The sequence below is a fragment of the Prosopis cineraria genome, unplaced genomic scaffold (assembly GCF_029017545.1).
Source record: "Prosopis cineraria cultivar Desert tree isolate PC_DT_omini unplaced genomic scaffold, ASM2901754v1 PC170, whole genome shotgun sequence".
Taxonomy (NCBI): Eukaryota; Viridiplantae; Streptophyta; class Magnoliopsida; order Fabales; family Fabaceae; genus Prosopis; species Prosopis cineraria.
In genome coordinates this window covers 1-65,590 of record NW_026555497.1, presented here as the reverse complement: position 1 = coordinate 65,590, position 65,590 = coordinate 1, and the positions used below count along the sequence as shown (strand labels likewise).

Here is a 65,590-nt window from a genome sequence, read left to right as displayed (position 1 = left end):
TTTCAAATTGAAAGTAAACAAACCAAACCAACCCTTGGAAAGATTTGGAGGGGTTAATTGATTTGAGGTGATATGCAAGGACTTGTGGTTTTAATTTTGGGGAACTCAATGAGGAGGGGTAATTTATTCTTGATCTTTTGATGAAATACACTTTTGAAATTGTCAGCACTTGTTTTATGAAATAGTAGGAGTCTCTACTTTCATTATAGATAAGAGTGAGACTTTTTTTTATGGTAAGGAGAAAATGTTTCCAAACTTTACATTTAGGAAAGCTATCAAACAACGAGAAAGGAAACTAAGAAAGTAATAAGCAAGGATTAATCTAAAGCTTTTGAGGAGTTTAACTAAAATTGCTTTAGACCAAATAAAATGCAATAAGATGATGAAAGGGTAAAAAAAAAATCTCACAATCAAGTGTTGAAAAGAAGTGTTTTTGGAAACTTGGAAAAAGACAGGTGTGCATGTGGCATATATTTATATTGTAAAGGATGCATGGGAGGGAAAATAATTAGTGAGAACTCCTAGAAGTGAGATAAAGAACTTTCACAAGAGGATTGGTTTTTATTAGAGATCATCAAAGTTCTCACTTGTTTTACATAGTATTGGGCGATTTAGTTGAACTCGTAAGAAAAAATGTCGCATGCGCATTCTTTATAGATGATATAATTTCCTTATGTGTTTAATAAACAACTTTGACATGAAACGTACTTTTGAGCTTTTTAGATATCAAAAATTGTTTGGGATATTTTTAGTTGAATAAAATGACTTTAAAATGTGAATTAAAATGGGATTTAGAAGTGAATTTTTAACCCCTATTTTGAGTTGGATTTCAAATGCTATATGAGTTGGGCATTTGATGAGGAGAATAAATTGGAACATACTTTTTTAATTGACTAAGTTACACTTGAATTTTTTTTTTATTTCTTCACACGAGTTCACTTCACATCTTCAAATTTTCTTTTATCTCTGCTCCTCTCAACACCTTCACTATTCCTCTGACTGAACTTCTCCCGTCTCCCTCTCCTTGCCATCGATGCTCCCTTGTCATGTAATGAATGTTGAATTATTGATTACATAATTTTTTTCCAACATATCAAACTTCATATTTTTTATTTTTATTATTTAAGATATTAAATTTTATGTTATTTTAAATTTTTTTTCACACATTTTTTAAAAATTTTTAATATATAATAAATTATCATAAATCAATGTCTTTTTTTGTTATTGTATATTCACATTTTTTAAACATTTCTAATATATGTATATTTGTATAATAAAAACTACAAATCATCATAAATTAATATCCTTTTTTTGTTATTGTATATTTAAAAGCATATTTTAAAAGCACAAATTATCATTAATCTAAACAATTTTCAATTTACGAAACTTATTTTAAAAAAATATATCCAAACAAAAATTTCGTATAACAACTAACTTTTATTAAATTAACTTTTATCAAATAAATTTTTAAAAAATGAACTTTTGACAAACTAAAAATCAAACACATATTAATCAAGTAGTTAAGAAAAGATGTCAGATGTCAGTTTTAAGCTTGTGCGATTATAAAAGGCAAGATAGATTTGATTTGTAAGTAAAAATTGGAGAATAGATCATTCCACCAATGTCAAAGTTCTTGTAACTATGATTAAATATGACATGATTATGGTGAAATTAATAGAGATGTTATGCATAAGTTCAATTTGTTAAAATGAAGGCATAAAAAATCCAGTGTGGCCCCAAAGAACCTATCCAGGGAAGTTCTACACGGCAATGCTACATGGCGATGATGAGGATGTTGAGATGTCTTATAAAATTTTTTTAAAAAAAAGAAATAGACAAAATCCAAATGATTGCATACAAGGAAAATCAGCTGAGACATCTATTTAATAAACAATGGTAGAAAATTAATTAAAGTGATTGAATATATGAAAAAGAAGGCCACTGAAAGTGCACTGAAGAAAGTTGAACATGAGATCTTTCACATTTTGAAGAGATGATGAAATAAACCAAGAACACTTTCATGGAATTATCCAATTGCTTAAATTACATATCCAAACCTAGTTTATTATTTATTTCATCTTTCTACCATTCATTGTCTATAAATATAACATGTATCAGGCCATGCGTAGAGATCACATGTTAATGCCTATCAAATCTAAGCCATCTTTATACCTCTTAGATTTCTTCTTCCTCTTAACCAAACAAGAAGTCTTGGGCTTCTGCATTAGCAAGCTATAGATCCTTAGCATTTAATGTTAATATTCAAAAACATTAGCCGCTCTGTTCAAGAAAAGTAATAACATTAACAATAATGTTTCCAATTTGACTTCCATTGCTGGTCCCCAAAAAAAAAAAAAAAAACTTCACTTCAATTGTAAGATGCAGAACGAGAACCCAGAAAAATGAATGCTATTGCAGACCATTCACTTTTTTTTTTTGGGTGTTTTATGGGCTAGGAATAGACCCGGAATTTAAAGAGTTACAAGTAGAGTAAGTCTCCTTTCAATACTTGGCAAATGCTAAAAAATGACCTGGGCATTATTTCTTGATCTCTAATTATTCAAAATAGATGTGACCGTAAAAATATTTTTACAGCTCAATATTACACTACGGACTCGTTTATAAAAATAGAAAAGAACAGGGAAAAATTCTCTGCTTACCATGTGAAGAAAACAAATTAAACTAATATTTTTCCTGTTTTTCAATTGTCAGATTCAAAATTGAAGAAATGATACTGGTCAGAAGAAAACTAGTAAAACTTTGTATGCTAACAAGAGTTCTGAAGAGACTGTCAAGTCTCCCTTTCTAGATTACAGAAACCTGTCTCTCCTACACCATTTGAAGCCACTCACCTGGGCTTTTAGCAACTCCAGCTGAACAAAATCAGGAAGCAACCAAGAAAAATGATAAGAGAGTCAACCAACTATACCCTGTATACACTCACTAATCCAAAAAACTTTATGTACTGTTACAAAGCACTAATGGTGGTGGTGGTGGTGGTGATCAATGTCCTAAACTCGAAGAACCTTCATATAAAAACCGAAGCAACTAACAGCTCATGGTGCTGCGATCGGAAGATACAAAGTGTTGAAGAGCAATGCCACTCCATTGACAGAAAGAATTAAATACCACAATTAACATAAAATCCAGCAGTAACCAACTCAAATGCCGATTGATTTCACTTGGTTGCCTATACAGAGTAGCCTTTTGATATCTTCCTTGCTTTTCACAAGCACATGTGATGTGGGGTGTAGAAGAATGTGCCAAGTTTCATCCCAAGCAAGATGACAATGGATTTCCTAGTTATAAATCTTTACTGGCTTCTCATAGGTGTGGCGACTCTGAAAAAAAAAATCGCATCAAATGAAGCAAACCAAAACCGTTAGTAAGTACAATGATGACAGGCACTGCACAATCAAATACCATAATTTCCATACGAAATCTGCCCTTGCCAATAACGTAACTTACCTGGTTAACTGCGTATCTTTTAGGAGCATTGTCAGTATGCTCCAAGCCAAGATACTGCTCCCAAGCTCCATAAACATCTCTTCTCTATCACATGTCACAATTAAAAAAACAAAAAGGATAAATTTATGAAAACCAATAAGCATGTTACATTGATTCATGCAAATAGAACACAGGAGTCGAGAAAATAATGCACCTGAAAACGACTGGATACAATGTCAGAGTCCTGAAGGTACTCAGGACGCCCTAGAGAAAGGAAAGCAAACTTCCACTGGCCAAATGAAAAATATAAGCAGTTATGTAAACTAATAACATAGCATTTACTAATCCATGTCTAGCCCACAAAACATCTATCACTCAAACCAAGAAAAAGGGATCCCCAAAAGTTTAGAAATACCTTGGCAAACTCCTCATCTGAAACTTGTAGTTTTTTCTGTATTCGCACTTTAATTTCGGCCAAAGTCTCACCTTCATGTATGACCAAGAAAAATGGATCCCCAAAGTTCTGAATTTGCTGTAAATTTCAGAAGAAATACGAAGATAAAATGTTGGAGTACTTCAATCCATGCCACCATCATGTATCAAAGAGAAGAAATTGAAATATTTAGAAATGAACTCAGAATAATCAATCAGCAAAAACTATTTATTTACCATTTGGTTCTGAGCTGTATCCTTATTGAAATGATACACATGAATTACACGATCATGGGGACCAAGAGTTTTCTCTTCTTCTGGAATCTGTAACACTCATGTAATGAACAAAGAAATATTTTGCTAGACAAGAATTAAAAGTACTATAAAATAGGTTTTGTCAATTATATAAAGAAAATAACAATCTGGTGGTGTCATGTTTGCACAAGTAACAGAAGGAATGTTTCACAGTTTTCAGTTCCCACCCCCCTCCCTCCTCTTAACAGTTACACAGGGAGCAAACCTCACCTCCTCTGCTCTTAATGTCCAGTATTGGTCGTTGATGTTCTCAATCTTTTCACCGGGAGGAAAGACCTGCATGAACACATGTGCGATGAGATGAACACGGCTGAACAATATGCACTTTTGTTTATTAGTTAACAGCATCAGCAACAAAAGCCACAGGAGAACCAGAAAGTATTTAATTCAGTAATGTTATTCCTAATCTCCCATTAATTTTTTTAATTACTATTGTCAATATTTCTTGCAAACATACAGATCCCAGCAGCAGTCAGACCACACACCTTGTATATCTTGTGGTAGAAAACTTCCAGCAACCTAAGTTCCGCATTAGGATGAGACAACTCCACCTGTAAATAAAAGCTACAAGCAGTTAATTGAGGGTAAATAGAAAATTATATGAAAAATGGCACTAATTGGCACACAGCTCCATCCTAGTTCATGTTACCCTGCTTAATTTTTTGCCATGTTAAATTTGGATGGAGCCACATGTGTTGATAGTGTGTAATTGTGAATGGAAAGCTGTGTAGGTAGGTGGTGAAAGTGGCTTTACCCTTTTGATTTGCATGTACACGTAGGTAATTAAATGAACCAAAGAAATACTAAGCCAAGTCACCTTTGTTTTAAGATCATCAAGGACATCACCCACAGTGCTCTGCTTTGGGAGTCTGATGGTATGAATAACAACCTGATTGAACAATGCAGAGATGTAACAAATTGTCATGAAAAAGAAATGACGAGAACCAGGAGAAAATCATGATACCATACTCACTTCATCCTTAGTAGCATGATGAAATGCAACTTTCAGAGTTTTCAAACCTTGTAATTCTGGCAGAGGGATGTCAAGCACTTCATAGTATAATATATCCGAAGTCTGACAAAAAAAAATGCCATAAGAAAGGTTATTGCCTTGTCTTGTTATAGCAGATATCGATAGATTGAACAATAACTACCTGGTTGTAGTGGATCAGCATGTCAGACAAATGTTCCACCCCTCGGTACTTAATAGGCTGGGGTTTTGGTTGTTGAGAGTAACAGTTGTGTGGGGTTAGCCTAATTTTCGATGGATCATCCAATCCCAGTTGTTGAGCCACTCTCTCCACAACATCATCATATGTATAGAGCCTTGACCTAGAATTCAATATAGAAAGAATGCAAGCTAAGGATGCTATACATAAAATCTGATGCCTCAATAAATTCCAAACCAATGTTCTTACATCTCTAGGCAGAAGTCGTCTTCCTTAGGTTTATCCAAAGATCGAAAGTGAACAACCTATACATATCAAATAGAGATCAACAATTTCAGCTGTAGGCTTAACATCTTTAAACTTATAGAAGATAAAGTTAAAAGGTCCTAAAGAAGAAGGATTGCAATCTTCTACTTGATACACAAATTAAGAATCTAAGGGCTTAATAGTAAAAACCACGATCAACTACTAGAACACACATGGAGAGGAAAGTAGTAAAAACAAAGAACATGAATACACAATTGGTAGAACAGAATCTGGTAAAGATTCATGCCCACATCACATGCAATTAAAAACACAACTGCACATATAACCCAAAGAGAAAATACCTGACGGTTGTGCACATATTCTAAATATGAAGACACATCTGGATAGCGGACATGATCACTCTCCATCAAGGAACCTTTCTGAAAGCATATGATATCTCCATCTTCAAGCTGCAAATTAAGAGAACCAGTAAATGTACCAGGACGACATGCAAAACTCACAAAAGGTCAATTATGAACAGAGTATACCTGGCTTGCTCGAAATGTTAGTTTCTTGTCAATAGGTTCACACATTACATTTGGTTCAAATTTAATTTCCTGCACATTATAATTCATCAATGTCACATGAATAAAATCACAGAACCACACAAAAAACAAAGAAACACAATCACTCTCCGCTCATATAACAGAGCTCCGGAAGTAGTCATCACAAGTTAGCTTCTACACCTTCTAACTGGACTCACATCAGGAACCGATCAATTTCCACAAAGCACAAAGCAATTATTTGTAACAAATCACCACCCAGTTCAGCTGTAATAAGTAAATTTCTCATTCCTTGGTTCAGGGGGAAAGAAGCGTATTAATTTTTAGCTCAGCTATCTATCAATATTTATAATGGCAACAAAGGCTACTGACAGATGGAGTAAGAAATGTGCTTACACTCAAAATCCTAGTACACAGGTAAGTGAGCATTAATGATAGAACACAACTCACCATACATTAGAAGGGGAAAGAATGCAAGATCATAAAAAATGTTGTAGTGGGTGAAAGAGCCAATAGGGAAGTGGAAGCGGTGGAACACATGCTGGAGCTAGATACACCACAACCACTTCCAATACCAGCCAAGATTATTCAACACCTATCATTTTGGTCTCAGGACTTTCTTGATCCAAGATAGTGTCCACACACTCTACCAGTACTCTTAATGAACCTTCACCTTCACCTGAGATCTCATCATGCAATTCCTCCGTTGATTTTATCTTGCAACAATAACCTCTAGCCCTACCTTTCTTGATGCTCTAGCAGCTGATACTGCAGCATTAAAAGCCCCAGCCAGATCAACAATAGAATTTCAAGTGCAAAAAACTCATGCTCACAAACTGGCCCAATGCTTCTCAAGCTGGGCATCAAGTGAGTTAACTCTTGTGGCAAGCACTCAACCACCTTCCCAACCCCAACAGGTTGCACCATCATCGCAGGCCAGAAAACAAGTTCCAAGCCTCGGGACAGCATTCCAGAATCAAAGAGAAACAAGGCTAGATTCCTATCGCAAAGAGACATCACCCCCACGCATTGCTGCTGTCACCCACAACCAATCCTCTTGGGGATCACAAATGATGACAAAAAAGCATCAAGCAAATAATCCAACATGGAAATCAGCACAACATCATCCAACTAGGCCAAGATCTCCCTTCAGGCAACATTGCACAAAAATTCTAGTACAATGATAAGGATAAGGGAAATGAGTCATGATTCTAGTTGACAGTGGATCAACACACAATTTCATCACTGAATCAATGGTTCAAGAGTTGGGCTGGCCCATGCAACAAATTCCCTCATTTGGAGTCCAAACAAGACACAATGATGTCATAGGACGCAACCTCCTCAGCAGTGAAGTCTCCATCCAGCTCTCACGTCTTATCATTTTGGCTTTATCCAACTCAAGTGGGGGCACTTGGGAATTCATCCAAGCATTTTCCAATGCTTTTGAATTTATATTGACAAAACCTATAACACTGACCCCTTTTCAAGTCCACTTTCACATCATTTACCTCTTACGCCAACCTAAAGCTTGATATAAAACCTTATCATCACTCACCAAGTGCTTCTTCTCTATGCACTCAGAAGCGTAATTTCCTATGTTTTGCCTTGAGGACGGGGCAACTTCCCAATGGGGAGATCCTGAAGGAATATTATTCACACACGGTAGAAAGGGTAGACATGCAAGATCATCAAGAGATGTTGAATAGTGGGTGAACTAGTCAATGGGAAGTGGGTCTAGACAACACATGCTAGAGCAGTAGTAACCCCATAACTGTGGCACCTAACAGCCCACAATGATAGAGGACTGGAATTTATGTTCCTTATTTCTACATTATTTCTGCTATATTCCTTCCTCATTGAGCCAGTTCTTCATTAATATATATATATATAAGGGGGAGCTGTTATAGGTAGAATCAGATTATTAATGGTTTAATGGTTTACGTACTTGGAGATTCTCCTTTTTGGATTATATGAGTATCATGTAATTAAGTTCCCTGTGCTCTAATAAATTTCTTGATTCCAGGATTATTCAGCACCTATCAATTAATCAGAGAAAAGAAAAACCTGATAGAGTGAATCTAGCTCATAGTATAAGAACAGCAACTTGCCTTTATCTCACGCCGCATGAATTTCGTCTCCCTGAACCTACTCTTTAGCTTGAAACTTATAAATTGTTCATGAATTATTGTACTCAAATATTGGGTCATTCTAAATCGACAAATTAGCTTTTAACGTTTTCTTGCACAAAGATAACATTACTTTATGGTCAGTGTAAGATGGAATTCCAAATTCTGATACACAACCTGGAAAAGGAGTACAGCAAATCAATTTCTGAACATGGTTCCCTATTCAATGATTAAATTAAACTATGGTTGAGAAGGAATCTACCAATCCACAAGAAGCCACAACTGACAGAATACGAAGAAAGACAATATAAACCAACCTCGTAAAGCGCTATCTCTTCCTCAGAATCAAAACCAGCCATTTCATTCAACTTTCTTAAGATTTCTGATGGCTTACCAGTACCCTTTACAAAAAGCCTTCCAACATAACTGCCATCACGGGGAAACAAATATGTAGTCAACCCAGTCTTACACCTCAACAAATGTTAGAATAAAGAAGTTATGCATTACCGTAGCTCCTCTTTTTCAGGATCATATAGCTTGAAGAAAAGTAATATGTCATCCTTTGTCTTCTCCGGAGGTACAATGGGACGTAAGTCCTAAATAACAATAAAATTGTCAACAGGACTCTACATATTACTATTTGATGCTATCAAAAAAGTATACAATTCTCAAATATTACCAGCCCCATCTCCACTTCTAAAAACAGTTTTAGTTCAGCATTGTGAACTTTGTTAGATACCTCCCTCAATTGTCCAACCTGCAATAAAGTAAGACGGACTGAGGTAAAGTAATAACATCATTTAGACCCTACAAATGTTGATGTGCGGCAGGATGGAGAACCAACAGCAGATAGACAAGACATACAAGCATTTGAATGAACCAACAGTACAACCAGCATAATCACAAAATCTGAAATAACTCGTGGGGGAGTAACATATCAATTAGTGCACCTTCATTTTTAGCAATAAAAAACAGCCAGCCACAGTCGGAGAAGTAGAAGGGATAAATAATAATAATAATACAACACAGATGGGATAAGATGTCCAGCAAAAAAATTTGAACCTAATGAAATTAACATGTCTTGACATAAGATGAAATAAATTAATAGTACAGAGCATACAGGGGGGATCTAACATTTTAGTTGCCAAAAATAACCATCTCAAGCCATAATAACAAAAAAATTAAAATCTATAAAAGGGATGCATACAAAACATTTTATAATTGATAAAACCCAAACTCAAAATACAGGTTTTGTAAAGGTAATGATAGAGTGCAAGCATAAGGAAAGGCTTAAAAGCAAGAAAAGTTTACAGATTGAGTCTCCTCCATCAGTGTCAAAGGCCGATTAGGTCTATATGTATGGTTTTGCCGCTTCGCCCACAGCCAAAAGCGCTGAAATTGCACTGGTATGCCAAACTCTTTGGCAATTTCATCCTGAATTTTACATATTAATGTAAACAAACTAAGGATAAAACTTATGCAAAAGAATAATCCAAAAATGCTCTATAAGGAATAGGAAACAATCATAGCACTTATTATATATTTACTATTAAAAAAAAACAGAGCAGAGGCTCTTGTAATTTATATTTTGTCTTCTTCCAATCAAGACATCATAAACTCTGCATCCAGTCCTCTGTTCTATTTGCCATATGAAAACTCTCCTTGTCAAAACAACTTCAGTGCTCGTTTGTTCAGTTCCCTAGAGTCCCTTGACCTCATCAAGTCTTTGTACAAAAAAGCAATATGTAAATTAATATAGATGTCCAAAAGCCTATACTAACCTCCATTTATCAGCATGAAAAACAAGAAAGTCAAGACTCAAGAAATAAAAATCAAGAAACACCAGATACAGAACCCGATCCAAATCTGAACTTTCAATGATGCTTTTATAATATTTGTACCAATAAGAAATCTATAACATCATTAATAGCATTCATATTTTCAGATTATTTTCGTCTTGGAAAGTCAATGAGACTTCTCCCTATGCGGAATAATTTTCTAACATTATTTTCCTCTAACTATGGCTTCAAGAACATTATGCCAGAAAAGCAAATGTTCGGTCCTCCACTTTATACTATAAAACAGAAACATTTCTGAAGGAAATATTACTAACAAGACTCAAGACTGGTCAAAGCAGCTGAATAAGCAAAGTCCTAAATAAACCAAAATTAGTTAGTACATCATGCCAATTCAGAATACTCCTTGCAGAAGAGCCAAGAGCATGGTTAATGATGATACCCTGAACAGGTTAAAAGGCATTTGCTTTTGGAAACGGAAACTTCTAACTTTGTCATGGTCTACAAGGTCAAAATATATATCCCTTCCAATCTGCTCTGCAAGATCTTCATCTCGTGCCACCTAAGAAGCATCAAGTGTTATTAGTAATTGTTTTTTTTCCTCAAAATAACAAACGTTTAAATTTTAATCGTAATTTAACTTGGCAATCCATAGCATCAGAGGTAAATATAAGGCATGCAAAAAACTTTTTATTGATCAAGAGAGAGGTTGGAAAACTAAGAACCTTTATAATAGTATAAAGGTGAGCCTCTGCCTTCTCTTTCTTTTTGTGCTCTTTTTCTTCTTGTTCTTTCTTCAACCTCTCCTACAACAATCCATTTTACAAAATAGATCAGTTTTCCAAGAAAAAGCAACAGAGATAGCACAAAAACAAGTCATGGACTAAGAAAATGGACCCTACCTTGGGTCAGATGTTCATAATTCACACCAACCAAAAAACAAAAATTAAAATTCATTCATCTAATTACAGCTCAAGAAGAAGAAATAAGATAAAACGATGATTGAAAGGTTAAAGACATCAGTCAGCAAACTGATTGCATTAGCTGCTACTCTAAGGCAAGCTCTTATTATCAAAAAATATGTTTGATTACCTGAATATAATAGAACTAACATTTGCAAGTAAATAACAAGAATTTTGCTATATACATTGAATTAGGTCATTTCACATAAATTGTAAATCAAAATAGCATCTTACCCTCAAGTGTTCAGCAATGTCTTTCTCATCAACATTGCAAATGATTTTGTCCCTGTCACTTTCACGTATATACACCAACATATACGCATTTGAATATTTGGTGAATTTAAAAGGAGTGTTGTTAAATCCAGGATTGGCCTGTGGTAACTGTCAAAACAAAAATTATTGAACTGTAAACAAAGAAACATTCAAAGGTTTAAGGAGACCAGACTGTTGCCAACTGCAACAAAATAAATTACCTCCTCCTCACCACCATATTGTTCCTCTAATGCCCGTTTTATGTCTTCTTTTGTCACCCTCTCATCATCAAATTTGTACCTAAAAGAGACAATCAGATTTTCAAGCACAGAATGCAGAAAATGCCAAGGACAGTCATAAAAAAATCAATATAACAAAATGAAGGAATAGGTTCCGCCACTTGCTGCATGCCCATGCTCATTTAAAATGCCCTTGAAATAAAAGCTCACCAAATCTAACAAGTAATGAGGGAACACATTCAGCCTACCAAATTCTTTTGGCTACAACAATCCTCCCCGTAAATGACTGATGCTTGTTCACAAAATTAAAACTAGAATAACAATCTGAAAATAATTAAGCATATTCTTCAAAAATGATCTCACACTCTTCTCTGCAACTACCTGGCCCCAGAAGAACACATCAGGGGAACAGTGAAATCAGCATATAAGCAGTAAACATGGTCCCATGCCCCATCACATACACAAGAAAGTCAATCTAGATTAACAAGAAATGGCCAGTACCGATCTGTAAACACTTTTACATACCACTGATCAGACAGAGTTGGCCTGATAAAAGCATAATAGTGCCCACCATGCACGCCACCACTATGAACCAAAACACTGAGGGAAAAATTCAACTACATCAAGCAATGAATATCACAAAGAAATAAATATAACTAATAGCACAATTATGAACATCAACAAAATGAAAAATTAAGTCAATTATTACATTTCCACATACTTTGTTGATTGAAACTTAGGTTCGACAAAAGTTATTATTCTTTTTTTATGAAAAAAAATGAAATCACAAGAGGAAGAGGAGAAGTATAAAGTCATGAGTATAAGAAGTCCTCAAAATCAGGAGAAGAAAAAAATAGACATGCGTACAAAAGAAAAAACAAGAAACAGAACAAAGTGGCAAAAAGCCTAAGAAAATAACTAGTGTTAATTAATATTTAATTACCCAATACCAATGGTGACTGGGTGTTGAAGGGCAAGGGACTCAACACCCCTTAAATAAGGTCTCAAATTTGAGCCTTTTGGATGGAAAAACCCACGTTGAGTGCTTCCTTGATTCCTTCCAATTGGGGCCCACCCAACTCAAATCTGGATTAGCCATTAGTAATGGATACAAAACGGTTTATCACCAAAAATATATTAATTACCCAATCACTTGTGTTTCTTCATGTATAAATTCAACTAGACTCGAAAATGCATACTTAAAGATGATTCTAAGTAAATATTTAGCAAAGATCAATCAATCCTGGCATCCAAAGTACCGGCCACAAACTTATTTCCTAAAGAATAAACACAATAAAATAGAGAATATAAACAAGTCAAATAAAAATTAGGAACTAGCATATTCCGTAAATGCATCAACTGATTTGTTTGCAAGCATCCTGTCCATACTTGTTACTATCACATCCTTGCCATGGCTTTCTAATTTATTTATTTTTTTATGATGCATATTTAGTGAAAGGCCCCAAGGAGCCAGCTTAGCATGGAAGAAGTATACACAGGATCCAAAAAGAAATACTGAACGGGGTAAGTAGGCATGAAAAAGCTGATAAAGCAATGAAATATAAACAAAAACTTCTAAAACTAATAATGACATCACTGACTTATACCTGTGAAGCGTGTATAGATTGCGGACACTCCTATCAGCCTCAGGTGATAAATACTTTCCATTCTCTCGATCAAGATCAAGTTGCAAGGGAAATTCATACCTATCATTAATCTACGTGGAGAGCATAGAAAGAAAATCAACCTTCCATGTATACCAAACAAAATGAATACTATTGTACATTGTCACACATAATTAGTTTAATGAGCTGCGGCATAATCAATTGTACATGGCTATGCCCATTAAGAAAACTAAGAGAATAACAGCAAGAACACTAGCAGCACAATTCAGATGAATTAAGAAATTGAGGCACTAATATCTTCGCATGCTAGCCAACAAATTCCCAGAAAAAGAAATAAGAGTGATTAGTCTGATTGATTACCAACCTTTACCATTGTATCTCGCATAAAGTCATATTCAAATCTTTTCAGCTGAAGCTGAAGGACGGGGGGGAAATCAATAAATAGAACACCCTTCTTAGCATCCTGAAATAATAGATGCAGTATCATCAAAATTACAGCAGTTCCGGTATCAAGTTCATAAAATAAAACTGAACAGAGGATTGCACTCTAATAGTAAACGCAAGCAACTCAGTTAAATGTCATGAAAATTTTCCAAGCAAAATTCCTATTTTTTAATGCGGCAGATCAAAAACCCAGAATGCTTGTACCTATTAACACTAGAGCTGTCCGAAATAGTGTCTAAGGCAAACTTCCCATATATGTAAAATGCTCAGTGTTTTGTGATGCGAACTAATTCAAGATAACAATTGCAACTAACCTGTAAACCATATTGTTCAGCATGATATTTGTTGTCACCCTCAAGGCGTTCAACTTCTACATACTTGTCAAAGGAAGCATAAACATCACGACAGCCCTTGACATCTAACTGGAGGTCTAAAATGCACATCAAATTTAATTAGCAACATGTGATACACATGGAGATATTAAAAAAAAAAAAGGATCTTGCATATGAAAGTACCATAAAATGACTCCTTTCTGGTTGATTTATAGTCCACATTGATGCATTCAATGTAGTTCATATGGTGCCCTTCAAATAACTTTTGTATTGTTCCCTCAACAACGGTTCCCTAATTAAAAATAACAAGTCATATATAGTATAATCATATCATCCAGAAAAACTCACATGCAAACATCCCAAAGGACTTCCAATACCTTCATTTTGTCTTCAAGCTTTTCACTGAGGACCCTATTTAGTTCTTGAACATCATGCTGCATGAAAGAGTCGTATGTATCCCATCCAAAAGACTTTGTCAGCTCCTTTGTAGCAACACTAGTGTCACTATACTGCAGCTTGTAAAATAAACTTTGTAACGCCAAAGGAATGCTTCCAGAGGGCATGTCATTCTCTGTTGTGGGCATATGATAAACGGCCTGAAATGTTACATCCAGGAACCATTATTATACAACCAAACAAGTGGACTCCAGCAAGAAGCAAATAAAACATCAGGTAGTTTCAACCTTTCTAAAATAAGGAATATGGTACAAAGTTTGGAGAAGAGAATTCATATAGCAGGTAGCCCCTTGGTTCTTAAGTCCAACATAGCCAGTCTCCTTCTTTGAGTCATAAGTCCAGTAATCAACAATCCTACGGACCAGAACCTCAGCTTCAACTACAAGAACATCATTCACAAGATAACCTCTACTAGGGTCATACAACTCCCCAAGAAGCATGAAGGATGTGAAACCCCAATCACTTTCTCTCGCATTGAATTGGTGCTGCGTGTCTGCATTTTGTAAGTAGAATAAGCTGATATCAGAAGAAGATCCGCTCTACCTAAAACTTCAGTTCAAGCTTCTATTCATTTTATTTCTCTCTTTTTTTTTGGGGGGGGGGGAGGGTGGTGGAAGGCAGGTAGTACTAACAAGCTGAATAAGATGTCTAAGGTGGGTTAAATATGGGGGAAAATCAATAACACTAAGCCATCTACAAATATTATTCAGAAAAATGTCAGACAAAAAGCAGAAAGAAAACTCAGAAAACCCAGAGCTAATATTAATCCTCACAGATTCATTGTAGTTAACCAATAGTAAATTTTGAAAAGGGGCTAAATAAAATACTTCATGGAAGACATTCGGCTTTAGAATTTCTCTTAAGTATACTCAAACAAGGACCTCTGTAACCACCTAGGCAAGTAAAGTTCATTAGTCCATCTCCACAGAGAATTGCCCAGGATGAAATAACAAAGCCATCAAAATAAGCAAGGAAATATCGTGGGAATTGACATTGAAAAAAATCCACTACACTCTTTCAGACTCATTAAAATCTTATCAAAGGATTGAAGAAAGTTTTCCAGGCATCAAATGTCACTCATTGGATTGCAACAGAAGTGCTGTCAAAGCATTTACTTTTGGTTACTCTTGTGACGAGCAAAAATATCACATTGAACAGCCTACCTTTTCTCACAGAATACTTATTATGCATCTGATTAACTACTGCCAAGCTAAACTGTGCATATCTACTCCACCCATAGGGCAAACTAGACGAATCTGCAACATCCAAATACATGGACAAATAGTCCACATTGTTCCCTTTTGGAAAAATAAGTACACGCCTGCTCGAGAAAAAATAAGATTTAGAAAAGATAACTGAAGATAAGTACACGTACGATAGTATAGTTTAAAAATTGAAGATCATCAACCTAGGAAATAGACAAGCATAATACCATTTATAACCTCCAACAATGAATATATCTGAATAGAGCTTCTTCGTATTCAGCCGAGAAAAGTTTTCAATTCTCCATGTGAATCTTGTAGACGGAGAATCTTCGACAGGCTGACTCTCCACAGTGTTGGCAATTTCAGGTTGAGCTACAACTAACGATTTTCAGAAAAATAAAAAGAATTAAGTATCATGTTCGTCATCAGCTGAAAACTAAAGAATAGAATGAGCAAAACCGAACTGGACATCTAGAACCTCAAGATTCTTGGCTTGCTAGAAAAGAAGTAACACCGAGAGAGAGAAATCTAATTAAACCGCGCATTGAAATTCTCTAACTTTCAAACACAAACTAATAAGGAATGACTTTTTCTCAGAAAAACGATGACGTAGAATCTAAAATGCTTTGATCAATTTACACTCTCTCTCTCTCTCTCTCTCTATATATATATATATCTATCTATCCTCTCTCTACCTATCTCTGTCTCTCTCCCTGACAATTAAGCAATGCACACACAGGTTCTTGGACTCTGAGCAGTTTTATTAGATCATCAAAGTGATGACACAAATAGTAACAAAGACGGGATTTTATACGAATCGCGAGCATTAATTACCTTCCATAGGCTGGTGATTATTCTCAGTCAAATCCGAGTGTGGGACAAGCATCTCCTCATCCTCTTGCTGCTGTAAAGCAAAGGCAGACAAAACATCAAATTAGTTCGGATCCAACAAACACCGAACTCGTTTTAATTTCCCGCCAAGCCCTAAAATCCAAGCATCAAATGCAGCCAAGAGGCAAAATTGCAGTGAATTCCAGTCACACAGATCACAACTACAATTTTGATATGACACCCCACCGCCCCGAATGAATAATTAAATTGACCCAAATAACATTCAGCACAAATTTACGCAATTAAATAAAAAGGCGAAGAGCAAATTGCAGCCCAGCAGTGATTGAACCGGAAAAACGAAAGGAAAACTCGAGTGCCTCGTGTGCTGATAGAGTGTGGCAGGGCGATGAAGAGTGAAAGAGAGAACGTACATCGATGGGAGCAGGAGTCATCACCGTCATGTTAAATACGGCAAATTGACCTCGTCTTGCTAACTTGTCGAGAAACAATGGAAAATATCAGAGAAAAACAGAGAAAGAGTAGGGAGAAGAAAGAAAAAGAGAAAGAGACAGAGAGAGAGAGTGGAGGAGAAGGAAAAGGAGGTTGTGTGAGAGAGTACTGTGAGAAACGAGATCACCAGAAGCTGGTCGAGTCGGGGAGGGAGGGAGGTCTTTGGTCTTTATTCGGGAGGTTGGGTTACTTTCGGTATTTCCCGACGGAGGTGAAGGACGATGACGAAGAAACGTGAACGTAATCGGGTAAAGTGAAATTTCATAAAAACTTGGGGCAAACATGAAAAATAATTTAGTTCAAGGACCTCACCTGAGAATTTTGAATATTTAAGTGCCTTGTTATAATTGCCCTTTACGATGTTGTGAGATTTTATAATGCATTCGCCGTCGTTTGGGCATTTCCTTGGTCGCTGCGGATGCCTTCAACATGTGATGTGTCACTTGGTCTCTGAAAAAACAAAATTTTAATTCAGATTTGATAATTGGATTAAAGAGCAAAATAATCCCTAAAATATTATATGAAAAGCTTTTGAATTCTAAACTTTTAAAATATTCAAAATGAACTCTTAATTTTTAAATTTATAGTAAATTAAACATTGCCATTAACTTTTTATTAAAGTTGTTATTGCTCATTATAGACCCCAGTCAAATGTTAATGTGACAGCCCATTACTGATATGTCATTTATTAAGTAACACCACAAACCTTAAATTGTTACACGAGTAGTGTCCGAGACCCCGAACTTTAAAATTTCGAGCAAATTACTTCTATCATTTATATATAAAACATTGACTATTATGAAAATCAAATTAGCATCACGTGGTTCATCGCAGTAAATGTATCGTTGACCATGACGAATGACTCATAATTTTGTGAAATGACCTTTTTGCCCTTTTTGTACAATGTTTTCCAAACGATTGGTATCTCATGTTTTCATACTATAACTCTAATTTAGTTTTATTTTAAATTATATTTTTTTATTTAATGATGAAAGCTTGAGATCCTATTGAAAAAGAAGTTTAAATACCAAAGAATTTTAATTAATCGTTAATTTGGGTTTTAAATTCGTTAATGAAATCGTCAACTTTCTCATCCATCATCTGTAAAATCCTTTAATACTTAAACTTTTTTTCAAATAGGATCCCAAATTTTTACTATTAAATAAATAAACATTATTCAAAATAAGACTAAATTAGAGTTATAAAATATACGAAAATATGATATACCAATCGTTTGGAAAACATTATAAAAAGGGGATAAAAATGTCATTTTCACAAAATTATAGGTTGTTAGTAGGGCAAACAATGTATTTACTGTGGGAGATCATACTGAGGCTAATTTAGTTTACATAATAGTCAATGTTCTATACATAAATGAGGGGGTAATTTGTTTGAAATTTTAAAATTTAGAATTCAAAACGTTACTCGTGTAATAGTTTAGGGTTTGTAGCACTAATTTACAAATGACACGTTAACAAGGGACTGTCTCGTCAATATGTAATTGAGGCCGACGGTAAACAGTAACGGCGTTAACAAAAAGATAATAGTAAAATTTAATTTTTTATAAATTTAAAAGTTTAGGGTTTATTTTAAACATTTTAAGAATTCAAGATTCAGGGTGCCTTTCACGCAATATCTCAAAGTTTACTTTACTCATTAACCCTTGATAATTATAAAAATAATAATGTAATGTCAGAATAATTGATGATTTAATGAATGAATATCTAGTATATTTTTTATAAATGTTAACTGTAATTTCATATTTTTTTTGCTGTTATATTTTTCAATAATACTTAATGAATATATAAAGTCATTTTTTATGCTTTGTCTCTATTTTTTATTTTTTGAACTAAGTAAAAGAAACACGTGGATAAAATTATTTAAAGCAAATTTGTACGATGCAAATTGAATATTTAAAACATAATTTTAAATTTAAAAAATTAAATTTAAGTTATCTGATTTTAGTTTAGAAAGTTTAAAAACTGAGCAAAAATAAATAATTGAGGAATAGATCTTATAAATTAAACAAGTATTTAGTTTAATTGATAAATAATAGCATATAATAATATCATCAGGAATTTATATATATATATATATATGTATATGTATGTATGTATATGTATGTATTATATCACACCAGATTTCTTTTCTTTTTTTCTTTTTTGACCTAAGTTATCGCTCTGGTTTCATAGCTTGGAAATGTCATGATAAAACAAAATAAGGATTCGTTTGGTTTTTAATTAGAATCTCAAAAATACTTTTGAAGTGAATTTTAGATTAAAATGTTATCTGGTTTTCAATATTTTCAAAAAATTTATTTAAAAAGTCCTTTTTAGATGTGGTTGAATGTGTTTTAACCAATTTAATTTTTTTTTTTTACTTTTGAAACTTACATTCTAAAGAGAATACTTATTTATCCAAACTGACTTTTAAAAAAATATATTCAAATATAAATTTTATTACAATGATTAATTTTTATTAAATTGACTTTTATTCAATGAAAAACCAAACACACACTAAGTCTATAAAAGTTATAAGAATTATGTACTTAAATTACTTAAATGTCTAAACCGGTGATATTTTCAAATAAGAACTTGTCTCAGAATCAAATCAACCAATATTTATGTATCCAATAATAACAATTAATAAAATAAAATATATCAGTTAATATTGATAGATTAGATAATCATTAAGACCAATATTATAAGTGTTAAAATATCTTCAGATTATGTGATTAATTATGTCACTAGTAAAATTTAAATTAAATACTCATACTCATTGTCTAAACTCTAAAGTTGACGTGACAAAATAAAATTAAAAATTAACACACTGTTGGAAAATAAAATAAATATGAGATGTTAATTAATCAAAATCTCTTTTCGAGATCCCGTTCAAATCTGAATATATCTAATATCAAAAATTTAAAATCTTCTAGAAAAATAAACAATTTACTATTTTATGGTTACCTAATAAAATAAAGTACACTAATTAATATATTTTTATTCATCACATGGTATACTGGGAAACTTGGAATTTCATCATCCCTTATGCTAATCCAAACTCCTGCTGTTCAACTAGAAGCAGCACCCCTTTCGTAATATGGTAATTAATATTAAATGATTCTTAAAATAATTATATCAAGAGTAAGTGATATATAGCCTGTTTGGATTCAAAAAAAAAATCAATTTTTGAGCCAAAATAATTAATTTTTAAAAAATTACTCAAACAGTAAAAAAAGTTGATAATTGATTATTGAGCTAAAGTCATGTTTTGAAATAAACTCTGAAATGCTGCTTATAGATTCAATTTTATTGTTAAATAATATATTTTACTTCTTAAATAAAATTTAACAAATTTAATAATATTAAATATAACTTTATTAATAATTTAATTTCAAAAAATAACATACTTTATGGTAATTGCAAAGCTAAAATCAGGTTCAAAAACCAATATCTAAATAGATTGTATTATAATATAATTAATTATTTGTTTCTTCTTCTGTATTATTGGGATGAGTGGATGATGACCCTACCTCTTCTGACGCTACTTGAGAGGCCACTTCATTGATTAAAGAGGCTCATTCTTCTTTTGTTTTTGCCGCTACCAACTGTGATATTAACTTAGTTTTTTCTGCTTGAAATGATGTGGATGCTTCAACCTTTTGCTTTACATTGTCCGTTATTTTTTTCAATAATCCTTGAATTTTTTTTATGACTGCTTCTTTACCCGCATAATTTTGAATGTACTTATCCCACCATTTTACCTTAAAAATTCTTACAAGGTAATATATGGAAGGACAAGGTGGTCTTTGATCCATTACAGAGAAGCACCAGCTCATTATCCATGGAACTCTCATATAATAGAAAAACCAGAAGGGTTTTTCTGCTTCTTTCATATGGGAATTTTCTTTGAAATAGTTATATCCTTCTTCTATCATTTCTGGTAGTATTTTCTTAACTGGTCCAAAAATATGGAACCATTCAAGGAACCATTTTGGAAAAGTGTTTGGACACTTCTGGTCGAACCAGAAAAACCAGGAGTGATTATAATTTTTGTAATACAAAACATTGAACCAGGCTTCTTTATAATCAAAATAATTATAAACCTGATCCGTGTAATTTTCAGGAAAATTTTTTGATGTATACGAAGAATACCCCCAAGTGGTGGGAGTAAGAACCTGTAATATTTTGATTTGACTGTATGGATTTCCTTCAGATTCTTTGTGTGTAATGCTTATGGATTTGGAGGCTACAAGAATATATTCGTAATATATTCTGTCTTTTTTGGAATGTTGGGGAATAAAATTCCAATTTCCTTCAATTGGATGAGAAGGAAATATAGCTTGGATAGTATCGGCTATATTTTGTTTTCTGAATTCTGGCTCTACAGGACAGACATTCATGATGAACTCTTTTGGAATATATTGACTATATTCTGTTTTCTTTGAGGAAGAGGTTTCCTTTTGGCTTACAACTTGATCATATGTCTTTGATTTAAGAGATTTGTCTGATACATAATCTCTTATGGTCATGGGTCTATCTGGCTTTTGAGGTGTTTTTGGTTGTATGGTAGCTTTTCCTTTGTCCTTTTTACTCATCTTTAACTTTTCCCTGTAAAAATTCTCTTGTTAAAAAATCCGGTAAAGAATTTTCTTCTCCTTTTATAAACTGAATTTCAAAATCAAAACAAGATAAAATTGCTTGCCATCTAGCAAATATCTGTTTTGAAACAAGATTTTTAACATCTTTTTGTAAAACATCTTTTGCTGCCTTGCAATCAACTTTTATCAAAAATTTTTGATTTATCAAATCTTCTTGAAATTTTGAAATACATAAAACAATTGATAAAATTTTTTTTTTATGGTGGAATATCGCTGTTGAGCCTGTGACCATATGCCCGAATGAAATCTCACTATTTTTTCTTTATTATTTTCTACTTGTTTTAAGATTCCTCCATATCCTATTTCTGATGCGTCTGTTTCCACTATCTTAAAGGCTAAGGGATCTGCTATTCCTAGACATGGTAAATTTTTTACTTGAACTTTTACTTGTTGTACTATTTTTGTCATATTCTCTGTCCAATTTGGTGGATTCTTTTGAAGTCTTTTAAAAAGTGGGGCAATTATTGTCCTAATTTGTGGCACAAATTCTGCGACATAATTAAGACATCCTAAAAATCTTTATAACTATTTTTTATCTAATATCTTATCAGGGAATTTGTCAGCAAATTCTATAACTCTACTGGTTAGTTTTAGACTTCCTTGATAAATTTCCATACCAAGAAATTTAATTTTTACTTGAAATAATTTCATTTTCTTAGCTTATATCACTAAACCATTTTTCTTAATAATTTCATAAAATTGATTTAAATGTTTAAAATGTTCTTCAATTGAATTTGAAAATACTAATATATCATCAATATAAACTATTGTAAATTTGCTAAAAGGATTAAAATATCATTCATTATTTGCTGAAATTCTGAAGGGGCATTTTTTAATCCAAATGGTATTACGTTCCATTCATAATGATCAAAAGGGACATTAAAAGCAGTTTTATATCTATCTTTTTCATTTATCAAAATTTGATAATACCCAGATTTCATATCAAACTTTGAAAATATTGATGCATTAGATAATCTTCCTAATAAATCTTTTTTATTAGGAATAGGATATCTAATTCATTTTAAAACTTTATGTAAAGGTTTATAATTTATTACTAATCTTGGAGCTCCTCTTTCTATTTCTGCAGAATTCTGCATATAAAAAGCAGAACAACTCCAAGGGGATTTACTTGGCCTTATTAATTTTTTATCTATAAGTTGTTGAATTTCCTTTTTATAATATTCTAGTAATTCTTGATTCATTTGTATTGGTCTAGCTTTGGTAGGAATTTGTCTTTCATTAAATTTTTTTCATAAGGTAATTCAATAGTATGTTTTTTACGATCCCAAAAAGCGTTGGGATGTTCAGAACAGAGATCCTTTTCAAATTTTTTGAAAAGATTTTCTATTCTTTGTTGTATTTGTTTATTTTTTAATTGTTCTTCTATCCTTTTATAATGAATTTCTTTATTTATAAAATTTATTTGATTTTGTTTTCTTTTTATAGTATTAATTCTAAATATAGATTCTTGTTTTAACATTTTTATTTCTTTACTAATTTGAGGACTTATCCATTCAAATATTATTTTCTTTCCGGCTATTTTAGTAATTATACATTCTATTCCATCTTTAAAAGGTATAATTTGTTCCAAAAATGGAGTTCCTAAAATAGCAGGTTCACTTAATGTTTTTACTAACATAAATATGTTTTTAAAACATATTCCTTGGTTACAAATATGTGCATTAGATAACTTATATTTTATATCAAGACGAGAATTATTAGCTGTTCCAATTTTCTCATAAGTTTTTTCATAATATTTGGTAGGAATTAATCCTTCTTGTATACAATTCATATCTGCTCCTGAATCTATTAATACTACTATATTTTTATTAAATTCTTGATTTATCACTAGATTAATTTGACAATACCATTTTCTATAAGTTAATTGAGATATTATATTAATATATCTATCTTGATTAATTTCTGTTGAAATTTCATTAATATCTTCATTATTCTTTTCTATATCATTAATAGTTTGATTTTCAATTATCGATTTTATTTGTAATATTTCAATATCTCTTTTTTTCATTATTTTTTTATTTCTTTAATTTCTTGTTTAATATTTTTAATTTCTTCTTGTAACTCTTTTATTCCTACAGGTTTATTATAAGAATTATTCAATATATGAATGGAATATAGATGGATTAAGTGAATATGAAACAATGAATGTAGCTCAAGAAATAATAATGGCTGTAGCTGCTTATAGGATAAATAACGTTAATGATAATAATATATTTGAATTAATAACCCAAGGCTTCACAGGAAGTCTAAAAGGTTGGTGGGAAAATGTTCTCACAGAAACGGAAAGATATCAAGTTAAAATATGGCATTCAATAAAAATAGAAGGAGAAACTCAAATTAGTTATTTAAACAATATTGCTCAACTTATATATGCAATAATAAAACATTTTGTAGGAGAACCGACTGGAATACAAGAAAAATATTTAACTGAATTAATGAATCTGCGATGTCCAACCCTTGCAGATTTTAGATGGTACAAAGATAATTTTATTCCAAAACTTTTTCAAAGACAAGATGCTAATTCGGAAATCTGGAAAGAAAAATTTATTTCCAGATTACCAAAGCTTTTTGCTGAAAAAGTTAAAAATGAAATAAAATTAAGACAAGGATTAGCAACTATAAACTATAATTCTTTGACATATGGAGAAATAATACAAATCATTAATATAACAGGTTTAAAATTATGTAATGATATAAAAATGCAAAAGAAAATATATAATGAAACAAAACAAGGATAATTATATTTCAGTATATTTCATTAGAATTAAGAAAAAATTTAAAATTTTATTAACTCTGTCTTAAAATTTAATAATTTTTTATATCTATCATTTTATAAAGATAAAAAGAAATATTTTTATAATTTTTTATAATATTTAATAAAGGTAAAAATGAATATAAAAAATAGTAAAGTGATATATAAAAAGGATCATAATTAATTTTCTTTTTGTGCCTTATAAATAAAATCAGAGGAGCATTGCTTGTCAAAGTCAAGTGAAACGGGAAAAAAAGAAAACATTGGAAAATAAATTGAGTATGGGAAATAAATCTAAAAAATAGGGTCTTAAGTTTATTATGTCACACTATCTTAGTTTAAAACTGTTATATTAAATTAAAATACCTAACTTAAATAAAACAAAGTTAATATGTGTCAGTTGTCAAAAAATTTTGACATTAATATACTACTAATGAGTCATGAATTATGTATATATAACCCATTTTAAATATTTATTATTAGAAAATACCCTCTTTTAGTTCAAAATATAAGCATTTTTCTTAATTAATCTAAATTCAAATATAAGCAACTTAGTATTTACCAAAAAATTTATTTTATTTCTTGTACTTATTAAACTAGATTCTTGTATTTGTAAAGTGACATTTTTTCACTTATCATATATCAGAAATAAGGATAAAAAAGGAAACAGCATACTCCCTTGGTTTTGAATGCAAGAGAATTTCAACCAACTCACACCATTTTAAAAAATCAGTTAATAGTTAATCCTAATAAAAATGCTTGAAATTGAAATGGATTAAATGCCCTTTTACTTTTTCCTCTAATTTAATGATCAATAATATTATTCATCTATGAGGGACAATTTAAGAAAAATGTAATCGACACCTCTTGAAATTGTAGTTTTGCTTATAATAAAAAACAAAAAAAATATAAGGTAGTTTCTCTTATATTTAAAAATGAAGAGAGTAAATTTTTATGAGAATAATAATTTTATTAGTATGAAAATTATTATTAAAAGCTGCATGTATTTTAGATCAAAAGAAACGTATGGGTATGTTTCTTGGAAAAATATGCAATATATGTTCATCTATAAAATAAGATTAAAGAACAATTATATCTTCATCTAATTTATAAAAGTAAATAACGGATATAGAGAGGCAATAATTTCTGGGTTTGCCCCGTTTTTCAAAATATATATACACACATAGAGAGGCAAGGGAAAACAAGATACATACACATACTTAGTTGTGAACAAAATTTAATTTAGAAAATGATTGTGTTATTTTTAGCGTTGATCAGGAACTTGGGCTTATGCAGTTATATAATATTGGATTATATATTATTAAAATTAACTTTTAAATGTATAATTATTAAAAAGACATTGATTTATGATGATTTATAAGGTAATTTTTATCATACAAATATAATATATTGAATTAAGGGCAAATTTGAGAATTGTTGAATATAGGGCTGCATTGATTAATTTTTTTTAATCTTATCTAATGTAAACAGATCAACATAAAATTTTTTTAAAAAAGGCTATATGAATACTTATTAATATAATTTTTTAAAGATAATTATTATATGTAGAAAGATAAACTAAAAGGGGAGAATGATAATTAAGGACCTGTTAAAAACATTAATCTCAATTACGGACTGTGAAATTTTGAAATTCTGATTAAAAAATGTAATTTGTGAGGTGGGATTTATTATTGCCACTTGAAAATTCACTAACTCAACTTGAAAAAATTTGTAACGTACATTGTGAAAACATGAAACTCCATTTGAAAATTGAATATTTAACAAAAAGCACCACTTGAGAATTCACTAACTCGACTTGAAAAAATTTTTAACGTATATTATGAAAACATGAAACTTCACTTGGAAATCGATTGTTTAATAAAAAACACCAATTTGAATAAGTCACTTTTTATTAATGATTCTCAAGTGGGGTTTCTTTTTTTTCATAATATATGTTAGAAATTTTTTCAAGTCTAGTTAGTAAATTCTCAAATGACGCTTTTTGTTAAACATTTCATTTCCAAGTGGGGTTTCATGTTTTCACAATATACGTTAGTAATTTTTTCAAGTTGGGTTAGTGAATTCCCAAATCGCGTTAGTGAATCCCACCTTACAAATTACATTTTTTTATCACAATTAAGGACCATGGTCCTTAACTCTGATTTCAAAATTTTCCAATCCGTAATTGAAATTAATGTTCTTAGCAGGTCTTTAATTGTCATTCTCCCAACTAAAAACTCATTTGAAAGTAGCGAATTTGGTTGGAGATAAGAATCTCTATTCCTAGTTTTCCATACCAAAGCACTTCAGCCTCTATTTTTATAACTAGATTTTTAACTCAACCCAATTCAAGATATATAGAAGGGAGGGGAGAAAAATTTTAATGAATTATTTTTCTAAGAAAAGCAGTTAATTTGTAACTCAGTGTATGTTAAAAATATAAATAATAATTTTTATTTCAAAATTTGTAAACCCTACCTAAATTAAAAATGGAAGTTGTCAAGATAAAAATTGATCGTTAATTTTAAAACAACATAAATATAAAATATGTTAATATAATATTATAAATTTTAAAAATGTAGGTAACCCTGTTTAGTAGGATAAAATTATTTATTATTATTGTAATGCCATAAATTTTAAAAATACAGTTTAAATTTAAAATAGAGTTTTAAATATAATTTAAATTGAAATATAATTGATATGGATGGCGACAATTGCAAAGGATGGGGATTCTTGAAAAGGTTGAATGGAGGCAGGGAAAAAAAATGAGATGGAAGGAAACGATGATGTGCATATATTGATATGCGCATCATACACGATACATACCCGATACATCAGTATTTTTATTTTAACAAATATAGGATATGATACGTGCATATAAATTTAAAAAATCATAAAAAACATTAAAAATTTAATTTTAATTCAGAAAATATCCAAATTAGCATATATATACATATATATATATAGTTCTTTATAATAATACTAAGCAAAGCATATTTATTAACTGTACTTTTATCCCATCCCTACTTAATTGCCTACCACTTAATATCTACTAATAGTTCATTACTCAGGGTTTATATGCCAAAATATTACTCTTTCATGTCTTATTTATAAGATACCTTTTATGAGTAATTTTTAGTCCAAATATAAGACACTTTATAATAATTAAATCACTTTTTTCAATTTGACCTCTTCTTGATTAGCCTAAATGTATTTAATATAGTTATATTATTATTTAAAACTAAAGGTAAAAATAAAAATACATCTTACTTTTTTATGATATTAAAAAAAGTAATTTTTTTAAAATGAGTGAAATGATTGAAAATATGCTATAATAAGGACCAACAGAAATATACTCCTACATTTTTATTTATCTTTTTTTATAAAAACATTATTTTTATCTTCTTATTATATTTAGAAATTATTTTTTAAAAAATCCATCTTTGATTTTAAAAGCAAATTAATAACGAAAATATATTATGAACAAATAAGATTAATATCACAATATTTAACAAAATTTAATTTTTTTTAAAATAGCCTTGGAGTACTGGTTTTAAAGTATCAATTCAAAATCTAAAAATATTAGAGACATATAAAAAATTTAAATTTTTAAAATTCTAAAACTCCACAGATACGAATCGAAAAAATATTGGAGAGTATTGGTATTGAACACTATACCTATATGAATACATGGGATAATTTGAAATATTGGTGTTTTATAGTCTTGAAATGAGAAGAGGGTAGCATGGTAAAATAAAAAAAAAATCAATGCACATTTTTCTCCATTATTTATTACACCCAATACCCAAATGGACTTTCCAAAAGCTATATGTTGTATTGTTAAAATTCACATTCACCCATATTTAGAATGAACTTTAGAATTGTATGTCCATGTTCAAGTTTTTACTTGAACAACACTTCGCTTTTAAGCAGTTTCTAAAACCAAATGTAGTATATCCAAATAGGCCTGTAAAGTTTATTCAAATTTTGCAGGTTAGATACATGTAATAAAACCTATATAATATTAAAAAAAATAAAAGAAATTGTTATGATATGCCCAACAACCCTCTCTATCTGTAGTGGCTCTATGAATAATTTGATAAAAGCATGTTTTTTATATAATCATCCGAACAAGTCAGATTTAAACATTGTTAGATTCAATTAATGTAACTCTTTTAAAAACATTCTCTATATTTATATAAACTCAAACTTAAAACCTTATATTTAAACTATCATAATTACTTACACTAGAATCATATGAGTTGGTTGACAAAGGCACATTTAAGTAAACACATATTGTACCTTCTTTACTAATTGTATTGCCTTCTTAGGCATTGAAAATTGACCCCTTGTGTTGGGTTTAGCTTGCAGGCACGTGCTACAACAATTTCTAGTTTTCTTCTTGAAGTATTTGGCCCTTTATTTATTATTTTACTAGTTGCCAAGGGCATAGTATGAAGGTACGACTATACGTAACACATTACTTTTTCATAAGAATTTAAATTTTGAATTTAAATAGAACTAGGCATTGTTTTTTTTCCCTTTTTTCTTGCATTACACTAAATTGAATGTGAGTTAAACTTTTATGAGTTATGATTTGTGAATAGTATAATTTTACATAGTTTTGATTGATTCTGATTTTGAAACCTTTAGGGTCAATTAGGTTTGATATACAAAATCAAACAAAAAAATGAAATGAAAAAATTGTTAATATGAAAAATATCCGTTTTTGTTTTAGGTGAAAACTTATAAAAAAAAAATCATTGGCCAAAAATAACAATAATGAAAACATCTTGTTTTTGCCTACTAAACAAAGAATATCATGTAGACTGCATACATTTGATCCTTATGCAAGAGAGGAATCTCTTTTCTTTGAAAACAACAAAGAGAAAGAGAATAAAAGAAAGCATACAAATATGAATGAATAAAATGGGGAACGTACTTGCAGCAAAAAAGGGGGGAACTTATGGTGTGTTAATAAAATTATAATATAAACTTTTGTTATGTAAATTTTTAGTATTAAAAGACCAAAATATCCATAGAAAAATTTTGGGGGGAAAATATCTTGTTAAATTTCAGTGCTTTTAAAGTAGAACTGATAATATAAGTCAGCCAATAACCTGCAGTCATCCCACACTGGGTTGCAGGCTTGACAAGGCTGATTGACATAACTCACATCTTGTGTGGGTTGTATTTCTATCAACCAACAATGGATTAACCTACCAATAAAAAATATTTTCTATATACATTTTTTTCTAATTTTGAAAATTACAAATTTACTTCTTTTCATTGTTTTTTTTTTGCAGTAAAAATCATATTTTCTCCCTAAAAACCAATTATTCAAATAATGATAAAACTCCTTCTAAATTATTAATAAAAATACAAATTGAAAATACATTAATACAATCCAAAATAAATATATATCAATCACAAACAAATATAGTAAAAAGTTTAATTATAATCCAAAGGTTGAAATTTTTTTTCTAATCATCATAATGTTAGCAATTTTATTAGAAATTGCAATAGCATTTATTTGAGTATGTTTTTTCAACGCTTCATTTGCCACAAACAAAAAAAATAAAACATAATTAAATATGAAAATATAATTAACATGTAAAAGTTTAAAAAATAAATGAGAAAATATAGCTGCTGTGGTAAAAATTTTTTGATGTCTTTTCTTTTATTTTTATTAACGTGACTAAATTGCTTTTTCTTATATATTGTATGGAATAAAAAGTGCAGCTAGTATATTAATTTTGTCTATATTATACATTGATATTGATTTCAGCAATAAAAATTTATTCTTCACTTCTTTGTTGTCTAGGTGAAGGCTTCTTGTCCTCCAGTGAAGGTTAATTAATTTAGTAATTAAGGATATGTCATAATACCTCGAATCTAGTTTAGGTTTTGGATAGTTTGGCTCAACAAATTTTAATTTATTTTTTATTTTATAATTATTAAAATAAAATTATAAAAAAATTAATAAATCTATTTTATTATCAATATGGATAATATAAATTTAACCTGATAGCCCAATTCAATATTAAAAGTTTTTAGAATATTTATAAATTAACTATCTAGAATTGCACTGGACAGTTCAATTTTAAAATTTTGGCGAATCAAAGAATTGAGAGCAATTTTGATATTTTTATCTTTTTTTAATAAAAAAAAGTGGGCTAACCTACCAACACGCAAGTTCAAGTCATGCAAGATGGATAAAATCGTGCCGTATAGAAGTAAACCCTTTTTTTTCAACCAAACCCACATTTTTTAAGGGCAGGTTAACCCATATTACCAACTATACTTCAAAGACTCTCTAGATTGAATCTACCATATCACGCAATAATATTCTCTACTATGGTAAGCGGCAACCATTAAAAAGATTAATTTAAAATAAAACTTACGATTAAATAGTACATTTTGGCCTTTGAAAGATTTCCGTCAAGTGTAACTAGAATTCTTAAATTTTAATTGGTGTAATGTTACTTGAAAGTTTCAAAAATGGTACGATATTGCTTGATAACAGTATTTGATCAATGTTGATCGTTGTTTTGAGCATTAAAGGGCAATTTTGTCTGAAGGAATAATTAATATTCCACAAGATACTAAAATTGGATTGGTTATTGAATCGATCAAGGAAATAGTTTAAGGATTAATGATCAAAATTGTAGTCAAATTATAATTAAACTGGTCACAAACAAAACATTTTATTTAATGGTTAATGATCAAAACTGTAACATTTATCTAATATTACCATAACGCATTAATACTATTAAATCCTAATTTTTAAAAATTTCTCTGTGCAATTGGGAGTGATATGGTTCAGGCGAAATGGAAATTGAAGACCATAAATTAAAATTCACAAATTACTTGTGGGTTACTACTCATTTGGTAAGTTTAGAATTTTTTATTATACTTTGAAAATTCATAACTAAATATAGAAAATTCATATAATGATGATATAGCATTATTTTGAAATCTCTTAAAGTACTTTACATGAGGAAAGTGCATTTTTTACCATTTTGCATTCAAACTGTACAATTTAATCATCTTCCAAAACTATTTTATTTTTGGGACAAAATCCAGACATAAATTTAAAAATTCATAACTCAAGTTTTACACATCCAAATAACCTAGTTTAGGACTTGTTGGAAAGCTTTATGTGTCTAGTTTGCTTAGAAAAATTTTCACAAGCATTGCACATGGGTTACTAATTAAGTTATACAATGAAATAGTAACCTTCTCTTGAAAAGTGTCTAAATTGGACAATCCCAATCATATATGTTAAAATCATGATTTTAAGGCTAGTTTAGAACTCTAAATTGGCCATCAAACATCAATAAGCATCAATTATCTATGTCAAAGTCTCATTATAAATTTACATAACTTATGAAGTTATTTATACATTTTTCATCTCTATTAAAATAATGTCATAGGAAAAATCATCTCATAATTCAATTAACTTTACTTCTTATTTTAACTCTTCCTTTGAAAGCTTATAACCTAGCCTGATTACTCATTAGGGGTGGGATTCAAGAAAACCTCGATAGTAAATAATACCATTCAAACATACAAGACAAAGGTTTCATATATAACACATGCTTACATTACAAGACTTCATTACTAACTTATGGACTTGTTGCATGCTCGTACATCATACATGGACCATGGAACACTTAAAAATAAAGCTCCAAATATTCATTCATGATTCATGTAATCAAGAAAATAAATCATATATATTATCATGCAAGCATAAATACCAAGCATGCAATGAAGGGTAAATTTACTACCTTTTAGCTTTACTATTTCTTCTTTGTTTTTCTTGCTTCCATTTGATCCCCCATGACCAAACCTACAAACTCCAATTCCTTTTTCATGACACTCATTGACCCTAAATATTTTTCATAGAATACTTATGACAATTATTGGAGCCAATAATCACATTGTCAATAAATAACAACTTACTCTTTATTTAATTTTTATTTTCATTATCTTAATTTTTTTATTTTATTTTTCCTTTGACATGAAATTCTTGTACCATCATTTTCTCACTCAATTTTTCATGAAGAATTCATTTTTTAACTCAAATTTAACAAATTTCAACTCATTCTCTTTGAACCAGCCTTGACAATAATTATGGATTTTTGAGACCCTAGATTATGGTTGCTTTCAAGCTATTTTCATACTTCATGTATACATGTCTCGAGACTAGATTTTAAATCATGTTTCATAAACTTAAATTCTTAATTAATCACTGCTTAATTCTTTGAAAAACTAGGCAATATTTTCCTTTAAAAACTGGCTATCCAAAAATTACATTAAGCTTGAAATCAAGCTATCATTCATTAATAATCAATAAGTAACATATTAATCATTTCTAAGCCCTTTTCTATCATTTAATCATCAAAAAATTAAGCATTATTATCTCTAGAAAAATACGGCAGCATCTCATCATCATGAAAACTCAAGCAAACATTATGAAAAATAGCTAAAAAAAAAGCTCTTCCATACTTTTTCTCAATGCACTAAGTTATTCTTACTTTCTTCACTACTTCCTCCATCTATGCCACTTCAACCTTGTCTTTTTGAAAAACTAAAACTATAAAAATGTTCCTCCTTATGAGAGGAACAACTTTTGTGAGGGTAATTTGAGGTAGAACTAGGGTTTGGATAGGAATTTTTCTTGATCTCTCTCTCTCTCTTTCTGACTCTTCATCTTCTTCTCTCCCTCATGCACGCACGCACACTCTTTCTTCTACATGTTCATCGAAATGAGCAAAGGAAAGAGGATGAAGTGTTGAATGGTGGAAGTATGAACTAAGTTTAATGATATTTGGAGTCCAAAATACTCAATTTCTCATCTTAATTTTAACTAGCCATTTTTCCCATTTATTTGGACCAAGTAAAATTAAAAATCCCCCTTCCTTCTCTCCCCATTATCCACGCCATTTCTACCTCCAAAGGTTGGACTTGGATTTGCCTCATCTTACTTCCTATTCATGATTAGAGATATTGGTATTTTCCTTACCTTCATATAATTTAAATCCCATAATTACTTATTTGCCAAATTCTTAACCAATAAAATTGGTATTATTCTTCCAAATATTTCTTCATTTCATATATTAATTTCTTTTAATTCTTCATGAATTTTGGGTAATTTTCTATAATTACACTTTAAAATCCAAATCAAAAATTACACTTTAACCCCAATTGAGCTTGATATTTCTGGGTTAACTTTCACTCTTATTTATTTTTAACTCTAGGTACTTTTTCATACTCTCATTATGTTTAATTATATATAATTAACTTTGAACATTAATAACTATTATTTGGCTCCAAATAAGCTATTACTCTTACTCATTTTTCTTCTCTTTCTTTTCTCAGCCTTAATAATAGTTGAGATATATAAGAAAAATTTCATGATGCTCTCTCCATAATAGTTGTCTAAATTTAAGAAGTCTTAGTATTTTAAACTCATCTTAAACCATTGTCTTCCTAGAGAACTGTTATATACATCGTGGCTCAGTAACTTTCTGATAGGTTTACTGCAACAATGAGATCTAATGTAATCTCACTAAACCCTTTTAAATCTACTATAATCCTTAAAATCTAACTGTAATCCTTCTTTATAAGACTTATGACATAAGGATAAGGTTATCAAATAACTCTACCTTTTTTAATCCGACAATTTTATTGATTATTTTCTAATACTGATCTTAAATACCTTTGTTATCCTCTTCAACCTTATTTATTCCCTTTTTAGCCTATCTTGGATACTTTTAGAATTTAACTTGTTCATTTTTCAGTTCTAAACACTTCATTGAAATCTATGAAAATATTACATTTTGTCAAAAAAATACTTTAAAATTATGATTTGGTCCCTAAGGACCATTCTTTATCTTTAGGTCACCTTAAGAACTTTTAATTACTTAGGATTAGTAGCTTACTAAATTTTAACATATTCTTGAGCTTCTAAGCTAAAAAATCAAAATGTTACAATTCTCCCTCTCTCATTAAAATTTTGTCATCAAAATTTGGGGAGTAAATCTCTACTCATACCATTTTAACACTGTAAATTTCATTACCAAGTGGTTTACTAAGGAGATTATATTTGATGTCACTCTTCTAACTTCACTCTTAGCCCTTATGTTTCCTTTAGTGTAGGGCATTTTTTGTCTTATTGTTTGCCGTTTCATGTTTTTATCGCGCAAACTTTATTTCTTATATTATTACTTCTCTTTTACTTACTGACTTTTGCCTTCTTTTACTTATATGATAGTATTCTTTGCTTAAATTTTGTCTCTCTATCTAAGTTGCTGATTTCATGCCAAAACATTTCTTAACTTTCTCACTTCACCTTAGCTTTGACTTGAAATTTTTGCTTTCCCAATTTCATTTGTGCTCTTTATTTTCATACTTTTTTTATTTTTCTAGGTCTTTCCTATTTACATAGGCTCTTTTAACTTTTTCTAAGAGTTTCAACTCTTTATACTTCATCTATTCGCTTATATTTGTAACTCATCTACATTCTTATCTCATACTTGGCTTGCTTGAATACATCTAATTTAAAACTCAAAGCTTTAAACTCTATCAATTCCTACTTTTATCGGCTTGCTCAACATATTTATTTCATTTTCCATGGGATCTTGAGCCATTAATTGGTCTTAATCACATGATATTTTTTATGTCATACTTTTTTTGATGAATAATCGTCACTTCTTTAACCTATTTGATTTTCTTATTCTCATTAACTTAGACATCTTGTCTACTTCATTAGCTTGCTAGCTTCTTCAAGCCTATTCCTTTATTGTGCATTTATAATTCTTTGCCACTTATTTATCTTTGTGGTCATTTGACTTACATTATACTTTTGCCATGCTAGCTTGGCCTAAATGATACTTCAACTCTTGCAAGTCTTACCATTTCTACTAAGTCTAGACATTGTAGAGAGAGTACTCATTCTATTGCTTCAACTCCCTTGAGGTTGCCTAAACTCTCTTGAGGCTTAGGTCGCCACTATACTTTTGTGCTAAAGCACAAATTCAAACCCTTATTTGGCTTACTGAACTATAGATCATACTAATCTTTGGTCCTTACCCTTTAATGGGGAGTCTCTTAATTTTGAATTAGTAGCTACATATACTTTTTCATGAGAAATTGTCATTTTTGTCTCTCTACTTGTTTCATCTTTTGTTGTGGTAGTGCTATTTGTCTAGCTACTAAATATGAAAATGACTTGATAGTTATTTAAAACACAAGAGAATTTCCCTTTAAACCTTCTTTAGTATCCTATTAGACTCAAGGGATATTTGTGTAACATCTAAAAAATTTTAACCCTGAATTATTAACTTAATTAGAGTAATTAGTGAGTTAATAAGGTGTATGGTTAGAGGGGCTTAACTTGGTATAATCGATGTGATTTCAGCCCTAAAAGTGGGTCCGGATCAAAGGCGGGCTACTCGGGCAAGGAAAGAGGATGAAAAAGTGAAGGGTTGTGTTTTGTGCCACACATCGCGGCGCATGGTTGGTCCGCCGAGGCGCACGGACACAATTTAAATGTAACGGCTCCTCTGTGCCATGCGCTATGGTGGAGGGCGGCGTGCACCACAGCGTACGGTAAAAAATCTGATAAATCAGCTCATGAGCTGCGTGAAAACAGAAGAGAGAAAGATGAGAAAAACAAAGAGCTTAGTTTTGGCTCTGCTAAGGCACGATATTTGGCTCTATTGTGGATAGATTGAAGCTCCCAAATACTTAAAGTAAGATTATGGTGCTTTCTTCTTACCTTCCTTCTCTCATTTATAATTATTTATGGTAGGGTTTGAGTTGAGAGATGGATTGTTAGTCCATAAGAGTATGTGTCTGATTTCATTGGTTAAAATGAGATCAATGGGAGTGATTTAATGTATTGGAATATCACATTGATGATTTTAGAACTAATTGGTCCAGAGGAGTATTTAATATTTGAAAATTAGTATTTATGAGGTAGTTGGGAGAGGTTAATATGCATTAATGATGGTTTGAGGTGTTATTAATGATAATGTACATTAGTGAAATCTAATGAGCCCATTGGGTATGATTGGGTAGTGATTATGAGTTGGTAAAATAGAGTATGAGGAGTTTTTATATTGAAAGAGCTTAAAGAGCTAGATGATGATGATATCCTTATGATTTGATTGTAGAGAGATTTACCTTGGCACCTTTCAAGGTTGTTGAAGCTTGGGAAAGTTGATATAGTGAGGGGTAAACCTTTGACCTCTCAAAGGTTTGAGATGATTGGGGGAAACTTAATTTTTATAATTAAATATTAATTTTGTTGTAAAATATGATTTATGAGTTAATTTGACGATGCATGTTGGCAAATGATTGAGTATGAAATGATTTTGAGAAAGAAAACATTGATTCTACCACCTTTGATGTTTTATGAAATTAATTATAATTTATTACTATGAGTAGAGAATTGCGATAAATTATGTGTTAAAATGTGGAGTATACTTGTTATGTGAGTTTATGTGTTGAGTAATAAATGTTGAAATGCATATTTTGTGTGAAATGTGCATGGCATAATCACTGGCAAGAGTTCGCCTAGAGAGAGGAGTAGATTGATTGAAATTCACGTGGTATTGGCAGTGATTATTGGAATCGGGAACTAGCCTTGGCACTGACCATTGGAATCGGGAGGTAGCCCTTATCCCATAGTTAATTGGGGACTGTCTTACTTGTTCTATGAGGGACACGAACCTAATTAGTCTCCACCGATTCATGAGGAGGCTAGATTAGAGGTACGACACCCTATAGTTGTTAGTATTAGGGGAAACCGAATCATATAAGTGAGTGAGTTAACCCTGACCCGGTAGCTCCTCATAAGTAGAAGGCTAGGTTAGTCCATGAAGGACGTAGCCAAGTGATAGCCACCAGTTTCGTGTCGGAGGCAACAGGAGGATATAAAGTTGACATACGATCATGTATATAAGTTCGGCCACATGGTTGTTAGTTTTGTGGTCCGACACGTGTTAAGGGCGCATGGTTGTTATTTTTGCGACCCTAAGTTATGTTTTTGAAAACAATATGATATAGTCTCTGTGGCAAGCCTGGTTACATGGTTGTTAGTTTTGTGAACTGTGGCCCAATATCATGTGATATATGTGTTATGTGCCTATTTGCATATATTTACAATTAATATATAACTGTAAGGGTTAAGTGAAACTTGGTTACTAAGTGGTTGTACTCACCCCTCAAATTCTCAATATTTTCAAGGACTAGCTCATTAGGTTCGAGTCAGGAAAAAAAACACAGAGACTTAGAATTTATGGAGTAAATCCTCTTTATGTCTCTCTCTCTAATTGTTTACATGTGTAATTGTTAATGTATTTGCCAACTAGGAGCAATTGCCATATTTGATGTACTACTTGCATGATTTTATATTTAACTAGTGTATTTTGTGCCCTAGGTCAATGAGTTTTTGTTGTAAACCTGAGGATAGGACCAAAATACTTGTGCAAGTAGGAACATATGTATTTTTGAGAAATATGAATGAAATAGTTGATTTTGTGCAACTTTTCCTCCCCCTCTATATTTTGTAAAAATTGGGGTTGAGAGGTGATTTGAAACAAGCATTTTTGGTAGTGTGTGATGTGTTACACGAGTTCACAAGAGGTCATTGAGTGTGGTCGGAGGGTTGGTGTAGGCTATTGGCACGTGTGGTTGAGTTGGGACACTCCATTTGGAAAATTTTGTGAAAATGTGTCAAAATAGGTTATGGTGTCCAACTTTTGATAGAAAATGAATTTGAGTGTGAAATTAGTGCCATTAGCTAGATCTAGGAGAAAGCTCCGTGTAGACACCAAAACCACCTTAATCGGACGTCGGACAGAGATTTAGGACGTGTCTGGAGTTCGCTCCATTTGACAACATTGATTTGTCAAATTTCGTGCAATGTGCTGTGGTGCATGGCACAGAGGAGACACGCTGCGACGCATGAACCGTAAGTCGTGACACACGTATCAAATTTTGTGTAAAAATCTATTTTGAGTTTTAAAACTCATTATTTGGGTCCCAATTGATTTTAGAGCTTCCATTTTGTTTTCAAAATTTTGATTTGGAGTCCTTAAATTATATTTGAGATTTGAAATGGCAAATTAAGATTCCTTGAAATAGATTTTGAGAAATTCTTTTATAAACCATACAGTTTAGTAATTCTCGTGAGTTGAGCCTTAGATTACCATAATTTGGAGTTAAATGTGATTTAACCTTAAGGAGGTTACAATTTGATCCCTACATTATTCTCGGCCTCCCTTTACTTTATACTTTCATTAGAGTAAGGTCAACTCTGCTTTGCCTTGCCTTGATTGCACTTTCTCTTTCCTTCGGAGGCCCAGTTCCTACTCTCTTAGAAAAACTCTGCGGCCAAGACTTCCTCTTACAAAGTAGTCAACTACATCTAGGTTTTTCGGAAAACTCTTACTACTTACAATAGCTCTTTTATTAAACTGATTAAAACATTGATTTGATAATTTATCAGTTCAACTGAAAGGGTTGACTAGGATTTTCATATTATGATATTTTATACTTTTGATTGGTATAATATTTTTGGACTATCAGTTTTCAAATCAAAAGAAGGACCTAAGTATCATTGTAACACAAAATTCTAGGTTGAATTATACTAAATGCCTTTAAGTTACAGTTCAAGCTAGTTCATGTTGCCCATGTGCAAGTATAAACAAGTCTATATTTACTCATAGTTAAGCTCGTGTAAGTTAATGCATAGACACATGCCTGGCTTGTCCATAGCCAAAATAAGGGAAATTTTGAACTTTGCTCAAGGTAAAGGTAGTTTTGCACCCAAGCAACTTTAGGTAAGGCATATAGTCTAAATATAGAAGTGCAAACTATTTCTCATCATTCATAGTGTGTTGATAGGTTTTTCTTCTAACTTGAAAATTGATAACCTAAACATATTGTGGTAATGAAAAATTTATGATACTAATTGTTCATTCAAAAAGATTTTCAAGGTCAAATTGCACTTTAATCCTTCAATTACCAATTAAAGTAGGTCAAAATGTTATTATAGGGAAAAATGCACTATTCTTAAAACTTTCAAGATAATATGGTGTTAATTAAGAGTTAAGGATACTAACTGCACTTGAGGAAAAAATTTCAAGATAAATTTGTCTTTTTACCGTAGGATTTAATCAACACGATCAAGATCCTAAACAAAATTCAATCAAATTTTTGTTGTGTGCAACATTTGCCAACCTTCCTAATTCAATTTTGCAACCCTTCATCCTCGACCTTTGATGCCCCCAGGCAATCAAATATCAAGCATGATGGAGGTGATTATACCGGCAATGTAAAATGGTTAATTAGTTTAACTTTAGTGAACGTAAAATTGTTTGATGTGGACAAATCTTGAGCATGCAAAAGGATTTGAAGAGTCTTGCGCTTATCTAAAATGAGTTTTCTCATAACTATAATTTTTATACTACTATTAAGAAGGTTAAGGATCTCATCCTACTGAGATTAGATAATCACTTTTGATCATATTTAAAATAAATGTGTTGACAATCTTACTCCATAAACTTCTCTTAAGAATCTTGATATCATGATTTTTAACGATCCACACCATTGTTACAAAGATTTTTTAAGCGCTAATATATTCTAACCCAGTCACTTTCATTGTTAATGATAATGTTTGTTATGGTCTGTACTTGAAAAAGGAATTGGAGAGGAACGTCCAACAAAATCATGTTTGGTACAATTAAACCAAATTCCACGGGAAGATTCAATCAAAATGTCTAGCCACATAACTTTGCTGATTCCATAAAAAGCAACTCTCATGGACATTTCTACCCCCGCCCTATATATATTATGCCAATTTTATCCCTACAAGCTTAAGAGCCCTAATGAAACCCCCTCACCTTACAACTACTCAACTACCACCAACGAGCTGCTTGTGCCAAACCACAAGACGTGAACGAGGCATGTTGTGAAATGGAAAATCAAAATAACAATTCATCTATTTTAGGATAAATGATTCAAATTCATCGTAATATAATGAAATTGAGAACAGTAACTTTTTGTATTTATCAACCCCAACTAAACTTTCTAAATCCTTGTTTACTAATATCTCTAAAAAGATTCATTTTTAATACTCCATGTTTCATTTTGACTTTGCTATGATTGACTTTAATCTAATTTGATCATATTTGAATTATACCAAAAATTCAAAACTTTGATATTTTGCATTTTGAATTCACAAACTCTGCCAAAATTCAAAACTTTGAATACTCTTTTAATTTCTTTTTACTTTCAACCATAATTTAGATCACTAGTTGTCTCTCTCCTTTTTGTATCTCCTAAGAAGAGGTAAAAACATGTTATAATCAATCTAGAGCTTTAAAAATTCAGATCTAAAAGTAATTATTAGATAATAATTTTCCAATCATTTAATTGATTAATTATATTTAGATTTATTATTTAATAATTTATTATTAATGTATTTAATTAATAAATTTGAACGTAATCGTCTCGCCAATTTTTTTTTTTGAAGGTAAAAATATCCCAAATTGTTAGTACTGCTTTAAAAAAGGGCCGTCTAGGCTTTTTCTCATTTACTTTTCTATGGGCTTAAAGCCCAAACCAAATAAGCCCATGTAGGAATATACTGCGCAATTAAGAAGATTCCTTTTGTATTCTGTTATCCGTCGGAAAAAAACCCTAGCCTCCCTCTCCCTCTCACTCTCGCCCTCTCTGGCCATTAAGCAAAATCCCTAGCTTCAAACACGCTTCTTTCTCTACTCGCTGCTTCCTCAAATTATTGATCAGTTTTGCTAGGGTTTGTAATTTTGAAGAAGCGCCATGAGGAGGAGGAAGGAGCGGCAGAGAGCTAAGGTTGAGGACGAAGAGGATCTTGAAAACGACAAGATGGCTGCGTCGTCTTTGGTCATTTTGAGCAGTGACGATGAAGAAGCGAACGAGGATCTGACTCTCAAGATCGAGGAGAAGGCCCAACGTATGCGTGAGGCGAAGCTGCTCCAGAACGGTGTCGTAGTATTGCACGGTGACGGTGACGGTGACTGTGGTGGTGATGTCGGTCTGGAAAATGAAGTGATTGAGATGAAGAATAAGAAAAAGAATGTTGAGAAAATTGAATCCGGGTATCAAATTGTGAGTATTATTCCGTGTTAGTTATTATTTTTCTATAAAGCGATTGTGGTTTTTTTTTTCCCGTGCAATTGTGGTGTAATTGGAAGTGCTGACACACTCAAATGAAAATTTCCCATTCAATCAGAATTGGCATCAAGAGTAATGGGACTGAAATGATGAAGTATATCTAACTGCATTAGAGCCTGTAATTCCACTGAATGATACAGGGGCTTTTCATTGATTTTTTTTGCTTTTTCATTCAAATTTAATCTAATGTTTTCCTCTTGTTTAATTAGGTTATTACATCAGAAGAGCAAGAGAGAAGCGAAGCGATCAAAGCCAGTGAAACAAATGAGTCTCCTGAAGCAAGTACGGTTCAGATGAGTGACAATAGTGTTCTACGAAAGCTGCTTGTGAGTTTGAACTACCCTTTCTAAACTGTGAATTTGAAAATAATATCATACACGAAGGTTTAGTTCGGCATGCCTTTCCTTGTGTCTATTCTATCAGCGGGGCCCGAGGTATTTTGATCCTCCTGATAGTAATTGGGGAACGTGTTTCAATTGTGGTGAAGGAGGTCATACTGCAGTGAACTGTAAAGCAGGGAAACGCAAGAAACCATGCTTTGTATGTGGAAGTTTGGAGCATGCTGCAAAAAAATGCACGAAGGTATGTACTTTATTTCATCTTTTTTAAATATTATCTGTTGCCCTGTTTGATTCATCCGTTAAAACATGCAGAGGATCGGGTCTGTGTGTGAATGAGAGTGAATGCTAGTGCTTTTGTTTTTATTTGGTGTACCATAATTCCCGTTGTTTTTCTGTAGGCACGATACTGCTTCATCTGCAAGAAAAGTGGTCACCGTGCCAATGACTGTCCGGAGAAGACCACTGGTGGGTCTAAAAGTTCAGTATTCTGTTTTAAGTGTGGGAATTCGGGGCATGATATGTTTCAATGCAAGAATAGTTATTCATCGGATGATCTTAAGGTTAGTCTCTTCCATTTCACTTTGCTTTCCTTTTCCTCATTTTATTTTCCTTGCAACTTTGTGAGGGATTTTTGTTGAATTTTGAATATATTTAGTGAGCTATTTGGATGGGGAATGCTTACTTGGCAAATGTTATGTTTATTTTCAGGAAATACAATGTTATGTTTGCAAAGCATTTGGCCATTTATGTTGTGTTGATTCCGATGATGGTCCGAAATGGGAAGTTTCTTGTTACAAATGTGGTCAATTAGGCCATACTGGCTTGGTAAGTTTTATTTAATAATCTGGCCTTTGATGGGTTTAGCCTTTTGTTTTAGTATAATATAGAGACCCAAGGAATTTTCTTTTGATATTTTATTCTTGTGACATTTTTATACGTAGCATGTTTTACGCATATCACAAATCGTTTTATAAGTAAATTTGATCCAGACTTTCATGTCAATTTGGAAAATTTAACGAGCTATCCAATGTTCCTCATTTATGGGATGAGTAGTTTTTACAAGTATTTAATGCATTCTGTTGTCTTTACCTACTCAAGTCATGTAAGTGCGTTATTATCTATCACTGTCATCCTATACTATCTAAATTATCATACCATGCATGTAATTTATGCTGCTATTACTTTCAGTTCTGATTAGATTAGATGTTGGGTATTCTGCACAGTGCATGTTGTATTAAGTTGAAGAAATTTGTTTTTAAAAACCTTGTGATTCAGAAGTGCATGTTTTATTAAATAATATCACAAATGAGTGAGAATCAATAATGCAGGCATGTTCAAGGTTACGTGAAGAGACAACTGGTGCAACCACACCTAGTTCGTGCTTCAAGTGTGGTGAAGTAGGACATTTTGCTCGGGAATGTACCAGTTCTATGAAGGTACCATCGGAAGAGACCACTAATGCAGCCACACCTAGTTCATGCTTTGCATGTGGTGAAGAAGGACATTTTGCACGTGAATGTACAAGTTCATCCAAGGTACTGTTGGGATATGTATTTCAGTTATCAGCGCTATTATAGAGATAGATTTTAAGTTTTTAATATATTCCGTTTATTAAGGTTTTTATGTTTCTATTTAGGATAAATACCACAATTTTACCTCCATTTCTATTGGAGACATGCAAGAAGTAGTTTCATGCTCTTTACTTGACCTCTTTTCAGGCAAGGAAGAAGAATCGCCAATTATTGAAGTCTCCGAGATCTCGCAAGGAGAAAGATTTCAAGGAATATGGGTCTGCACCTCCTGATATGGGTAAGGCTCATAAAAGGAAAAAGATTCGCAATGAAGATATCGCTGTAAGCACTTCTCGAAAATCAAGGCGTTGGGGTGATTGGATGAATGGTGCCCTTGAAGAGTTTCCTTCAAAGTTCAAAGAAAGAGGTGTAATCACTCCCAAGAAATCAAAACGGAGAGGTGGTTGGATGAACGAGGATCCAGGAGACTATGCCTCGCCAAAGTCTAATGGAAAATGGAAGCCTAGAGGTGGTTGGATAACTGAAGATCCTGAAGAACACTATCCTAGAAAGTTCAACAGATGGATGACTCCTCCTGCAACACCTCCTAGGTGGAAGTCATTCAATCATGCTGGATCCTCAGGATCAAATACTTTTCAGCCAAGGTGGAACTGGAAATCATTCAACCATGCTGGATCCTCAGGATCGAAAGGATCAACCACTCCTTATCAGCCTAGATTTTCGTCATCGAGGTTTGACAGCACTGGCACCAATCCACGTCCGCCACCAAGGTATGACCGGGGGTACTTTCCATAATTTTGTAACCTGGATATATCCCTGTTTGTCATATTACCTTACAAAAGCATTTGCAAGTTGGAAGTTAATCAATTATATTATTTTTTAAAATTTTATTCTTCTTTTGATACCATCCTTTTCCTTTGGGTTTGGCCTTTTATTCGTCGATCCCCCTAAACGTTCTATCTATTTACTTGTGTGTGTAATATGTTGCACAACCTTTTATTAAACGGGGATTGAGAATTGTTACAGTCGTCTTTAAGTGGATGGACAACATCATGGCTGTGCTTTTGGTCATGTTCAAGGTTTGGAAAATTGGGTTGGACCGGTTGGTTTAACAAAAAATGGTCAATTATGCCTAATTTGGTCCGGGGAATGAGATGAACCGGCATAAACGAGATCCAGCGAAGCTGGCTGGGTTGACAGTACGCTTTTGCAATTTAAGAATCTTACAGTATCATTTATTTTATTCAAGGGCTTCAAACTATTGAAATTCAAATGAAAGATCATGACATTTTGTAATTAAACTAGGGATAGTAAAAAAATTTGTCTTAAGATTGTTTCAATTATTAATTTCATTAATTAAATTCAATTTTTTTATTAATTCAGTCCCTTAAGTTTTTAAGTTATCACATTAGTTTGATGTGTAAGTTATGTTATTTGTTAACTTGACATACATATACATATATATATACACACTAAATGTGAACAAATATATTTTACGATTATTCTTATTTTCTTGTTTTCTTTAATTTTCACACGTCATCCAATAAGCTTGAACAAAAAGGCATTAAGTTGGTAATAATTGAAAATAAGACTACAGAAAGGTTATAAGGTTCTTATTGAATACATGTAACTAATGAAAAACACTAACATCAATTTGAAGTTCGCATTTTAGACCTTGACTAACTTGTTGCTAACGAAAAATACTGCTACTGAAAGTGTACGACGGAGATATGAAATTTGCAGAACGGCATCAATGAAAAGCACTAACTTCACCAAGAAATTGGTTCATTGTTGGCAGAACTATTTCAAATCTCAGACCAAAAAAATCATTTTGGGTCGGTCAATAATGCCAATATGAAAATCCATTTAAATAGAATACTTTAATTTAAAGTTGCGGTAAAAAATAAATAAATAACCATAGGAGGCTTATACGAGAAAGGGGAGAGACAAGGGGTCTAAAGCAATTATTTTTTAAAATTAAAGTTGTAAGTGTTAAGTTTTTAAGAAATTTAAATTTAAATTAGATTTTTAAAATTTATGATATTACAACAATAATAAATGATTTTATTTTATTTTATTAGTAGGGTTGACTACATTTTTAAAATGTATAATATCATATCAACATATTTTATATTTATATTGCTTTAAAATTAACTATAATTTTTTTCTTGAAAAATTGTATTTTTAATTTAGGCAGGGATTACCAATTTTTTTAAAAAATTTTTCTTTATACTTTTAACGCATACAAAGTTACAAATTAATTGTCTTTTCTTTTTAAAAAATGAATTCATTAAAATTTTCTTCAATCTCCTTCATACCTCTTGAACTGGGTGGATTAATGCTTCCGAGTATTGCACGGATTAAAAATCTTGTTAAAATAAACTGAGAGAACATAATCTATCTTAGGTTGAAGTAATTTGATTAATGAGACCACATCATTCACATGCCAATTAGTTGCGTTTTGCGAGTTTTGTATAACAAAGTTGATGATTCATGATTTAAAAAAAAAAAAAAAAGTATTATCTTCCTATATCCTGAGCACGTGTTCGCATGCCCACTTCCTCCAGGCTCGAGCTTTGCTTGAAGCTCGTGGCGCTAAACTTCTCTGTTAAAGCTTATCCTTCACAGCCGTAAAAGTAGAATAGAACAATCTTACTTGACAAGAAGAAGCTTGTCTGTCCTTTGCGAGTGGGAGGACGGTGAGTGCTCCTTTGCAGACTTGTAATTGCATTCACGATACTAATTTAACTCCTTATTGTGATGGTTGTGATTCGACATCATTTTGGTTATGTAAATTTCACTGTCGGTTGCTCAAAGTAGTTTTGGAGCTACTTTTGCGGCGAATTACACGCTCTGATGTTCGACTTCTTTGCTAAAATTGAATGCCCTTGCTATGTTCAGCATATTGTAGTGAGAACGTGTCCTGATTTTTGAGCTAGATTGCTCATCTGGGAAATGCCCTATTTCTTATTTGAAAACTTATTTTTGCGTGGCCTAGATAGCTTTTTCTTAGCAGTTAGGAAGTGGATGAGCTTTCGCTTATGGGCATACAATTGCTTCAATGAATCATGATACGGATTTGGCGCTTATTGTGATGAGTCATGACTGATGTTTCGTGTCATCACTTGGTTCTATGAATTTCTTTTTGTTATCAACGAGGCAGCATTTTTCAAGCAAGGAAAGCAATTGTACTAATCTAATTAAATATTTCTTGCATGTCTTCTGTATTGGATATTCTCTAGACTGTTCTAGTGTTGTGGTTGCAGAAATTATGAAAAATGCGTTTGCATGTTTTGTAATGTGCTGCTTGTAAAATATTAATGAAAAACTGGTGGAAGTCACGAAAAACTTGTCAGAAATGTACGAGTTGTGTCCAATCCTTTGTTATCAGAAGAAAGTCCAACGCTGATAGAGTTTTTGAGAAAATGGGTAGTTTTGTTCTTGCTTCTGTTGCCAACTTGCCCCTTAGCACTTTCTTCATTTAGCAAAGTAGAACTCTATAGGAGTCTTCTCAAATGCATTTGCTCCATCTTGTCATAACCTAGCTACACTGAGTTTATTTAGAAAAGAGCAAAAGGAATCTCTATTCTTTTTCTTTTTTTGGTCAATGCAACTATCTAACTGAATCAAACTCAAGTATTGTTGGGTTCAATTAGGGTAGCTTTCCCAAAGGCATTTTTTGTATTTACATGGACTCAAACCTGAGACCTTGTATTTAAGTAGTCATAGTTTATTCTACTAGGAAAAATGCTTGTTCGTAAAAAAGATCTCTATCCTAACGCTGTTAAAATTAGCTTTTCAAGTATTGCAGTTGTGTTGATCACAATTCGAAACACCAACTAGGTCTATGCATACTCATTCATTACTCTTCTAATTAAACAAATTAAGCAGTAATGGTACACACTTTCTGAATTCTGGGTTGAAAAACTATTGAAGGTGGCTAATTTATGTGCTATCTTCTTGCAGGATTTGGAAAATTAAAGGATTTGGTCATAAAGAATTATGGCATTATCCCTTTCTTCTTTCACCATCACAAAGCCATTCACAGAGCTTTCATCAACTCTACAGCATAACAGCTTAAATTCTGGAAATCAGAGACCAAATGCAGTTTCGATAAGGTGTGAATCTTCAGAAGACCAATTACCAGCTGGAAAAGATGTGGCAGCAAAAGGTTCAAAGAAGTTGCAGATAGGGTCTCCCATTATTGTTATAGAGGCTCCCAAGGTGATAAAGACTGCAGCTTCTGTTCCTTGTTTAAGGGCTAATTCTGGCTTGGTCAAGCCTGGTGATGTTGGAAGGTATTCTCAACTCTTCCTCTTCTAATTTGGATCTCATGTAATTTGCACACCTCATATTGAGACTTAATTTGGATTGGATGGCTCAAATTTTACAATTTTTTTAATTAAATTTTAATGTTTTAAGTTTTAACATTACATGACACAAAATAAAATAACATCAACTTTTTTATCTTTCAGCTTATACGAAATTTTTTTTTTTAGATGAGATTGGACACAAAAAAAAGGGAGAGGTTTTTTGAATTGTTGAAATTAAATCTGTATTATTGATATAAGATTTGTACCTGGTGCACATTGATATACACCAAATTCAGATTCAAAGTTCAGGTATTGAGTTCCCAAGTTGTAAGATGCACTTCAAAGATTGAATTCTTTGGTAGATATATGTAATCCAAGTATTTGACACCATACCAAGTGTAATAGGAAATGACAAAATTTGGTATTGTATTTCACTCAAAGGCCGACTGGATTTTCCCACCATGCCCCTTGCTTTGTTGACTTTGATAAAATGCTACTTCTTGTGTGCTTTTTTATTCTTTTGACAAATTTCATTTGTAATACCAAGTATGGATATCATAACTCCCACGATTTCTTTCACTTTTATTTTTGAAAATTTTGGTTACATGATTTTGTTTTCTTTGATGTCCTAAATTGCCATAGATAGCATAAAATGTGTAATGATACCATACTCAAACATTAATTAGTGATCAACATTTAATAATTACTAGAGTAGGTTTTATGCAACGCATGGAGCCTAAAAAATGAGTTGTATGAATATGAATTGTATTACATGTTATATTTTATTTTATTTATGGATATATAGATGAGTTCAGAGAGATTAATACAGCATCCAGGAGATGACATTTTAAACTGTAACATTTGATTTTACTGTTTACTTAGAATTATTGAGATTGTCGCTCATCTGCAGAATTGTATCAAGGAAACCCAAAGATGTGTGGGCAGTGAGGCTCAGCGTTGGAACCTATCTCCTAGATGGGAAATACTTCAAGCCCTTAGACTTGGCTGAGTTTAGCTGAATCTCAGACATAAATATTGTGTGTATGTTTCATTGTATATTTTTACTTCATTGAGTTAAGTTGTTGGGCCACTTCTGTTTATTTCCTATTTTGAACAATGTTTGTGAAGTATAAGAAATGCAAGCAATAGAAATTGGTTGGCTAGTATGTATCCTGCCTGAATCAAGTCCGATTGCCATTTTTTTGGGCACATTACTCATGCAACAATGATGCAAGATTAATGAGTAGGTTTTGTTGAAAACAAAGATTATCTTCCTTTAGATACTGAAAGTAAATAGTAGATTTTTTCTAATTAAATTGGTATATACATAAAGGGTGAGATTTGAAATGTGAGATTAATATTTATCTCTGGTTGTATATGGCAAAAATTTGAATGTATTGTTTAACTTGTTTATGCTTCAGCATTATTATTATTATTATTATTATTATTATTATTATCATTATTTTTAGTGAACTAAATATGGGTTCAACCTAGTTCAGTCCTTTAATATAATAAAATATTTCAATTTTTTTATGAACAGACCAAAATTGTTAATGAGAAAGGAAGCTAGTGTATTTTAAATTGAGAGAGGAAAACAATTTATCAAATTATTGATAACATTTTTTTAAATCAATTAATAAATCATCATGTTGAATTTGAAAAATAAAAAAATAATTCACGTGTTATCATTTCCCAATTTTGTGCGAAAACAAAATATTGAAAGGTTTTTCAATTTTTGCCGCCTTCTTCATCCCTCCTCTAGTCTTCCTTCGTATCCTTTGCACTCTCACTGGGGAAAGAGGTTACTTGAAATTAAGGTCACACATAGAGTTGATAAATGGGCGGGCCTAACTTATATGGGCTCGACCCTTATGAGCCTAGGCCTTAAAGCCTGATTATCTCAATTTTATCCTAAAATTGAAGCCCAACCCTCATTCAAAGGGCTTAAGGCTGGGCCCGTAAGCCCGAATAAGAATAAAATAAAATAAAATAAAATTCAACATTAAAATTTATTTAGAATATTTTAAAATTTAACATATATCAAATCAAAGTCTTACATAATTTAAAAAATAAATAAAAAATTTAAAAGTTTAAATAAGATGAAGGCAAACATCATTATCAATCTTAATCAAGATCTCTCTCATTATTATTCATAAAGAAAATATTAAAACCCTCAAATGTAGGTCCACTTGTGGAAGATGGAGACAGAGGCTCAATATCAATTATTTCCGCAGCTTCTTCATCATCACCTACAATAATTATTAATTAAATTGTTTTATTATCAAATATATATCTTTACATATATCACAAGATAAAATATAAAAATTATCATAAAATGGCACAAAACTATTCAACCAATTGTGGGTACAAATCAATATTTGCACATTATCTGAAAAGAGGTGAAAACAATACTTTGTGAATAGTAAAACGGGCTTCACAGGCCGCCCGAGTCCGAGCCCTTTTTTTAGGGCTTAAAAGGGTTGGGTTTCGAAACCCGGTTATCTTAAAAAATATCAAATTTTTAAGCCTGAACCGTTATTAAAACTTCGGATTGGATTTGGTCCAATTGACCTAAAAAATTTTATAAATAATTTTTTTGAAAAATATATTAAAAAATTTCTTTCAAAAAAATATAATAATTATTATTATTTAAAAAAATATAGCTTTAGATCCCTAAACTTTGCTCAAGTTTTGTTATAGGTTCCTGCATTTTTTTTAGTATTCTAAATCTCTATACTTTTGTTTTTGGTGTTCTAGGTCCCTATATCAAAATTCAAGTAAAATGTAGGGATTTAAAGTTATATTTTTCCTTTTAAAATATATTCTTTATAAAACTTATATTAGAATCAAAGGTAATGTTTTTTAAAAATTACATATGATCAATCTCTATCAATTATTTTTACATAATATTAAGTTAAAAGCAAATTTTAAGTGTTGAGTTGAAAGATATTAAAAAGATTGCAATGATAGTATTCCAAAAGATCATAAAAATAATATAATTCATGATAACTCTTAAAAAAGGGACATGCTTAGGTCAAGTAGTGCAGGGTTTGACATCTAGCTCGATGTGCCCAAATACTTGGCTCGGTAGAGGCAAGTTGACCAAGCTTTCTAATAATGTGGGCAACTCTACTAAGATAACAAACTTGCTTAAAAGAAGTTATTTTTTTTCAGAAAAAAATGAAGCTAATTTTAGGCTTGTTTATTTTCTTTTAATGGAAAAATTAATCCTCAGGTCCTTATAATTTTATTTGATTTTGAATTGGGTATCTGTACTTTAATTTATTTTGACCAAGCTCTTATAATTTAATTGATTAAACATGTTAGTCCTTGGTTGTTAAAATCCTTTAATTTTTCATTTTAAAAAATGAAATTTAGGACTTTTATATGTTAATTAAAACATTATATAATTTTAGGATTAATTACATAATTTTTATAATTCAAAATTTATATAATTAGATCATGTCTTCTAAATAACTTTTATACAAGTGAAATTTTCATTAAAAATTTATTAAAATATAAACATTTTATTAAATAATTTTTTTTGTAAAAGTATTAAATCAAATATTCTATAAATTTTAAAAGTATTTTTATTTTGAAAAAGTTAATCATTTATCCAAAATTTTAACTTTCAAGGGACTAACATATTTAATTGATCAAGCTGTAAAGTTTTGATTAAAATAAAATAAACTATATGAATCTAATTTAAAATTGAGAAAAACTAAAATGACTTACAGATTAATTTTCCTTTTTTAATTTTGATACAAATTTTTGTTTAAAAATAATAATAATTAATTTTAACATGATTTTTATTTATTCTAAAAAATAAAAAATAAAATTTTCTATGAAAAATTAAAAAAATTAGAATATTTTTTATGTTTTTTATTTTTTCTTATGCAAAATTTAAATTAAAGAAAAGGTAGAAGATAACTAATTTTTATTAATGATTATAATACCACGTTAAATATAGTATTGGGAGAAGAACATTAATAAAAGAAAAGATAAATTTTCATTAATCATCTACACATGATAATGAGAATCAAACCCAATTAGCATGATTTATAAAACAACATAACTCTATCTTGAGGGCGAACCAATCCCAAACAATGGAAATTAACCATAAAGTGAGAGCCAAGTTTGGTGGAGAATTGACCTAATTCTAAAATTTTCATCATTGTGGAGGACTGAAATGGTACTTTTCAATGATTATCTATGCCGTCCCTTTCATGAGGGTCAGAGACTAATTAAACTACCCCACTTTTCGCATGTCTTTCACCAAGGAGAAGTTGCTACTTGATTTGAATGAAAAAAGGAAAACTTGTCTCTAATACCATGTTAAGTATAGCACAAAGAGAAGGATGTTAGTAAGGAAAAGATAAACTTTTATTAATCATCTACAAATGACAATGATAATCAAACCCAACTAGTGTGATTTATAAAAACAACATAACCTTATTTTGTGGACAAACCAACCCCAAACAATGGGGACTAACCATGAGATAGGGACCAAGTTTGATGGAAAATTGAGTTGATTTTGAAATTTTTGCCGCTACCTTGGAGGACTAAAATAGTACTTTATAAAGATTATCCACATCATGTCTATGTTTTTTGCTCATGTTGCAAGTAGAGATGTCCTCTAACATCCAAGTGTGAATGATGCAAATCGCCCTTTGATTTATTTGATTCAATCGAAACACTTTGAACCTACAATGACAAAATCTTCAAGGTGGATCCAACCATTCTAAGAGATAATCTTGATTCCATTTGTCCGATATGTCATCATCTTTTTCAAGAGGGTGAGAGACTAATGAGACTTCCCTATTGTTTGCATGCCTTTCACCAAGGAGAAATCAATACTTGGTTCGCATGAAAGGAAAGGTAAACATGGATTTAATACCATGTTAATTACAGTACGAAGAGAAGAGTATTGATACAAAAATGATAAACTTTCATTAATCATTTACAAATAACAATGAGAATCAAACCCAACTAGCATAATTTGTAAGCCCACATAACCCTATGTTGAGGGTAAACCAACCCCAAACAATAGGGATTAACAATGAGGTGATGCCGAGTTAAACTTCATACTTTCTAATCCAAAGTTGTGTCCTTTATATATAAATTAAGGTTGCTAACTATCTAGTGATTAACACCTAATTACCTCTAATATTCCAGAAGGTTCTACAGTTAACAACAACATATGTGAAATTTCACAAGTCAACATATGGATTTTGAGTAAATGATGAGCCGGAAGAAATTTATATGTTACAATTTAAATATATTGTTATCAAAATCTGAACACGTAGTTATAAATAACAGAATAACATATTGCAATTTTATGGGTCTATTGAAAAATTTTATAATTATATAAGTCCAAGCAACAATTGTTTTGCTTTGAAATTGTGCAAAACAATATATGTTATTATTATTGATATTTACTCTTTGAAATTTTATATACATCACTCATATAGATTTTGAGTTAGTATCAAATTATGTGTTAGAATTTGTTTTCACTTTACCTTTCTAAGTCAACTTTTCATCTCTTATCCGATCCAACATAGAAAAGACTAAGGTTTATTTTAATTATTGGGTAAATGAGTAAATTATTCTTGAATTTTAGATTTAGTAGCACAATAAACCTTAAATTTATTATTATGTAAATTATTCTTTTAACTTTTGAAAATGGTATAATTTGGTTCTATTATTAACAAAACTTATCTTTGACCAGACCAAAAAGCGACCAAATTTTTTTGTAAATTTTGGATATTTGTATGTAATTTTTGAATCATTTATTGTAATTTTTGATCCTTTTATATAATTTTTGATGTACTTCTGTGTCATATTTTGGTCAATTAATAGTCAAAGTTAACTTTTATTAATGGTACAAGTCATATTACATTATTTTTAAAAGTTAAAGGAATAATTAGTATAACAAATGTGTAACATCCTAATTTTTATATAATAAAGAAATTGTGGAATTTAGGTTTTGAGGAAAAAAATGATAATAATAGGAATTTATATTATTTGAGATTATTAGAAATAATATTATGGTTAGGTATTTAATTATGAATTTAAAAATTTAAATTTAAAACTACATAAGCAATATTTAGTTAAGATATAATACATAAATAATTTTTTTATGTGTGTGTTAAAAAAGAGAAGGTAGAAGGAACAAAAAAGGGGGGGGTGGAAGGTTGTTGTTTTTAAGTCCCACATTAGTTAGATGAGGGAAGAGAAGAGGTGCTTTCATGTATAAAAAGGAGGGGGTGTGTGCATTAGAAAGCATAAGAGGCTAAGATGCAATTTAGAAGAAATTACAACTTTTGGCTCAAGAGTTTAAATAATTAAATTTAAACCTATAGTTTTTTTAATATAATTTTGGGACCCACAATCCCATTTTTATATTATTTTTCTCTCTTCCTCTCACGTTGCTCGACGTTTTCTCATAAGGGGGATTATTTTCTTTCTCTTCAGGTATGCTCCAACTTTCCTATTTAGATTAGCATTTAAAAAATTATTTAATTACAAAATTAATTTTATAGTTATTTTCTAAATAGCTTTCTAGTGATATGATTATTTTGTAAAATAGAGTAAATATTCTGATTAGAATTTTTCTATAGGATAGTTAATCTGATGATAGGATGGATTAAAAATATAGGTTAAAGCTCTTAGGGATATAATCATATTATAAAATATTTTCTTGAGGTTGAAACTCATGTTTAAGAATTTTTGAGTTAAACTCTAGATCTATATAGTTGAATTTATGTTGAATCTGAAATGTAGGGATGAACCTCTGATTATTGAATATTTATTTAAGTATGAATAGGTATTTTTGAGGTTATAGAAAGGTGATTTGAGGCTTCAGGATAATTTTGAAATTTTTAATTTAATTTTGGACAAATTTTTAGAATATAGAAGGATGAAATTGTGATACTAGAAGTGATTTGAGGATAAAAAATAGTTTATTAGGGTACGAGAATTTTAGAAAAGAATTTGAAAAGTTAAATGAGGCATAAATCTTAAATTAGTGTTAATATAGATTTTAGACCTAAAACTTTCTAACTCTTTAATTTAGAGTTATTTATTAATTTTAATGTAAAATTAATATATAGTATTATGAAATAATTATGTAGATTACATTGACAAAGATAGTGATGAAAAAAGAGTTGTGAAGGGGAACTTGTTATTCAAGACACAAGGTAACCATTATTAATGTGTTGTGATGGGTGTGTTTGTGAATGGTTATGTGTTGTTTTATTGTTTGGAAAAATTATGAATTAATGAAAATAAATACTGTATATATATACTTGTTTGAAATTATTGCCAAGTGGGTCAAAAATTTATTTTTGTTTATCATGATGAGATATTATTGTTCGGATATATTTCTATTTGGATATTTGAATGATGCATGATTTGTCAGGGTATTTTAATATATGGTGTTAATGGGAATTTCTGTTCGGTTAATTATTACCATGTGATAAGCCCTCATTGGACCCAATGAGTGGCGTGTCGCTTGGTTCAACTCACCTTTGGCCGGGTGATTGGCATCCGAGCATGGCAAAAGGAGGATATAAGGTGCAGTCATACAAATTAAATACTTGTTCGGTTTGTTTGAAAGTATTGTTCGGTTAAATGTTTTGTGTGCCCACTTAGCAATTGCATGATTAGTTACATCCGCATGCATCATTACATATTAATTTTTGGTTACTGGGACTTTTAAGTCTCATTCCCCGTGGCTAATATTTTTACAGGAGCGAGTCCAGCCGAGAAAGTACCAGAGGTGTAACTATGGTGTATGAAACACCATTTTTTACATTACCTCTTATTTTAAATTATACAATGTATCTTGTGTCAATTTAGAACATATCTTCTTTATGAAGCATGTAAACTCTAATCCTTTTTATTAAAAGTATTTATATGACCAAGAGCATTATGTTTGTCCCTCTTGATTTATGATCTGATTTGAATATCATGATATGAGGATGATGTCTGTCTCTCATGGTTTAATTGCCTTTTTGGATATTTTAAGACTTGTGTTATGTCTTGGATGTATCATGGTAAGAAAATTTTCTATCATGATAATGGTTTTAATAATTTGACAAAAATCGATTTGTAAATTTGAGGGTGTTACAAAATGAGTTTATGATTTATCGTTCTATTGAACATAAAATTTAGGGGATAATTTGTTAATTATATTTTAATCACTTAAATTTTTTTTTGAAGGAATGGGTATGAGAAAAGAACGAAGACGAGAAAAAAATTTAGCACACCCATTTATTTAAAGGGCAATGGTGTAAAAATACACAATTTTTTTTTTGAAGGAGCTTCTTATACCCTTAAATCAACAATGGCCCATGAGTATCCTCTAATTTTAAAAAAGAGGCTAATATTCCTAATTTGTTAAGTTCTTTCCTCAGAGCATAAGGTTCAACATCATGATATTTTAATGAATATGAGAATGTTGATATATTTTACAAAGCTCTTAGATATTCATGTATCATTGTTCACCCGAGGATACAAAAGATTCTTTAAATTTTTTTTGAATATATTTGCACTTTATCACTTATTTAAATAAAATGTTAAAGTATATAAAATTTTCATAAATTTTGAGGTAACTGCACAGCATTCCCCTTACTTTTAGAAATTTAAAATGTAAAGATAACTTTTGCTTTCTACACTTTACTTACATTTTACTTTTAGTCTCTACATCTTTTTGATATTTTAGATTTCTACAATTTTATTTTTTATTATTTTTGGTTCCTCTATGAGTAAAGTATAAAGATTTCGGAAGGACCCAAAATAATAAAAAATAAAAGTGTAGGGATGTAAAATATTAAAAAATAATATAAGGACAAAAAACAAAACACGAGCATGGATAAAAAATTATATTTATTCAAATTTAAAATTAACCTTTCTAACTTCTTATTTTTTACCATAGTCTCTCACTGTTTTGTCTCAACTATCCTACTAATAGAAGTTGCCATAATATATAAAGAAAAATTATGTAACAGTTTATAAAACATTCAACAGCTATTAATAGCCTTTTAAAAATTTTATTCTCTTAAGTTGCTATGTGTCTTTTTTTTTAAAATATAATATGACAATTTCTATTGATAAGATAACTAAGAAATAATAGTAAGAAAATATGCATTAAAAAAGTAAAATACTAGGAAGATTAATTTTAAAATTTTAAATATAAGGGAGTTTTAAATTTTTAAATACAAAGGAGTTCAGTGCAACTTTCTTAATTTAAGGGAGTTTATTATATTTTAACCTAACTACATCTAACATGGAAGATTTAATTTTAATAATATTTGATACTTCCTCCAGATTAAAATATAAGTAGTTTTGAAAAAAAAATCTACATACTAATAAAGTTTTTATTCTCATAAAAATATACATTATTTTTTTATGTGTAATTCTAACTTTTAATTATTAATGTATTTCATAATGAGTGAAAAATATATTTATATTAATATTAAAATTAATAAATATTAGGAAAAAATAATTTTTTTACGCGTATTAAATTATTTATTTTTTGAATCAATATTAGTTGAAAATGTTCATACTTTGAGTGGGGGGAAATAAATATTTTTGGTAAAGAATAATATTTGATATTTGAATATAGAGGACTTGAGTATAAAAAAACGAAATGAACTGCTGCGTACGAAGAGCTTTGAAAATTAATTGTAACCCCAATAGAACACTATCGCGTGTCTCGCGGAGCCATCTCTCTCCGTCGGCGAACACGCATTTCACACTCCGTCAGACGCTGGCCACCGTTGTCAACCTTCCGTGGTTGTTTCCGGCAAGCAGTGAAGAAGGTTCGAATCTTAGGGCTATTATATCAACTCTGCATATTTCAAAGATTTCAGTGGGGGCATTATGCCCCCACTGAGTGTGCTGTAGTTCCGCCTATGTTAGAGAGTGTTCCTCATCAGCAAGGAAGCTTCTAAATCCCACCAAACCTTGCTTGTTGCTGTGGTTCCTGATACTCTGAATTGTTTCTTATGCGTTTTTAAAAACGGTGCTGATGGATTTTTTAATTGCTTCTTCTATAGGTTGGGTTATGATACTTTCAAGTTCAAGATGCACATAAAGCAGGTAATTTTGCTGTGAAATGCATTCTTGGTTTATTTTCTTTTTTCCACTGATGTGGTTTCAGTTAGTGGATTTGAAATTTGATGTTTTAAAAAACATAATATGATTCACTTCTTATATTTTACACAGACGGACTCTCTTCTAGGTGTCCTATGTATATTTTGTCATGCAATTTTCTCAATCAATTCTTGTTCTGCTAATGCATCTACCCCAACCTACTATAAAAATGATGTGACAAGAATTTGTTGACCATCTTTTCAACGATCTGTCTACACAGGGGTTTATAAATCTTTTAGTGGCATGGTTTAATTGTAATGTAAGCGTCAATACTAGAGAGTAGAAGTCTCTGGTTTTGCTAAGTGAAACTCAAGCAGATGTATCAGGGTTGAAACTGTAGGTTGATGGCATTTTGGTGGCATATCTGTATTTTCCCCGTGTTTTGTTGTTTCACATTAGGAGCATTTGCTTTATCTGTTATTAGTCAGAATTAGTTGAAGAGGGAGGTCTGGCACACAATCACTGTTCTGCGTGTCAATTGCTGCTATAAGCACACGGCCAAACCTAGTAGGGGTGTGAAGAATTTTTGTATGAATTGAACCTTGTCATTTTAGTCAATTTTTTGGTCTCTTCATACTACTTTATATGGCTCATATTGTAAACTGATTCGTAGCTAATTTTTTTTTTTTTGGATGTTTCTTGAGCATTTGATCTAGGTTATAATTGAAGGCTTTAAGAGTTACAGAGAGCAAGTTGCCACAGAGCCTTTCAGCCCTAAAGTTAACTGTGTTGGTATTGTTCCTATCTAAAACCTTTGAATTGTTTTTTCTCTGTTGTTGCAAGATAATAGTTCATGATGCGTGATGTGGACATGGGATGGAGAAATGTCATGATAAGCTCAACTAAGTAGGAAATTAAGGCAATTTTGAACGAACCTTTAGTTATCTTTGTTATTTTTACATGCGTGCATGTATCTCTACAGACACACACACACTCATATATTTGGCAACGCTTGTAATAAATAATTAATGTCATCTCTTATTAAAAGGATCACAACCCCCCCCTTTAGTGCTTTATAAATAGGACCTAAGGGAGTATGCTTCATTTCTTTTTCCCACCCCCTCCTAAATCGGACCTAAGGTAGTATGCTTCATTTCATTTTCCCAGTTCCCACCCCCTCCTTCATTGGTCCACTATTCAAACACCCATAAATAGCATTCAGATATATCAGTGATGACTGATAATTATTAAACAATTCTTAGGCATAATATTGAAGTCCTTGAATCTATTAGGTGATAATCAAACAATTTAGGTACGAGAAAAAGCAGGTAAATCATATCACACACTGTCCACCAACATAAGGAACGCCCTGGGAGGAATCTCTTCTTGACGCCCTAGAATGATATCTGTCATATTCTTCACAATCTCAGGATCCTCGCTGTAGCTTTCGTAACACCTTTCCCATCGGGGATCTCTGCAAACCTTGAGTCTTTGTTCACTTATTTTTCATCAGTTTCATTACTTGTACTTTATCTCATCTTCTTTCTTCATCACATATCATTAAATGTGAGAATTATTCTCGAATATCTTTTTCCATTTTGCACCTTTTACCTTTCTAGTGACTTATATTAATGGTATAAATTAGTAAAGTAAATATCTAATTGAGTTCTTTACAGTTGGTGCTAATGGATCTGGAAAGACAAACTTTTTCCATGGTAAGCTGAATACCCCCCACCTTTCACATTTCATCCATTCTTTTGGGGACATTTTTTTTTTGGTGGAAGTAACTGAAATTAGATCTCTCACCTCTGATTGAAAACTTTCTTTCCTTATTTTCTCTTGTTTGTAGCAATTCGTTTTGTGTTGAGCGATCTGTTTCATAACCTACGCAGTGAAGATAGGCATGCACTACTCCATGTATGATCCGATTCATATCTCTTTTTCAAGTTGTGTTTTTTTACCATTACTCATCATTTATAGGATTTCAATTAAGCTTAAGTGATCCATTATCTTTACACAGGAGGGAGCTGGACACCAAGTTTTATCTGCATTTGTGGAGATTGTATTTGATAATTCAGACAATCGTATACCGGTAACATTTAAAGGCTAATGTTTTTTATATTAGGGGGCATTGTTAGGACGGTTTTTTTTTTTCCTTAGATTTAATTTGTTTAAATCACTTTGCAGTTTCATTTTGTAATGTTATTATAAGGGGATGACATTTAGGTCTTATAAGTTCAATTTAATGACAGTTGGATCCCAAAAATGTTTGTTGAAAGATGAGCTGTTTTAGATAATTGGAAATTTGGGATTCTTATTTGCAAACAATTGGAAGTAACCTATGAGACCTGAATGCCTAATTTGCATATGAGGTTCATGAGATTCCCATATTTGCACCTGTCTGAATCAACATTCGTAACTTATCTTTTAGCAAAAATTTTTGGAACCTAACTTTCATTAAATTGATTTTTGGGAGGACCTGTGTCATTCCCCCTCATTGTAAATTATACCCATTCATTTATGTCATTCTTGTCTTTTAACTATCTTAACCCATATTCTAACCTCTGGGCAGGTTGACAAAGAGGAAGTGCGTTTACGCCGGACTATTGGTCTGAAAAAGGATGAGTATTTTCTAGATGGAAAACACATAACGTGAGTTTAGATTCTTAAATTAGGGCATTTTCTATATTCGTATATTCTATTGTCAGATAGTGGTAGATTATACATTATGCTTTCTGATTCTAATTCAAGCCCTGGGCCCTAAAGAAACATGATAAATGATCTGCAGGAAAACTGAAGTTATGAATTTACTTGAAAGTGCTGGTTTCTCTCGCTCAAATCCTTACTATGTTGTACAGCAAGGAAAGGTATGGGTGCATTTTGTTTAAACTTGGGATGGAGTTGAATATTGTTGTATTGATAGATTTTGAAGACTTGAGTTGTAAATTTGTTCTCTCATACTTTTGCACAGATAGCATCACTAACTTTGATGAAAGACTCTGAACGACTGGATTTACTGAAGGAAATTGGGGGTACTCGAGTTTATGAGGAGAGGCGTCGTGAAAGTTTGAAAATAATGCAGGAAACTGGTAAGTCTTTCATTGGGAATGATTTTCAATATTTATTAATCATTCTTTTGATGATTATGTATGTTTTCCTGTTAAACAGGAAATAAAAGAAGGCAGATCATTCAAGTGGTGCAGTATTTAGATGAAAGGCTGAAGGAGCTAGATGAGGAGAAAGAGGAACTTAGAAAATATCAGCAGCTTGATAAGCAAGAGAAAATCCTTAGAATATGCTATTTATAATAAAGAAATTCAAGATGCTCAGCAAAAACTGGCAGAGGTTATCTTTGTTAAATACTACAGCATTTATTGATCTTACATGCTTTCTTCCCCTATCACTCTTTATTTGTTATTTTTCTCTTTCTTTAATAATTAATTGTCAATTGTAAGAAATTTGGGTTAAGTTACATCATTTTGTTCATAAGTTTTAATGCTTATTCTAAATTAATTTGATATCTGTTGAGATATGAAACAAAACTATTCAAACTAATTCTCATGGAGGCATGATATTTTTGTAGCATCTTTTGGTTTATATTAATTTGATGAGATTTGAATATTAGTGTTTTCTTTAAGATGTTTTCATTCTGAGGACTTGGAAAACTACATTGGGATTTTATTGGTGTCATTAATGTACTTGAATGCTTTTGGTGGGGTGAATGGCATTGTTAAGATAAAGCCTGGATTCTTCAGCATATAAGTTGAATGTATAAAGTCATGGTCTTTTATCTAAATTTGGTAATTTATGTCTTCCAGGTCCTAGAGAGACCATTGAATTTCCTTTTTCTCTAAAGAATGGTTAATATATTCTGGTAGAGGAAATGCGAAGATGAAATAGCCTGTGAGCTTATGATGAAAGAATAGGTTTTGGATGTTTAACAGACCTAGTCTATTTGGCTGTGACTGCCAACGTCTATCCTTACATTTTTTAGCCAAGAAACAGAACAAGAGAACAAGATGGCAAAAAAAATTTAAGTGATTTGATGAGATATGATCTTACGCGTTAAATTTTGAACATTTTTTATGGACAAATTTTGAAAAGCGGATGTTACAAATTGTGTATTTTATATTTGGGTATAGACCGTCATCCTAACCTCAATTGTTTCGTTCAGAGAACATATACACATCAATCATGTTGTTGCATAAAGTTGAGTGCCTTGTCTATGTATTGTGTTTTAATGTTGTGTTGTTGAGCTCTGATTAGTATCATTTGTCATGACATGGCATAGGCCATCAGTGTGCTTATCCTTTTCTTTTCAGTAAAATTCCGTTTCATTTTTTTAAATGAAATGCCATATGGTGGTTTGCATACAATTATGTGACAAGGCATACCTTGGCTGCATTAGTACAGTTACTAGAAGTCAAATCGCTTAATCAATTACTTCCCATTACTATTGTTTCAATACTACTTTCATCCTAGACTGGCATATATTATCCAAAATTCCTGAAACCTCTATTTGTGTTTAAATTGGGGAAAATCTGTACTTGCCATTCAATTCCGTTGTAAGGATTATAGAAGATTGGAATATATTAATCAAGTCAATCTGGGATCTTTACCTGACAGCTTAGCTTTGGTATTGAATGACCCTAAGCATGATGTTTGGGCCCCTATGATCAAATAGTCAAGGGTTCATCCTTCAACCCCCCCTTTCATTATTAAATTAAATTTTAGTGTAAGTTATGGTGGACTTGTGCTTCCGTCATGCTTCAGGCCCAAAGGACATTTATGCTCGGGTGTATTTAAAGATTGAATAAAACTAATCTTTCGTCTTTACTTAACGGCTTATGTTTTTCACTTGAATGGTCCTTGACAACTGGTAATAATTTACCTGTTGTGTTTATATACTGATTGTTTGTACGTGTCTTATTTAGGATAATAACTTGACATCTGGAAGTTTCATTTGTTAGCTAATTTGGTCACAAGTGTTCTTTCAGTGTTTTCAGTACTGTGGTTTAATTCAAATAAAATAATGTTGGATGCAATTATTTGTAATCTATTAGTGAATTACCTTTTTCTTCTGTTGATCTTCGTTGATGTTCTCAAACATGATGTTAATAATATACTGTTGTATGCTTTTTTTTTTTCTTTTCTTTTGTGCTCTTTTAGAATTGTGAAATGTCATGTTTCTGATGCTTGAATTTTTTAGATAGAAGAAGCTCGAGTAAAGGTTTCTGAGTTATCAACCAAGAAGTACAATGATGTGCTTGATGCAAATGAGAAGTCCAGAGATTTAGAAAATACATTGAAAGACATCACAAAAGAACTTCAAAGTTTAAATAAAGAGAAAGAAATTATGGAGAAGAGAAGAAGAACTGAGGCATTAAAGAAGCACACAGAGCTTGAGCTTGATGCAAAAGACCTACAAGAGAAGATCTCTGGAAATATCCGAGCCAAAAGTATTATTATGATAAATTATGAATTTTTTTGAATGTGATGGTTCTGTATCTTATCCATTTCTGCGTTTTGTGCATTGGCAGATTGCTGTAAGACAACTAGAAATACTTGAGAGAGAAATTCAGGACTCAATGGATGAGCTTGACAAAATCAGTCCTTTATATGAGAATCAAGTCATACAAGAGAAAGACATTACCAAGCGGTATGCTGTAATTGTACTTGTCTCAGTTGTCTTCTTTATGCTTCAATTCAGTTTATTGTCTGCAACACTCCCTTTGTGATGTACATTTATTATTTTCTCCTGTTTTTTTTGTCTCCCTTTTGTTATATAAAATTCTTATCATTTATGACATGTTATGTCAAATCTTTAAGGGCCTCTGGTCCATGATGATGGGAGCGTCAATCATTTAACGTTTACTTCTATCCTGTATGCTAATTTACATATATGCACATGCATCTTGCATATCTTAACTGCCTAATATATACATGCATATTGCTTGTATTTGTATATACATGGTCTTGTATACAATGAAATTTTAACCTATTGATGGAAGCATTGGTGTACTCTAAAGTTTATTTCTAATGAAAATCTCCCCCCCCCCCAAACAGAATAATGGAGCGTGAGAAGAAGCTGAGCATCCTTTACCAAAAGCAAGGACGTGCAACTCAGTTTTCTAGTAAAGCTGCTCGTGATAAATGGCTTCAAAAGGAGATTGATGATCTTGAACGAGTGCTTTCTTCAAACTTGGGGCAGGCATGGGTTCATTTATTTGTTTGAGTATTTAATGTTTCTAATATTTTAATGGACACTTGAATAGACTATTTTGATACATAAAGTGATCATCTTAGTCTTGGGCATTAATCTTTCTTTTTCTATCAATTTCTGGGGTGATAACAAAATCATTCTCTGTTTGTTGTTTTGAAATTCTTTTAATATGTTTTGGTGAAAGAAAGATTGTAAGAGAATGAAGGAATAATCTAGCAGGTAAGATATTCACTGGAAGAAATTAAAATATTTAAAATTGAAACATACAGTTAAAGAGATCATATAAGCAAAAGCTTGCTGCTATCTTTGTACATCATCTAAGCATATATTTAAGGAAGACTCTACTACTGCCTTTTTAGTAGAAGAGTAAAAGTAGGAAGGGATTGTACCTTAGTTTTTACATTTGTTTATTCTGTTGTGTTTAAATTAATTTTGCTCTCTCCTCTTAACCCAGATGTATTAAATGATCCTTAGCATGCTTTCTATATTTCTTTTAGTATTTCTTATGTTAATACTTAATAATTAGTATCTTATGCTCTGCTAAATACACATTTCTTTATTAGTTGTTTCTGCATAAGTTCGATAAATAATTTATTTCTTCTTCTCAAATTGGTTGGTTTACTTCTTCATACGTCTCTTGATTGGCTGTCACCTTTCTTGCTCCACCCCCCTCCTTTTTTTCCCGGCAAAACAGGAGCAAAAACTTAGAGAAGAAATTGATAGGCTAAATGGCGAACTACATAATTGTGATGAATACATTGAGAGTCGTAAATCAGAAATTACAACTTTGGAGTCCCTCATTGCTGAATCACGTGATGGCTTTAATCATCACAGAGTACAAAGAGACAAGTTGCATGATGAGCGGAAGTATGTTCTATAATACAATTTTACTCAGTTCAGACTCCAGAATCTAGTTCTTATGATTTGAGGTATTGTAGGTCTTTGTGGGCCAGAGAGAATGGACTTACTTCTGCAATGACAAGTTGAAAGCAGAAGTTGAGAAGGCTGAAAAGAGCCTTGATCATGCGATTCCTGGAGTAATCTATCTTTAACCTTATTTTAGCATCTTATTTCTGTATTCTATTGTTTAGCTTTGCAAGTTTAGATTGAAATGTTGAATAAGTATAACCTAGACTATATATCCTTCTGACTGAGGAGTTCATTGGAGAAACCTGAATCCAAGTTGCTCAAAGCCTCTGACGTGACATGTTCATGTTATTTTCTGACTAGATAGCATCTTTCATGATATAGATACCCTCCTGAATAGGTTAAAATCTATACCATTCACTCAACCTTCTTAGATAAAATAAATCACCACTTACTTGAATACACTGACTTGAGCATGTTATCACAACTTTCTGTTAGAAATGCATATATGGGAACTGTTTAGTTCTTGATTATAGTGATCTCACTACATCAGGAGCATTCTAAAACTCAAATGATGAAAGATAAAATTTCATGGCGTGGC

The 65,590-nt window shown here is 31.4% G+C and overlaps 3 protein-coding genes and 1 pseudogene across 4 annotated transcripts; 3 read left to right on the top strand and 1 right to left on the bottom strand.

Annotated features, from left to right (window-relative positions):
- Positions 1–2,735: 2,735 nt before the first annotated feature.
- LOC129295692 (ubiquitin C-terminal hydrolase 12-like) lies at positions 2,736–17,092 on the bottom strand. 2 transcript variants are annotated; one of them, XM_054934236.1, is made up of 32 exons: positions 16,872–17,092; positions 16,444–16,513; positions 15,837–15,987; positions 15,568–15,725; positions 14,632–14,897; positions 14,326–14,544; positions 14,132–14,240; positions 13,931–14,046; positions 13,537–13,635; positions 13,155–13,264; positions 12,073–12,147; positions 11,530–11,608; positions 11,291–11,437; positions 10,820–10,900; positions 10,537–10,656; positions 9,610–9,732; positions 8,978–9,055; positions 8,806–8,894; positions 8,616–8,724; positions 6,158–6,226; positions 5,972–6,079; positions 5,613–5,668; positions 5,349–5,526; positions 5,168–5,269; positions 5,012–5,083; positions 4,680–4,745; positions 4,405–4,470; positions 4,117–4,203; positions 3,863–3,979; positions 3,662–3,736; positions 3,469–3,552; positions 2,736–3,341 (listed from the first exon to the last, which is right to left on the bottom strand). In XM_054934236.1, the coding sequence occupies exons 1-32, from the start codon at positions 16,899–16,901 to the stop codon at positions 3,300–3,302; spliced, it is 3,351 nt and encodes a 1,116-aa protein (XP_054790211.1). In that variant the 5' UTR covers positions 16,902–17,092; the 3' UTR covers positions 2,736–3,299. The 2 variants fall into 2 exon arrangements, with proteins under 2 accessions (XP_054790211.1, XP_054790212.1); XM_054934237.1 differs by having other exon boundaries at positions 16,444–16,510.
- Positions 17,093–41,096: 24,004 nt separating this feature from the next.
- LOC129295694 (uncharacterized) lies at positions 41,097–44,513 on the top strand. Its single transcript, XM_054934238.1, has 7 exons — positions 41,097–41,549; positions 41,825–41,941; positions 42,039–42,197; positions 42,355–42,516; positions 42,665–42,781; positions 43,285–43,491; positions 43,675–44,513. Exons 1-7 carry the CDS (start codon positions 41,241–41,243, stop codon positions 44,281–44,283), a joined length of 1,680 nt encoding a protein of 559 aa, XP_054790213.1. The 5' UTR covers positions 41,097–41,240; the 3' UTR covers positions 44,284–44,513.
- A 1,540-nt stretch (positions 44,514–46,053) lies between these two features.
- Positions 46,054–48,967, top strand: LOC129295695 (protein CHLORORESPIRATORY REDUCTION 42, chloroplastic-like). The gene is made up of 3 exons (XM_054934239.1): positions 46,054–46,187; positions 47,455–47,786; positions 48,712–48,967. The coding sequence occupies exons 2-3, from the start codon at positions 47,491–47,493 to the stop codon at positions 48,818–48,820; spliced, it is 405 nt and encodes a 134-aa protein (XP_054790214.1). The 5' UTR covers positions 46,054–46,187; positions 47,455–47,490; the 3' UTR covers positions 48,821–48,967.
- Positions 48,968–57,484: 8,517 nt separating this feature from the next.
- Positions 57,485–65,159, top strand: LOC129295693 (structural maintenance of chromosomes protein 3-like; annotated as a pseudogene).
- Positions 65,160–65,590: the final 431 nt, after the last annotated feature.

Excerpts from the sequence above, each read along its gene's own strand:
- LOC129295692 (XM_054934236.1), bottom strand. The coding sequence starts at position 16,901 with ATGACGGTGATGACTCCTGCTCCCATCGAT. Across the intron at positions 16,514-16,871 it reads TGACTCCTGCTCCCATCGAT|CAGCAAGAGGATGAGGAGAT; the intron begins GTACGTTCTCTC and ends TTTGCTTTACAG. Across the intron at positions 4,471-4,679 it reads TCTACCACAAGATATACAAG|GTCTTTCCTCCCGGTGAAAA; the intron begins GTGTGTGGTCTG and ends GTGTTCATGCAG.
- LOC129295694 (XM_054934238.1), top strand. The coding sequence starts at position 41,241 with ATGAGGAGGAGGAAGGAGCGGCAGAGAGCTAAGGTTGAGGACGAAGAG. Across the intron at positions 41,550-41,824 it reads TTGAATCCGGGTATCAAATT|GTTATTACATCAGAAGAGCA; the intron begins GTGAGTATTATT and ends TTGTTTAATTAG. Across the intron at positions 42,782-43,284 it reads AATTAGGCCATACTGGCTTG|GCATGTTCAAGGTTACGTGA; the intron begins GTAAGTTTTATT and ends TCAATAATGCAG.
- LOC129295695 (XM_054934239.1), top strand. The coding sequence starts at position 47,491 with ATGGCATTATCCCTTTCTTCTTTCACCATCACAAAGCCATTCACAGAG. Across the intron at positions 47,787-48,711 it reads AAGCCTGGTGATGTTGGAAG|AATTGTATCAAGGAAACCCA; the intron begins GTATTCTCAACT and ends GCTCATCTGCAG.